Source organism: Urocitellus parryii, unplaced genomic scaffold, assembly GCF_045843805.1.
Source record: "Urocitellus parryii isolate mUroPar1 unplaced genomic scaffold, mUroPar1.hap1 Scaffold_40, whole genome shotgun sequence".
Taxonomy (NCBI): Eukaryota; Metazoa; Chordata; class Mammalia; order Rodentia; family Sciuridae; genus Urocitellus; species Urocitellus parryii.
In genome coordinates, this window is record NW_027553586.1 from 2,525,550 (window position 1) to 2,589,389 (window position 63,840).

The following is a 63,840-nucleotide window of genomic DNA, read 5'->3' on the forward strand; positions in this document are numbered from 1 at the left end:
TGCATATGCATTAAGTTTGCATGATTTCATATTATCCAAATAACTAGTGGGTTTAAGTCAGTGAGAAAGGAGGCTCAAATTGTTGATTTCTCATTAATAAGTTCAAACAAAGGATTGATGAATTTTAAAAAATATGGTGGTTGATGAAAAAGATTTATGATTTTTCATGAGTTAGAAAGAACTGATATAGTTATTAGGTTTTGTTACAATTTTGGTTAGAAGTCTCATGTGCAAATGTTGAATATCTTTTATTATTGCTAATATAAGACTGTCTCACTACAGTAGAGAGATGCTGTTTTGTATAATTCTGTGGTAAGATAACTCTCCATGGCACAATAAGGGTGAATATAGTTAGCAATAATGCACTGTGTATCTCAAAATAGCCAGCAAAAAGGATTTTGTATGTATTTGCCATAAAGAAATGATAGTCACTGAAGGTGGTAGATATGCTAATTACCTTGATTTAATTATTACCCAATATATGTATACATAAATCAAATCATCACAGTTATCCCATAAATACGTACAATTATTATATAACAATCAGAAAAAGTAAAAATAAATTTTAAAATATGAAGTTACCTAACACAAACACAAGAGATAAAAAGCTTTTCATAAACAAATCCTGCTTCATGATTGATGTGTTTTACAGTCCAGAGTTGACATAAAGTTTAATAGATCTCTGCCCAAAAGACTACTCTTGTTTTAGGAGTTTTCTAAGATTGAGTAGCTAGATATTCAAAATAATAAAGTTCCAACTTAGTTCCTTTCTATCATATGTTTTAAGTTCTTTTTCCTTCTTCCTCGATAAGTATCTAAAATTTGTATTAAGTCTTAGGAAGTGTCTTGTGTGTCCCCCAAATTTAAATGTTGAAATTTCAACCTCCACTACCTCATAACATGACATTAGGAAATAAGGCATTGTAAATGCAACCAATTAAGTTAGGATGATGTCAACTTGGAGCAGGGTAGCTTCTAATAGAGTATGATCTGTGTCCTTACAAAAATTGGAAATTTGAACACAAAGACACACAGGGAAGATAATAAAGAGACTTAGGAGAAAACAACCCATTGACATGCCAAGGAGAGAGCCTGGAATAGATCCTTCCCATGCCTCCCTAAGAAGATAACCATCCTTCTGACATCTTGATCTGCAGCTTCTAGCTTCAGGAACTGTGAGAAAATACATTTCCTATAGCTCATGATACTCTGTGATGGCCCTAGCACACTAATACAATCACCAAAATGGAAGCCTTAAAAGAGGCAGTTAACTCAAAAATTTCTCCTCACACCTTGAAGAGCACTGACATTAAGATGATGGGGAAAAGATCTTTCTTTCACATTGAAAATAAAGGGGGACATGGCCCAAGTAACAAAATATCTTTCATATGTATTTGTTTTTCAAATCCCCAATCATTTATCCAGAAGTTTTCTTTTTCAATATATAATGAGTCCATGCTTATCAATGCTTTGAGCTCTTGACAGGTGGAAGGCCAGGTGAACATAGTTACAACCTATTGATCAAAATTAGAATAGTTAATACAGCTCTGGGTGATTCAGATTGTTCTAATACAGGAATTTAGTGCCATTTTTTTTCTCCATTTACTTTTATCACTGTACTAAAAAAAAGTGGAACTGATTTCTGTACAATAGATATTCTTTGGAGGAAAAAGTCAGTAGCCAAGAGTGGGAAATTTTAGAGCAACTGGGTACTCCACTGAGATGGGGACTAGAAGGAGCACAGTGACCTGGGGTGAAATTTCATAGATGCCTGGACCACGAACTTGAAGAGAGGCCGGGGGGTGAGGCTCTCCAGTGAGATTAAGACTTTTTGACTTGTTAAAGTAAACAGATGAGTGTCCTGGGGACTCGGTGCCCAGCTCAACGAATAGAGTTGGAGAATCGCTTGGGGGCTGCTTCTAGGAGATGGCAAGTAGTGATTATTTTGGAACTTACATTTCTCTATACATCTTTCTTCTATTAGAGCAAAATAAAAAAAAAGTAGCACAGATAAGTTTCTAAAATGTGAAAGTATCTTCCAAGTGGGCAGGTGGTGAAGGACAACACTGGTGGTCTTCAGACTATTTCTACTTGGGGTTTTCTGTAACCTTTGCTGGCCTCTGTTTTAAACATTCTCCCAAACTTGTCTTGGCGACTGAACTTTTCTTCTGACACATGCCCCCACTTGCTGTAAGTGAATATTTGAATGATAGCTTTCCTTATTACCGTACTAACATTATAACTTTTGTACTAAACAAGTAGTTTTATGAACTTGTGGAGAATGTGCATGGTGAAAATAATAACATCCTGATTTATAGACAAAGCCATTGAGACCCAGAAAAATGTAGCTATTTGTCAATGGTAAAAATTGGGAAGGTTTCTATACTTGCTATTAGACACTGTTGGGCCCTCAGTTGTCAGTAATGGCCAGAAAAATTGGGAAGAAGATTGACATAGTTTGCTTTTGATATAACTCTGTTTTCATCCTTCTTGAATTTCTGCTCTATTTTCCTCCTTGAGAAAAATAATATCTTATTCTCAGTTGATGACAGGCCAATCACTCCTAAGCTTCTAGTACTAAATTTGGTGCTTGATGACTGGGGCTTACTGAATACAGGACATCACTCAGGGTCAATGCACTGGAAAAGACAACTTGATACTGATAGAATTTAAGGCATACTGTTGGAAGGGCAGACAATGGGATTTGTACTCCATAGAAGAGATTGCTCAGAAATATCTCCAATTACATCCAGACTTTCAAGATCACTTCCTTAAAAAGCCATCGTTGAATGCTATTCAACCTAGAGGCCCCTTTCAGTGTTCAATTATTTTCCTATCAAGGTCCTGAACATGGCTTACAAACCTGTCTAGGTTGGGATTCAGAACATCTTTGGAGCTGTTACTGCTGTGATTAAGTCATGGGTCTGGTCCTTATTACTTTCCCCCCCCTTTGTAACTACAGAAAACATAGTTTAGATGCTGTCAAGCAGACTTAAAGACTTCCTTATCAGCCTTTAGTTGACAGCTAATCACTTTTAGCCTTACATTATCTCTCTTGAAAGCATCAGTTATCTCTAGCAACCACCATTAATTTCCATTATCATTATTAGTACTATATATGCATATCCTTCATATTTCTCAAATGCTTGATGTATAGATGGTTTATCAGCCTGTTTTCTCCTTTATAACAGAAAACTCAAAACTAGATAATTTACAGTGAACAGAAATTTATTTATTTCACTGCTCTGGAGGCTGAGAAGTCCAAAAGGATGACACTAGAACCTGGCGTGCCTGTGTGTGTGTCACCTCTCACAGAAGGTAGAAGGATAAGAGAGGGCAAGCAAGAGATCAAGAGGGAACCTGATTCACTTTTTTAACAAGCCTGCTTTCCCACAAGTAGCTCACTCCCACAGTAACATTATTAATACATTCAAGAGGACAAAGCTCTATGACCTAATGACCTATATTTAAAGCCCTACCTCCCAATAGTGTCCTTGACAGCTGAGAACCACGGACAACTAACCTTGCCCAGAGACAGCACACTTCAGCAGACTTAGCATCCAACAGAGACATAATTGGTCTTTTCAGAGAAGAAGAAGACCATAATAATCAAATAAATCAAAAATTAAGTAATTTAACTAAATAAAACTTTTTATGGAGGAGAAGGCTTGAAGCTACATTTTGAAAGGTCAATTAAAAATAAAAGGAAAAGGAAAAAAGAAAATTGACCCAATAGAGTTAAAAATGAAGACATGGCTAAGAAATTAATAGAATAAGAAGAAGCCTTTCTTAATAATTTGTATACAAATAAATTTGAAAAATGTCATTTAAAATTTTTAATATTTTAGGAATATATAATTTATGAAAACTGACACCAGATGAAGTAGACTGTCCAAAGTGAACACCTTCAAAGAAAGTTTCAGATGATTTCTTCACCTACCCATGGCAATCCATCTGGATTGTTTTGTGAAAAAATTTTATCAACAGCAATATATAATATTACTAATAATATTATAAAATATTTTAATATACTTTATAGTATTAACATATCTAAAAAAATATGAAAATAACACCCAGCACCACAAAAAATAGCTTAATTGCTGTTTTATCCATTTAATTTTCTAGCAAAACTTCAATGAATTTAGAATATATAAACAACCAAGATTTCAGGGTCCACCTTCCCACTAGAGAATACTATATCATTTTTCTTTTCAATAAAAGAGGACAAGATATACTTAGAATTTTGGTAATATTTGTAAGTACATGAAAAAAATAATCACTATGTTTATAAAATAAATATTTTTAACATATCAAGCATGTTTATAATATACCAGGCAAGATATTCTCATTTTGGCATTTCATTTTGAATACACTTCACTTAATTAAACAGAAAATTTAGTTTGTCAGTAATCCCTTTCTACTCTGTGTTGTATTAGAAAATGTTTCCATATATGAGACTTCATCTTCATAACAAAAATGGCAAACCGATTTCTATTAGCAATAAATAGTAAAAGTAAAGGAAGAGAAAACATGTCACTTCCAAAATATGTAGAAAATAATATGAGTCACTCAGCAATATGCAATTTGTTTGAATAAGTGAATATTAATTCAGTGCATTTTGTACATGTAATATTTATTTAACTTCCAAGAAGTTTATTAAAATTTTCAGAACTTTAGCTTATAAGATAGTGTTTACAAATTATAATCAAAATTCTAAATATATCTTGTCCTCTTTTATTGAAAAGAAAAATGATGTAGTATTCTGGATTGGGAGGAGGAACCCTGAAATCTTGGTCGTTTATAGATTCTAAATTCATTGGAGTTTTGCTAGAAAATTAAATGGATAAAACAGCAATTAAGCTTTATTTTTTGAGGAGGGGGGTGCTGGGCATTAGAACCCAGGGCTTTGTGTATGCAAGGCAAACACTCAACCAACTGACCTGTGTCCCCAGCCAACTATTTTTTAACTGGAAGGAAAACATTGGCTTTCTTTTGACCTTTGGTAATAACCACAAATCATAAATTATAATCATAATTGACCTAAATGTAATTGACTTTAGTCCAAATTGGTTCTTTATCTTTTTTTCTCTATTGTTTGTTTGTTTAGAGTTTCAAGGAAGTACAGATGTGCTGTAACATTTGATTTAAGAGTATTGTTTAAGTCTGTTCAATGAAAGAGGAAATATTCATCAGTGTTGCATCATTATAACAAAATGCTTGAGGCAATTATAAAACAAAAGGTCTATGTTGGCTCATGGTTTTGGAGGTTCTAGTCCAAGATAAAGTCATTTCTTTGCTTTGGGTTTCTGGCCAGATTATTGCATTATGACTGGAACATAGGGCAGAGCAAACGGCTGGCCTTATAAACCAGAAGGGGCCAGGACCTACAATGCACTTCAAGGGCATGCATTCAGCGACACAAGGAGCACCCACTAGTCCCACCTCCTAAAGGTCCATATCACCTCCTAATACCACCTCCCTGGGACCAAGATTTTACAAATGGCACATTCAATATACCAACTGCAGCCTATTCTAAATTTACGCTTTGTGTATCAGATTGTCTACAAGTGGAGAGCATGCATGGAAACACAGAAGTATTCATACTTTCTTATAAATAAATAGTTACAAACAATCTGGGTGGTTTGTGCTTTCTCATTACTTGAAATCTTGCTTATATCAAAGGATGCTTCCCTGAATTTTGCAGACTTAACTTGTATTATTTCCATAATCAAGGGTTAGAGGGAATATAAGGAGGAATATGTGTGGAATAAACCTTATTTCCACTAGGCTATACAAGTGGCACATTAGTATAATAAAATTTTAAAAAGAAAGATCAATAAAAAAGTCTTTCAGAGCTCCTATAATTATTTTTATAGACTGATATTCATATTTGCATCATATGTGTAATCTATGATCCATGCTGGTTAGCAGTTCTTTGATGTTGTTCTTGGTTATATACTTCATGTTTTATTTATATAATACTCTTTTATTCCCAGCATTCAAAGATCCATCTGTCTAAGTGACAAATTAAGTTTTTAGCAAACATATCAGTTATTTTCTTACTATGGAAAAGAAATAGCAGAATTTTTTTAAAGTCTTAACTGTGTAACGAGGAATTTGCCTTCTTTAAATCTACAGCGTTGACATACATATCTCTCTTTTCTTGAAATCTGTATTGTTTTACAGACACTTTATAATAACACTGTCTCTTTCCCATTTTGAATTCCTCAGCCACTCTCAGAGAGATCACAAATAAATTTGGAGGGAGACATAAGTTTTATCAAGTTAAAATATTTCTGGAATATAAAAACAAAGATTCTAAAAAACAATGATATTAATGATCTACTTCCACAAGACCCAGACATTTTGCAATTCTTTTTTTTTCTTATTTTTAAAACATTTTATATAACTCATAAAACAGTGCTTGTATAAAATTTCACACAAAGTTGCTAGAGAGCATACAATTTCCAAAAATGTCATGGGTTTTTGTTACATTCAGTTTTCTAAAGATGCACTCAATTCAATGGTAATATGCAGACATTATGCGATATTTCATTATCTTTGGTAAAACTATTCTCATTATTTTGTCTCCTCACAGTATTAACTCTGATATCCGCTTTGTGCAGGGTCTGCTCTCACTAGGATGTCAGAAAACATTAAGGCTGGATCTACTAGAGGCAAATGTTCCCAACAGCAGGGACACCCCTGGTCCCCAACCCCACTTCAGAATCGTCACCACAGCCTGACAGGGCAAGAGCTCAATGACCTCCAACCAGGGGTCTCAAGAACCCTTGGTGGGGGGAAGGTGGAAACTGAGGCCATCTCTACAGGAACCCAAGTGGCCATGTTGCGGTGTGGTCAGGCAGCAACGCTTACCAACTCTCACCATTTTAACAGCCAATCCAGTCACCACTAAGTAGATCCCATTGGTTGGTTGATAACTGCTGCTGATATGCCCCCTAACTTGAAAGGAAAGCAAGGTTTGGAGCCAACACTGAAGGGGGAGGGGCACACTAGTGCTAGTGACACAGATACCACTTGATTCCCTGTCAAACTTCTGTCGTCATGTAGACACGGCCATGTGAACTGAAGCAGGATCCGAACACTGAGTACATTCATGACTATCTTCATACATTCTTCAACAACTTACTAACAGAGAAAACCATGACCACTACCAACTACCGTGACTTACTATTTTACTTAACGTCAGAATGTGTCTGTGCTAATTCTTTAGTCCTTGGGATACAAGGCAGAAAATAATCCAAAACACAAACAAGTAAAAACCAAAGAATTAAGATGGGGAGAAGGATGGGGTGATGCCAACAGATTTTATGGAACACATTAAGTTCTGAAAAAATAAGTATTTTGTACTTCTATTGCTTCATGTAAAAAAAAAAAATGCCCACCGGAGCCACCTGTATGGATGCAGAAGTGAGGACACCATACAGACAGAACACAATCCAGGGGGACAGGAAACGCTCCCAGAGTGTGTCCACCTCTCTTCACTGAAAGGGACTGTAGGATATTGGGGGTCGGGAGGTGAGTTACACAAGAAGGGTGTTAAGGAAACCACCAAAATACAGTTTCCAAAAATTTAACATGCTCTAGGTAACAAAGAGACATATTTAATTTCTAGAACCTGTTGACTTCAATGTTAAGCAAACAGGAACTTTTCAAAAATTAACAATTGATTGTGCTTCTGAAGTTGCAGGGTCACATTCACCCTCTAGAAAGCAGGGCAATTTTCACATGGCTTGGAATCCTCTTGGATACATCCTAGAGACCAGAAAAAAATTCCATGGGACCCCCCCAACTAGTGGGGCCTGCAGGAGAGTGCCACAGCCATCTTTGGGTAGGGCGCATGCACGTGTGTATGTAGTGGAGAGACTAAGGCAGAAAGCATAGCCCAAGTGAGCAGGGAAGTGAGTCTGCTGGCTGCCCCAGTACCTTCACAGGCACAAAGGCAAATGACTATTCACTGAGGTCCCCTTCATCTCACTTAAGTTTTCTAGTAAGGAGAAGTGTGTGTGTGTGTTTGCATGTATGGGTGCGTGTGACAGAGTCACTAAGTCCCTGTGCATTTTTCAATTCCAAAAATTCAGGTTTGCAGTTTTAACAGAAATAATCTGTAAATGATACTGAAGAGTCATTTTTAAGCGGCTGAAGATTCTGTTATATAAACAAATGTCTACTGAGTGAAGGCAAAATTTATGTCATATAGCTACTGGAACTAAAGTTCTTAACTATATGAGGAAAATTCACAGGTTATTTCTATTATATCTGCATTTTAAGGTAGCAAAATATTAAACCATTAGGGTATTAAATCTGTAACCTCCCACAAGGCTTTATGACTATCCTGTGTGGGTCGATTTCCCAGGTCTCTGGTAAGTTGCATCCAGTTTGGGTTAGACTGCTTCCTTTCTTTCTTCAGCATCTGGCCCCCAACATAGGGCAAGTAAAAGTTCTGTCTTTAAAGACGTGACCGGCTGGGGAGTTTCCCAACTGGCGCCCCCAGAGAGCAAACTGCCAACTTGGAGCAGTGTGACCTTCCCAATCAGTGGGGAAGGGAGAGATGTACACCTAGAAGATAGGGCATGGGCCAGGGTAAGATAGTAGAACCTTCTAGAGGACCCAAGGGGAAAGTTCTGAGTGGATCTGGGAAGGGACATGGACGCCCCATTTGAGATGACCTGTGCCCTTTCAATATCAGGCATCCTCAAGAGGGCCCCAGGCCTGGGCCTGCCCAGAGGCATAAAGATGCCATGCTAATGGGAGGAGCTAATGCTGAGGTCTGGGGAAGTCACCACACAACTCCCAGACCTGCATTTTGTACAAATACCCGCACAGAAAGTAAACAGTTCTTGGTGAACTCAAAGAAGCCCACCCTTCAATCAACAAGAAGCCAAATGCTCACACACATTATTTTCCAAGAAAATGAATCTGCCCCTCCAATTAGCACCCATGTGTGGAGAGGGAATAGGGGGCCAGGGAAGGACACAGCTCAAATGGAGGCATTGTGTGAATGTGTGTTTCCAGGTCTATCTACATTCATATCATCATCCAGTGTTCTCATCTACAGAGTGAGCACAGCATTCTACTGACGCGCAGCACATCTCCTTCCCGGGGACCACAGCAGAAGGAAAAACTGACACATTGTCAGAAAGGACTTCATGCTATTCCTATCATCCCCTCTACTGCCATCCAAGGGGCATCGAGACTCCTCCAAAATCAGATGTCATAGACAAGGTCAGTAAAATCAGTCTCTATGCCACCTGAAGCTATGATTACCCATCATGCACAAACATGGCACTTCTAAAAAATTCATAAATCTCTGAATCATCTTTTAAAATCCCAGCAACTGAAATTATCTTACAGTACTTCATCTCAAATACTTAAAAAGATTTTCTAAGTAAAATGGCCCCCAAAGAGCCCAATGATTTTTTTAAAAGGGGGTTCATTTTAATTAAAAAAAGAAGAAAAAGTTAAAAATGGAAGATGTAAAGTGTGGGGAGAGGAACAGAAGCTGCTGAATTTGCATTTTGGATTGTGAGGGACAGGAAAGGGCACAATCAAGAAGAGAGGACCTACTCGGCTAGTCCCTCTGCTCACAGCCTGGCTCCTCCCAAACTCGGGAATGCAGGACAAAGTCAAGAGACCAAATTCAAGGCTGCTTTCCCATGGGTGGGTGGGTAGGTGTTTACATGTGCAAATGTAGGAAGCCACTCCCCACTGACATAAGGTGCCTGTCTGTGGATACCATACACATGTTCCAAAGTGACTCGGTCCCGAGGGTGCCCATCGCTCAGCCTTTCATAACCCAAGTCTCTGGGCAGCCCACAGGCCCGTCACTTCTCCACTTTCTTGGCTTTCTTGAGGATGTCGCATTTTTTCCTGTTGGGACGGCGACACCGCTCGTCGATGCTGGGGATACATTCATAATGCCACACCTCCTCCATCTTCTCCACGGGGTACACGGCCTCCACATAATGGCTGATGAGCCGCAGTCGCGTGGGGTCCAGCTGCTTCTTGTTGCAAGCCCCGGAATGGTTGTACTGCAGCTGGAGGTTCTCGGCAGTGAAGAGTTCGGGGAAGAGCCTGACGAGGAGCCGAGTGGCAAAGTTGCCCACGGAGAGGCTCTGCTGCACGATCTCGCGCACCTCCTTGTCCGACAGCAGGTAGGGAGAAGGCACCGGGAAGTCGGGTGAGGGGACCACCAGCTCATCCAGGGGGATCTTGCAGAAGTCCTTGCTGCTCCTTTCGGGGGGCAAAGGGGGCCCCTCAAACTCCTCTCGGAACCTCTCGGGGTTGATTGCATAGCTTGCCAGGTCTCTGCACTCAGGGCCTGGCACATGGACCTTGCGCTGCTGCTGGTAGGAGCGCCTCTGCTCCGTGTCCCGGCGCCTGCAGCGCTCCTCCAGCTTGCCCACGAACTCCAGAGTCCAGACGTGGTCATTTTTGGCCCGGGGGTAGAGCAGCTGCACGTAGTGGCGGATCAGCTTGATGTGGGCAGGGTCCAGCTGCTTCTTGCCCAGGGAGCCGCTGCAGTTGTACTGCTTGCGTAGGTTCTCGTGGGTGAAGAGCTCCGGGAAGAGGTGCACCAGCAGGCGGGAGGCGAAGTTGCCAATGGACAGGCTGCTCTCGTAGATGCTGCGCAGCTGCTCCTTGCTGAGCAGACAGTCGGCGCCTGGCACTTCGAAGTCCGGCTGCGGGATCTCCAGCTTGTCAAAGTCAAAGGGCACTAGCCAGATCTTCTTGGAGCGCCTGCCCGGCCTCTCACCCTCGAAACTGTCCTCCACCTTGACCACGGAGAGGTCATCGGGCAGGCTGGAGGAGTCGTAGCAGTCATCCCGCAGCGTCTCGCCCTCGCTGCCGCCCTCCAGCCCCAGGCCCTCCAACTCGTCGTTGATGCGCTGCGCGCACTGCTGCAGCCAGGCCTCCTCTTCCTGCATGTTGGGAAAGTAGATCTCCGTGTAGTTGCGGATGATCTGCAGCCTCTGCGGGTCCAGCTCCTGCTTGCCACCGTCGCCGTAGCAGCTGTACTGCTCGCCCAGCTTCCGGTGGTCGAAGAGCTCAGGGAAGACCCGGTGGAGGAGGAAGACAGCGAACTCACCGGGCAAGAGGCTTCATCCAGGAACTCAGTGAGGTCCTGCGTGTCCACCACGTGGTCTGAGGCGATGGTGCTGCTGCGGTCCAGAGACAGGGCCTCCTCCTGGTCCTTGCTGTCCAGGAAGTGGCCGGCGTCCACCTGCTCAGTTTCAAAGAAGCTGGTGACCTGGCCTCCTGGCTGGCTGTCCTCCATTTCCCGCTGGGCCCAGAAGCGGCTGAAGAAGTCGTTGAGCTGCGGCAAGCACTCAGCCTGCCACACAGCAGTGTCCTTCACGGAGGGGTAGTAGACTTCCACGTAGTTGCGGATGAGCTGCAGGTGCAGCGACTCCAGCTTCCCCTTGGCTGCAAGGCCGCAAGCGCTGCAGCCGCGGGAGAAGTCCACATCGCTGAAGAGCTCGGGGAAGAGCTGAACCAGCAGAGGGCAGGCCAGGTCCCCGCCTGACAGGCTCTGGTCCACAATCTGCTTGAGCTCAGCAGCGGTGAGCTGGTACTCGGGGGGTGGCTGGAATTTGGCCACCAGCTCCGAGGGGCTCACCTGCTTTTTGATGCGGCTCACTTCCAGGGAGAGCAAGTCCACCTTGCTGTGCAGCTGGGACATGTTGGAAGTGAGAGTGTTGAGCATGTAGAACATCTTCTGGATCAGAAAGTAGATGTTGGGGTCGCCGTCAGTGGCTGTTCCTGAGGCCCCGCCACAGTCCCGCTTCTGAGGGTCGTTCAGCAGGCGCAGGGGGGAGGGACTGTTGCTGGCATTGGCCTTCTCAAAGAGCTCATAGGTGTTGAGCAGGTCCCCCACGGGAGGGTTCTTCTTCTCCATGATCTTATGCGAAATGCCATAGAGAGGCTTCTTGTAGGAAGGGGTGGTGGCATCGTTGCAGGGCTCCTCCTCCCCAGGCCACAGGGAGCCCACATTCCTGCCTCGGCCGGCCTGCTCTCCGTTGCCCTGGCAGGGCGAGCTGTTTTCGAGGTTCCGCATGCCTGCAAGGAGTGCCTCGGGTATCAGCCGCCTCCTCTTCACGCTGGGGACAGAATCTGGCTGGCCCTCGCTGCCTGGCTGCTTTCGTTTGCTGGAGTCCTGGAGGGCGGCAAAGACGCTGTCCAGAGGGTGCTTCTCTGAAGGCTTGGAATTCAGTGAGCAGTCCAGGGCAGCATCTTCAGCCTCCGTCTCCACCTTCACAGTGTTATTTTTTAGAACTTCTTCTACATCTTCACCGAATTCAGCTGAGTTCATCTTCTATTCCACTGGGACACGAGTTCTGTACTTTGCGAAGCGGGCCCGCGCCGAGTTTGGGCGCCATGTGCGGGGGGAGGGCGCGGGGCCGGGAGTGGGGGCCGCGCGCCGAGGGCCTGGCCGGGGCGGCCCGGGGAGTTGCTGGGGGCGGCGGGCGGGCGGGCGCCGTGTATTTTCCCCTCTCTTTGTGTGTGTCCGGGCGCTGAGCTCTCGCGTGACGTGACGGGACTCCGTGTGTCATTTCCGCACAAGGACACAGGAGCCCCCGCTGCAGTGGAACCACAACCCCTCCGCCCCCACCCCCGGCCCGCCCCTCGCAATTCTTAAAATTGTATTAAAAGATAGGAAAAATAGTCATAAAACTTTGAAACCTAACATTTTAATGATGAGAAACACGAAGCCTAAAAAAATCCAGTGACCATCCTAGCCTTATGAAAATTGGATTCCATTTATGAGACTGAGCATGTAAACGGAGTTTCCAGGTATCTGTGTGATTTGACATGCATAAGGGTTTTTTTTTATCCTATTAAGAAAGGGGGATAAGGGTATTAAAAGAGGGAATTGTTGTGAAAGAATGAATTGAACATTAATGTACAGATGCTTGGTGAGAACAAGGGGAGAAGTGAAAGTAAAGGGCACTAATAGGACATTTGTCTGTTTCTCACAAAACTTGGGTATTGAGTTCTCATTGATATGATGGTTACATTTTGAAAGAACTAAATAGCCTTACATTTAATAAGGTTTCCCACCAACAGAAAAAGATTGTTTTAATTGAAAAAAAATGAGTATATGTATACGTGTAAGAAATCCTCTCTGAAATACCAGACAGACATTACTATGGATACCATGGAAAACAGAGGTTGAGTTTGCATATCAATCAGGTAGGGCCAAACCCATTGTGAGATTCAAATATTGATGCTATTTGTACCCTATGTTAGACTAAAGGCATTCACATTATTTTTATATAAAGCAAATGTGAATCTTAAAACTTTCAATAATACATATTCTCTTTCTCTGTCTCTCTCTCTCTTTCTCTCTCTCTCTCTTTCTCTTTCTCTCTTTGTTTGAATTCTGTCACTAGGGTTTAACAATTAGCATACAGAAAGTTGATGTATGTTGTTGAATTCATGGTTTGTTAAACTTAACCCAAAACTTTTCTCAATTTTACCTTTCACTCTTTCACTACTAAGATCCTTTTCAAAGACGTACCTTTTTTTTTTGACATAACTAGGCAACACACACAGACACCTGCATAAAATAGAAGGTAGGCTCCACCACAATGGTACACCTCCAGATTAGGTGCTCAGAACAGAGCTTGGCATGCAGTGATATTGAATACCTATTTGCTGAATGAATGACTGAAACGGATTTACTGTATAGAAAAACATCTTTAGAATTTTATTTAATGTACTGCCTCTGAAATCAGGAAAAGTCATACATTGCTTTTCATAGAATTTGAGAATAAAGTTCTGCCTGGTGCCTGATTAGTATTTAACAAAAGAACAGATTGAAACATTCTTCAGAGTTCTTCAAGCTATATATATTTTATATATAAGAACAGTAAATTGGAATGAGAATAGCATGAGATTCTTCAGTCCAATGGAGCCAGATTCAAACCCAGATCTAGAATTTTTTAGTTGTGTGATCATGGGCAAAATACACGTTTTGGGGATATATGATGTGTTAGAATTAGATTGTCAGATAGACATATATAGTTACATAGATATACAAACTTATAGTATAACATAAACTTGGCACACAATAATATTAAGCTCTGTTCTTGCCCTATTCTTTGAGTAGGGCTTAATGTAGGTCACTGAAGCATTGACTCTGTGGCCATGAATGAAGAAAAACACAGCTATTTCTCCTGTTTTCACTGGAGAAGGGCTGCATTCAAGCTAAGTAATGGCAAACTAATGCATTCAGACTACCCTTTCTTCAGGTAGTTCATATCCTAAGGAGTATTTTCCTCAGCTGTTGCTAAAAGAGACATGGAAAGTTCAGCTATGATAGATGCAACTGGTGAGTAGATAACACTTAATTCAGATCTAGAACCATGTATTAATTATACACAGGAGCATAAGATCCCAAGACATCCACACCCACATGGATGTAGTTCCTGAGTAGCTTATTTCATCTCTAGACAATGAAAGTTAGTTCATCCTTACCAGAAAGAAAATTTTATCAGAAAAGCCTCCTTTTTCTAGAAAAAAAATCTACTTTATTAATGATAACTGGTTATTGTGGCACTCACTGGATTCATCGACTGGATTATTCCATAAACTTGGATGTGGTTCTGGAATTGTACTCATATAAAAGATTTTCATTCTTTTGATTTGAAGTCATGATTTGATAACACGACATAAAAAAACATAGAACCACATGTGATCTTTCCTTAATTCAGTACTTTCATACAAAGGACTCAGACACCACCAATGTGTGTTCTGATAAGTGATCTGAAAACTCATTATTTGCAGAGTGGCTGCTGCCATTTATAAATGACCTGGTCAGAAATGGACTTTACTAATTTTTCCAGATTGTAATGGTTTACAAAATTTAAAAAAACCTAAAAGATAAAAAGTGGAGAAAGATGGATATATAATTAGTCTGTGTTTCTCGGAAAGGGACAAGGCAAAGAAAAGCAGCAGAGAAGTACCAACGATAATTTTGGGTCAAGAAAGCACAAAGAAGTTTTTGAGATGATGATCAGGGGTGACTTCTGTCTTATTTCCATTTTCTTTCAACTTTTTTCTCTCACTCTCTCTCCATCTACCTCTCCTTTTTATAATCTTAAAAAAGTTATTTATTAAGCATATACTCTGAGTTATGATTATATTATTCAAATAATATTTAATAGTATTCAAATACAAGAACTTGCTTTAATTGAGAAAAACTTCATGCCTGCTATAGTGTATCTTTATATTCATAGATGCTCAAATTCTATTTTTTCATCACCAGATATCATTATTTTTTATAATAAGACTATAAACACAAAGATTTATTGTTTTTATATACCTTCTAAAATATTTCACAGTCAGCTTCCAAAGTACTTTCAGATCTTCTGTTGAAAAAAATAAAGTTTTCTGATATCAATCTCCTAGAAAAAAGGAGAGAAAGTAACTCCCTAACCTTTATATGCACATATATAAAAATATGCATATATGCATGCATATCTTTGATATATACATATGCATATATTATCTTTCTAGTGTTCATCCACCTTTGGTAATTCCTGCACTTAGTGTTGGTGCTCATACAGGCAAAGGCAAAGCTATTCATTTAGCTACAGGCATATTCAATTTAACAAAGAAAAGATTTTACCCTTATTAAAAATAAGAAAACAAACATGTCCTTTATTTAGAGTAGGTATCATGATTACATGCTATAATTAAAGCTGAGCACTCTATTGTTTTCAATTGCATACTTGTAGTGTCTATAATATTTGGTAGAAGAAAGGAAATAGTCATTCCTATTTTTTACAGAAAAATATAGTAAAAATTTAAAAATAAGGCTCAAGGAAAAATATATATTAATATTTACTTGATTTTTTTACCCCCTGAAAATGCAGCATGGAGTTCCTACTGAGCTCTGGAATTAGTTTGTAGCATTAAAGAGAGCTTTAGTCATTCATATTGCACTTTCTGGAGAGGTCATTTCTCTTATGTGACTGTACAACAAATGAAGGTGCAGATTCTGGACATCTGTGGACAGCTTCATTTTTTTCTTCTACCTTTGCTCACAGGAGAGGTTTCCAGACATCATTAACTATTATGAATAGAAATGAAGTCCCTTGCTTCTGTTATATAGATCTTCCTTCTTATGGCTGTGACCTCTTAGATCTGTCCTTCATTGTTTCAAGTCATAGCCATAGATTTTGACCTATGGAGGCCTTCCATTTCTGGCACAGTGTGAGGTTATTTCCATCCCCACCCCCAACAGGCCACTATGTCCTCTTTACAATTGTACATTTTTTGTCCTAAGAAGTTCTGTAGCTCTCAAGATTCCTGGAGATTCTGGAAACATTTTTTTCACCAACTACAATACCCAATGGACATTGCTAGCTCATGGAAGTAAGCAATGCATATGAAGGTAGATTTTCTTATGCTCTACTAAAAAAATACATAAATTGAACATTTTTATTGAACAAAGCATCTGTGACTTCTTGGTATTTCAATATGAAAGATGTTGCTCTCCTAACATATGATTCTTTCATTGGTTGGAAGACAACCTTAGAACCTAAAATCTTTCCTCTAAGCACTTTGTGCTCTGTTTGTCAGCTTTTCTAGAATATTATTTTCAACATTCCCTGTCTTCTGGCAAGGGGAGAATCTCAGACCCTTATGCAGTTCATGCTGTTGCTTATAGTACATCTATTTTATACAGAATCAAGACGATCAGAAGGTAATACTTTGTGTGAAAATTATAATGAGCTGTAACACCTAATCAACTTCTTATTAACCCTGTCAGAATGTGCTCAAACTTTCGATTCCCTTTACTGAGTTGAGTCCCTCCAGATAGGGTTCAACCCAAGCTATTTGACTTTGACTGGAAATTTCTGAGTTTTGTGCTGAAATTTGCTCTTCTTTTTCTTTAGGAAAATAGAGGCTTTGGAAGACTCTATTTACAACTTTATTGATTAAGAATAAAAATAAATAAATAAATAAACAACAAAATCTGTGGGGAAAATGTCATGGTAGATAAGAAGAGAATAAATAAAGATTTAAAAAATCCCTCAAAGGCTCAGAAGACTCTGAACATTATGAATCCAATATTTGTTTCCTGATTGGCAGTGGGGAAAATACAAGAATAACAATGACTGCTTCCATGATGATGCAAACAATGTGGTATTATCATTTAGGCATTGCAGACAAATCTAAGAAAGCTGGATGCCAGTTCCTTGGGGTCTCTCTCATTTTTAAACACCATGGATCAAGTGAAAAAAATGTAACTTATTCCTGGAAAAAACAGAAAGTCTTCTGGAGTGAGTCTTTTAAGAGAAAAAAAACAAGTATAGTGTATGCAAAAAATAAAAATTAAGTGGAGAGGAATGAAGAAGGAATAAAAAAAGGACATGTTACTGTCAAAACTTAGTAAAAGTTCTCTCACCTTGCTTTACAATGTGATAACTCTTCAATTTCTCTTTCATATCATTTTGATAACTATCTTCTCGCTGCTTATAATTCATTCAAATAATTTCTCCTTAGGCTTCCCTGTTAAATTAGACTACAAGAGTATGGACAAGGTTTGTTTAAACTCTGTACCATCTTTTTACCATAGTGAAATATATTCAGTTGAAAAACACCCAGCAAATATTTGTTGAATAATCCCTTTCTGACTGAGAGTTGTTTGGGGAATCAAAAGAAAGAGATATATAGGAAAGCAAATTAATAATAGCTTGTTAATAATATATATATATATATATATATATATATATAAGCAAATTAATAATAGCTTGTTTTAATCTATATGTAGTTAGGGAGAAAAGAAAAAAAAGTGTACCAATGTTAATGTCTTACAGAACTATTATAAAAACATGCCAAAGTCCTACCTATATTTCCAGGTTTAGTAGCATATTGTGATAGAAAGCCTAATAATACTCCTTTGTAAGGTAACACATTTCAAAATGAATATTGCCCAAGGATGTGATTTTAATGGTTTTCTTCTCATCTCTTGGTAGGTTTTGCCATTTTTTGTCTCTGTTACTAAATGGTGATACACTCAGATAAAAAAACAAAAGACTAAATACTTGCAAAGGCCAGGATTACACTTAACAGGTTGCTTCTTTTGAAATGGGATATAAGGAGAAAGAAAGCAAAAACAGAAAACAAATAATTAAGGGCAAACGTAGAATTGGATTTTCTCCCAATACCAATTCCCTATTCAGGTACCCAAGGCTAATGGAGGTACTCATCACAGAAGACAAGCAAAAGTTGTACCACAGTATGCCTATGTCTATAGTACTGATCCAGAACTTGTAATAGAATGGGTTTTCTCACAGCAGGAAGTCTTTTACCTGGCTGAACATCATAGGCCATTTTCTTATTATATAAAAACTGAGACCTCCTGGGGGCTTATGAGAGCAAAGATCTCAAATATTTATATTTTAACTCAAAGTTTTACAAACATTAACATCAATTTACTAATAGCACTTACTGCTGACTGTCTCCTGTTTCTCAGATGAAATGAGGAAATCCTAGACATCAAATAGAGTAGAACTCACCCTTATGTGGAAACTTTTGTGAAATTTTCTGTCTTTGGGTTGCCAACCAAATCAGCTTTGATATTTGCCCTCCAGAGCAAGGAGACCTACTTCAAAGATTGTTTCTAGGCTTATGTTCCATGGTGTTCATTCTTGCCAGTGATTTGTACTAAAAGCCAGCTGGCAGTACGAGCCCTGAAATATATAGCCTTGATCCTCAAAGGATAACAAAAAGGGAAAAGGACATTTGGGCTGTTCAAGCCAACTACCATGTAGAAGTAGACTGTACTCTGATTTGGAAGATTAATGTAGTACGAAAAAAAGACCAACATAATCTCATCCATTTGGCAAGGGCAGTCTTTTTTTTCTATACTGAGTTTCTATTTACAATGTTTTCCTATAAAGTAATAACATGTATTAACTAATTAGTCTTCCTACTCTATGCATATTAAAACAAGAATAAGGAGAATAGAATAACACAGAGATTAAATCATTTTTTATTAAATTCAAATAGAGAAAAAATAAATTAAATGTTTAAAAATATATTATTAGGCAGCTAAACTACAAAGGAACACAGTTACTATAGTATCAAGATAGTGGTTACCTCTAGTTTGGTGGGTATAGTCTGTGTATCCTCATAGTTTAGGACATCTGTCCTGAGAATGAATATTCCAAATTAACATTAAGAAGTTCAGTATTTCAGAGACTCTGCTTTATTCACCTATTGGCCCACACATACACACGTATAATAATTATGCTGTGTGTTATGTTCATTTATGGAAAACTCCATGGGGAAAAGGAAAGGCAGGCAAACATGTTAGTAAAGCCTAGGAGAGGCTAAAATTTAATTGATTTCTAATGTGTAGAATCCTGATTTAGGGACTTCAACTACATATGATTTGTAGTCACAAATGCCTGTATACACATTTTATAGAGGATGAACAATGACTCCCTTGTACCAAAGCACATCTGCTGCTACTTGGTGACAGTGAGAGAAAGTAAGCCAAAGTGGACCAGGGATTGGTCACTACCAGGAACATGGCTGAACAGCATTATACATGAAACAGCCTTGGCCATCACATCTATCTCACTCTGTACCACAATTATAAACACCCAGAAGATATCTAAACTGCCTTGTTGTACTCTGCTGCTTGTATTTTCCTTCAAAATATTCCTAACCATTAACCTCAGGACTTCCCTTTCCATATACTTAAAATCTTTATGTCATTGTTTGATTAGAAAACCTCATCCTTGCTTGTCAGTGATCAATAATTAACTTTTCATTACTCCTGCCATAATATTATTATTTCCTTCCTGTTAGACCTACCATTTGCCTGTTACTACAAAATCCCACCTCTGCAATATCCAGACAGATTCAAACATGAGAAAAGGATTATAGACTCTCTTAAGATGATATTCATATAAATCTGGTAGGGGAATTCTTAAATTATGCTCTACATGAAATTGTTTTTCATTGATACATTAACAGATGCTACCTAAAATTAAAGTGTGCAAAATAAAAATAGTCAACTGCACAGTAGCATATTAAAATATAAATGAATGAAAACTTCCACAAATTTCTGTTAATATCACTTAAGATGCCATAGTTAGTTGGACTGCAGCTTAGAAGATATTGGGCAAACTTTAGTTATCCTCTCTCTTACAATTATCTTTGTCTTTCCATTCCTGATCATTGAATTTTTCAGGCTGGGTGTGACCTGTCCCTTTTTCCATCTTGGAATATTGGTTCAGGGCTGGCCACTGGGCTCCATGCTGGGCTCAGTGTTATGACCAAACAGGCCTTTTGATTTTCAGCTCTATGTAAATCATACCTGAAATGTGACTGGATACATAGTAGGTCCTCAAGTTTCCTTGACAGCTATACTATGCAGTTTATCGAAATTTTTAAAATCTAATTTTTGAGTCAACATTTCACTGCCATACATATTGTACACACATTTTTAAAGTTTTTTATTCCTTTTATATTCCAAATTTACTTTGGAAGAATAATTTAATTATTGTTATTTAAAAGGGCTTTAAGAATAATTTGATAAGTCTGAATATGTATGCTACTTGAAAGGCCCACATGTGTCTTCATGTTACATTTTAGATATTTTTTTCAGTATGTTTAGTTCTAGATATTTGGGCTTCCATTCTACTGAGGTGTGTAAACTTAGCTTCACAAACCATACACAAGACAAGCTTTCATGTAGCATTATAAGAATTTTCCTCTAGAGAAAATATGAACATACTTAAAGGTCAAGGTATCTTTCTTAGTTGTCTGAAGTTTCCACTACTTTGGGCCAAATGTACTTTCTAGAATGTTCCCTGGAGAAAGGAAGACAGGACACTGCATAAAGCATTAACAATTCTTAACCCTGTAACATTTAATACTAGTAACAAGATTATCCATTTGCATAGACTTTTAATTTTCAAAGTGCTAATAAGGCAGAGGTCTTTGTTTTGGAAATGAAGAATCTGAGACAAGAATGATTAGGTAACCTAGCCAAAATAACTCTCATGCCCCCTTCAAGATTTCAAAGTGGTAATTTTAATCTGAATCTTGAATTTTTACATAATATACCATCCAGTTGCCTATTGCTAGGTCCATTGTATTTGTTTGTGATTTTTATAAATAGGAAGTAATAGAGTCTGTCATTCTCACATGGTGGTATGCATGAGGTTCAGGCCCAGAACCAATTCATGGCAGATATTCCTTACTTTGTGAAAAAAAATATCCAGTTTTGAGTGGAATAACCTGCAAAGAGTAGACACAGATATAGGTTCCCAACAGCACCGAAGTTCTTGTTCCCTGAGTCTCTGAGGCTGCACTTGATTGTCCCATCGATTGAAAGATTCAATAAAGTTTCCCTTTCCAAGCTGGGTTTCTGCCACTTATAACAAAATTTCTTGATGAATTCATATAGCTAAATTAGATAGTGAAAGAATTTTGCTAACATTTTCTTCTACTTTTCAAATCTGTGTTGCAAATTATACACACACATATCTATGTGTATGTGTGTATATATGATATATATGTATGTATATGTGTATATATGACACACACACACACACACACACACACGTATTCTAGATATCTCAGTAGTTTTTACAACCCCAGGGAGTTATGTAAAGAATGAATATCTCAGAGGACCAACCAAAATACAGATGCTATGAATACATATAACATCTGTTATGATGTTTCTGGTAAATTTCTTCTATTGATTCTACTCTTCATGGAAAAAAATTAAGTATCCAGATTTTTTCAACTTGAGGATATATAATGCATATAGATAATATAAGATGTAATGATCTTTAAGAGTCAGATTAACTGGGAGGCTGATTTCACTCAATAATGTTTCAAATTTAGAGTGAGTTGGTGAAATTAGGGCGGTTGAAATTAGATTGTTATTGGATAGTTAGGATGAAGAATTTATCTTATTTTTTATCATAATTTCATCTTGGGACTTTGGTCTAGGAATGAACATGACCAACCCAGAATCATCCACTGATATCAAAACTTTATGGTTCTGTGATTTAAACTGGTCTGCCATCTTTCCATTTATCCCAGAAATTCATATGGAAAGGGGACTTTGACTGTCATAGAAGACCTTGTCCTTACAGAATATTAATATCTTGTTGGGGAATGAGTATTTCAGAGAGTTCATGCCTATCTGTTCTGCCTAAAGAGGCTTTGGCTTCATTCTCTTTTTCCATTTGGTGACTAAATACTTATTTTCCTTTATATCTCTAAAATTCAGCTCAATAATTATATCCTATGAGGACACTTGAGTAGCTCATTTTGCCCCTCCATCCTGCCTGAGTTTGGTGCTATGCCTATACTGTCCTTGCATCCAGTGTAGATCTTCATCATGGTACTTACTGCTCTGAGTTTCTGAACCCTATAGGTGAGTCTCTTGAAGATGGATGTATATTTAATTTCTGTGTTTAGAGTACCTAGCACATTGTTGGCTCCCAATAAATACTTGCTGATTAAATGGGATGACAATATTTTAGTCCTGTGAGAATGTATAGCATGGAAACATCTCTTCGACCTCTTGTGTCCTTATTCAGTATGAAATCTTTCTTTCTGTGTTTTGGTCAGCTTTTTCACTGCTGTGATTAAAAAGCTTACAAGAACAATTAGAGGAAGAGAAGTTTATTTAGGGGCTCACGGTTTTAGAGATCTCTTTGTCTATAGACAGCCTACTTCATTCCTCAGGGCTCAAGGTGAGGCAGAATATCAGGATGGCATAGTGCGGCAGACGGAAGCAGCTCAAATGATGATCAGAAAGTGGAGAAAGAGACTTCACAAACCAGATTAAAAGTATATACCCAAAGGCATGCCCTCAATACCCAACTTTCTTCAGGCACACCCTTCCTGCCTTCAGTTTTTACTCAGTTAACTCCAATAGGGGGATTAGGAGTTAGGGTTAATGATTAGTATAAGACCCTCACAAACCAATTATTTCTCCTCTAAATCTTGCATTGTCTCACACATGAGCTTTTGGGGGATACCTCACATCCAAACCATAACATCCTGATTATCTAACTTGACTAGAAAAACCTATCATTATATACCAAATTCATCTACCTATTATAAAAGCAGAAAAATAAAACATGTTGCTATTGAGTTGCCTCACTTGTTATGCTAATTTTTCATGTAAATTGATATTTTCACTCACTGATATAAAGGTAATTCATATTCATGTTTTAATTAAAAACACCACTAGTAATATATAACTGCTGTCAACATTTGGCTTTATCCTTTTATTTACTTCCCTATCTCTTCTCTTATGTAGGTGTGTACATGATGTATGTGAATAAACATATATGTTCATTGAGGTACATTTACATATATGCATTTTGTAATCACTACTGTTATATGAATTATATATTGTTTATATTAAATGTTTGTGTTGAAAAGGTGTAGTTATGAAATTTTTATATGTCTTTCTCTTTTTGGTCTTGCCATTAAATATAGCTGTCCTAGTAAAAGGAAAATGAGATATTCCTTAACTGCCCACCGGATGGCATTAGAGTTCTCTTCATAAATCTAAAGGTTAGCGCTTTTCTCTGACATTTATGTGCTACACTCTTAAAGTAGAAAGTTTTGGATCTGAAGATTTGAGTATTCATAACATCTTTATTACGGTTGTCTTCATATCTCCATTTTGATGCTAATTCTCAGTGCAGTTACATGGGTGAATAATCAGTACAGCACTAAGAAGAAATATAAAACTTGGCCTGAGCAAGCTTGAATAAATGTGAGTTTTAAAGCACACACTAAATGTAAGGAGAGGGAAATATAGTTTTCTGATGGCAGGGGTAGTAGTAGCTGTCTTGATGATTGGATGCTTAACAGAGCATAAAAATTCAGCTTCAGATAGTTGCCAAGAGCAATTGCATAATTCACATGAAGCAAGTTTGCATCTAAGTAAGTCAATAGCATACATTGCTTAAATCACACTATACTGATTTCTAAAAAAAGCAATATCTAGTTTCCTCAATATGCAAAGGCTATACAAACATAAGTGTGAATGGACACTTGTTTTCTCAGAATAACCAAAAGCAAACCTAATTTCCATGGTAAGGTGTACTCAAGATCTAAGAAATAGAGGCAATTAGACTTTTTCCAAGTTTCACATGGGAATGAAGGTGTCATCCAAATGTCTAGGACACAGGACACTTTTAGCTGTAGTTCAGATCAGATTCCTTCCCAGGCTTGCAAGTGGTGTTAATTTTTGAGAAAGGCTATGTGATGCTAAATAAAACCCTACACTGGGAGTTTGTGAGAGCAAGGCTTTCTTTCTAGTTACTTTGCTAATTGCCCACATGATTTTTTTAGCCTACCTGTATCCTATTTTTTGTTTTTCTATTTTTACACTTCATAGTTGAAAATGTATGGTCTCTGATATCTTCAGTTTCCCATGTTTTATAAATATATTTCTACTTCATTAATTTTAGCAAAATCAATATTTGAATTAAAGATTATTTTAGATAATAAGTTTTCATGTGAATCACTTGTTTAGAACTCGAAATGTTTTCTTTTTTTTTTAAAGAGAGAATGAGAGAGGAGAGAGAGAGAGAGAGAGAGAGAGAGAGAGAGAGAGAGAGAGAGAGAATTTTTTTATTTTTTAGTTCTCGGCGGACACAACATCTTTGTTGGTATGTGGTGCTGAGGATCGAACCGGGGCCGCACGCATGCCAGGCGAGCGCGCTACCGCTTGAGCCACATCCCCAGCCCTCGAAATATGTTTTCATTAATAGAAGAATAGAGTTCAAGGCGATTTTTCCTCCTCAAACAACAAGCATTAATAAAGTTCATAGTGAGAAGAACTATAATTTAGAAGGTACCATTATTTAATATTACCCACATAATTAATACATTAATAATTTAATATACTATCCATTTAATAAAACCATAATTTAATATTATCCATTTGAACTGATAATGGAGACACTAAGAATAAAACAGGAGTTTGATATTAAGTAATTGGAAAGAAACTCTGAGAAGGGGAACATCAGCCAGAAATAAATCTGAAAAAAGAGCTTCAATTGTGAAGGATAAAGATGGGATGAAATCTGAGGAATTCCATTGTAAGAGATCTAAAGCATAAGCAGCATTTTCTAAAAGGGAACATTTCTTGAGATTAGCTGATCTGCACAAATTAGATGTCATGATATTATACACAGGATATATAAAAGTTCTTAACCACACTGCATAACCATACTACACCATGGTTTGAAAATGTAATATATTCATAAAATAAATCTTATCCTACAGTAGGCCATACATAAAAATCTGCTAAATCAAATTGATTTCACTCAAGTTTCATGGAATATACACTAAGTGTAGGAGATTTTACAAGATTTTGATTTCAAAGATAGTACAGACCATCCATTGCTTTCAAGACACTAATTCAAAACACATCAAAACATATACTAGAGTTATAGGAGAGATAATAACAATGAATGCTTTTAGTGTGAGATTAATTAATTTTGTCTAAGATACTGGAGACTAACAGGATCATATTTTTCAGTAAGAAGCTGACCATATGGTAGGTGAAGGAAAGCCTTGGATGCATATGGATATTAAAGAGTAAACATTCCATTATGGGATCTACAAAGAACAGTTGCAGGTAATTTTTAAGGAGGGTGGTAAAAAGAAATGAATCTGAAAACAGTTATTCTAATCAAGAAAATGTATGAGATGTTATGGAGTATGGACTTATTTGTGGTTAGTGGGGAATCATTTAAACACATTAGATATGAAAGTTACATTACTGAGATTTTCTTTTATAAACATTAGTCCAGAAGCATGTGGCATAAGAATGAGGAGACAGTCAGTAGGCTCTTGTAATTATCTAGGATAGAGTTTGTGAATACAGACTGAGAGAACAGTAATGCCTGAAAATAGAGGAGATTCAAAATTATTTAATTTTATGATTTGGTGTAATGAAATGTCATATATTTGAAAAATAGTGTACATTTTGAGTGAGCTAATATAGGTAAAAGATGCAGCTTATGTACAAACTGGTGAGTATAATGTAGATATTGTATAGGGATTAAATTTGTGTTTACTCTGTTGTCTGCTAAACTAGCCAATGAGCAGTGCAGAAGATACACATGAGCTCAAAGAGACCAACGTATAAACATAACTTTCCCTTATTCTTTGTAAAGGCCTACCCAAGTTGTGATAATATCAAATTAAATGGACTTGAAAATCCAACATTTAAAGACTTCAGAACCCCAAGCGTAATGATTTCTATATGAGTGATGAGAAGGAGAGAAAAAGTACTTACAAGTACAAATCCTGGATGTATAAGGAAATTTTTGCTGAACTGAGAAAAACTCTTCTGTTTTATTTGTTACTGAATTATTATGCCTGTGACAGGCCTAACATGCCTATAAAATACCATGTGGTATATATTTTGGTAAGTTTAGCTAGACGCATTTTTCCATTTTTAGGCAGAGAAAGAGATAAATGTGAATCTTTTATATTCAGTCTCTCCATGATCTTACATTCCACACATCGGAGCACATCTAAGTATAAAGGATATCATATATTATACTTCCTTAATATAAAATATTTTGTAGCTGCATTGCAGAAATCTGTCTTGTGCTTCATATCACAAAAAACTGAACTGGATTATTCAAAGTATGCATAAATTACCAGACAAAAGTCATTGTACAATAAAAAGAGAGAAGTGTCAAAGGGAAGAATTCATGTCACTTTAGTTGGTGATAACCCAGAATTTCAATTACTTCTACATTTATGCTAATAAGAATTGATAAATGACTTAAGAAGGCCAACAATCTATGGAGAAAACTCAAGGATATGAGTTCAATAGAAAATCAAGCAAGATCAGCCCTGTTAGTAAAGTCAGAGCACATATGTTAACAACAGAAGGAATAGTTAGAAATGTGTGATTGTGAGAAAATAAAATTAGATATGAAATAGTTTTAGTTGTAAAAAGGAAATAGAACTGATATATACTTACGAGGACTAACTCGGGTAAAGACTGCACTGGAAGAAATCAAGTTTTACAATTATTCTCCGTGTTTCTGCTACAATGTGAACAGAAATTAAAGAAGATAATAATAATACAGTATGTGATAATTTTAATTAAATTTAATCCAATTGTCAAAATGACACCTTTATGTCTTTTATCAGTCAAGTTAAGAACAGCATCAAGGACATGCAGTGAATTTTTTGTGTGTGGGAAAAATTTTTAATAAGCAGGACAGGGAAAGAGAGAGAGATAAGTTCTTTTACGAGGAAGGCAATCAAATATTACATAAATAGACTCAAGGGATAAATAATTTGCAAAAGTTACAGGAACAAAATTTGTTCTTAGTACTTTTATACTTGTATTTTAGTACTTTCATACTTTTGGCCTTTTTCTGACAAGGGCACATTAGCACAGAACACTTTAGCTTCTTATTTAAGTAGAAAAAAGCATTGGCTTTCAAATTCTTTATACTCTGGAGCTCTTTAAGTATCTGCTTGTTTTATAAATATGGGTTGAAATGCCTGACAGTTTTTAGTTCTTATTTCACATAGTGTTACCCCAGACACCTTTTTTCTGTGAATATCAACCAAAGGTATCTACTGTAGAAGATTAAAATAAACCTGTCCTTAAATTAAAAATAAAAAAAATAGCATCAGCATGACCTATTATGTGAAAATTGTTCCAAAGAAATAGAAAACATTTCTATAAACAGAGGGGAAAGATTCATATCTGTCTGGAAATAAGAAATTCCTTGAATAGTAGATTTTGTACAAATGAGGAAGGATGGGTAAAATAGGGATAAAGTTGACATTTCAGGGAGAGTGTCTTAGCAAAAGAAACTACATAATAAAAATAATAGAAAATTAAATAATAGAAAATTATACTATAAGATAGGCATATTTTAGGAATTAAGTTTGATTAGAGGATAGGTTATGTGGCACGAATGGGCAGTCAAGTCAGTGAGAAGCAAATTTGAAGAGGTAGTGCCTATACTACTTTAATAAGAGATTTAGCAAAATTGGGTTTATTCTTAGTAGGGAAGTGAGATAAAAGAACAACAAATTGAGTATTGATGGGTATCATTGCCTCTTTGTGTGTTGTTCTGTATCATGCTCATGACCACCGTGAGGTAAGGCTGTTGATAGTGAGGCTCTCGTTAGTTGCCCAGTGGGTATACTCTACCAGGAGTAGAACTGGCATCTGGCCCCTGTGAACCCCCAGGACTAGCTCCAAACCTCCAGTTCCCCAAAGGTTAGCATATGATACTCTGACATTCTCAAATTGCTTTGAGATTTGGACCCAAAATACTTTAGAGCAGAGGAAGCATGACTGCCCTTAGTGGGCAGTTTGCAAAGTGACCTTACATAAAGTTTCACTTTCACTCAAGATAATTGTTCACAATTACTATTTCTGATGGAGAACACAAAGAGCAGAGTAAAGGCTCAGATTTCCCAGCTTAATTTTGAATGGAATGTCAATCTATCTAACACAGAACTAGCAGATGCTTTTACTGTTGCACTGCTGCCTTAAAAATACAAAGAATTGCTTGGTAGCCATGAACTTTTATCGTTGCAAAGAGGAGGCTCATTCAATAATACTGCATATCACTATTGAGATCCTGATGCATCCTTGACCATGTGAAACTTCTTGTTAGATATCGTCTTGCTCTTTACTATGGTCAGCTCAGGAGGATACAATAGATTGTAGGAAATCTCAGACAACACTAAATTTTCTAAATTCATGTAAATCTCAATGAAGACTCTCAATATTTCCTTGGGAAAAAAAGATCTCTCTCTCTCTCTCTCTCTCTCTCTCTCTCTCTCTCTCTCTCTCTATCACACACACACACACACACACACACACACACATTATATATACATGTTTAGATATAGAGAGGCATTTTTTAACAAAAAGATGGGATTGTCACAAAACACAAAAGGCATGTATTTCAACTAATCCAAAGCAAGGAACGCTAGTAATAGAGCAGGAGAAAGCTGTATAGGTTGAGGAGAAGATCACAAGGTAGGAGTCCTCTATTGATTATTGGTCCACCCTCCCACTTAGACATGTATGATGCACATTACAGGGTGCTTCATTTCAGGAATGATGGGACAGGTTTTATATCATGTGTTGAGTACTTTTCCCTGAGGAAATGATTTTCATTAATTTAAATTTTTCTGTCTAGTTCAAAAGAACTATTTTTTTCATATTTGACATAAAACACTACAATTAGAAAGTGAAGTCACAAATAGTTGTTCTATAAAGCATGGATTATTTTTACTTTATGTCTTAGCAAACTTTGAGTTTTTAGAATTATTATGTGGATTCTACATAATAATTTTTTTTGTGTGTGTGTGTGGTCTTTGGGTCAAATCCACAGTCTTATGCTGATGGACAAGTGCTTTACCACTGAGCTACATCCCTGTTCCATAAGACCAGATTATTTAAAAACATAGTTCAATCCCATCCAGTGTTTAATATCATGTTTTTTTATTTTCATGTTTATCTTTGAACAATTTTTATCATATATTATAATATGAAGGTTTTTATTCCTAACATTTGTGCCAGGGACCAAAAGGGAGTTCTCCTTCAAAGAATAGCCTGACAGTTACAAGAAACAGCCCCCTAGGAGACATCTCGCCTGGGAGACACCCTGCAGCCATCCATCTCCCTGAGACATCCTGCGGCCATCTGTCTTCCTGAAACATCCTGTGCTATCTCACCTTGTGAAGACTTCTAGCAACTGCCGATAAGAGAGCTCCCCCCATCCCCAGCCCATAAATACCCCTGTGTGAACAATAAAAGTTTGCAGCTTGATCAGAACTTTTGTCTTGCTGTCACCCTTCGTGTCTCTTGTCCCTTCATTCCTCCCCATCTAGGTTCGCTGCCCACGTTGATGTGTCCTGCCGGTCGGGGCATCCCATAAAGATGGAAAAAAAACATACTCAAAAGTTTGGCTGAGATCCAAGTTATAAGTCTTCATGGAATAGTACAAGGATAGGGCAACTAATTTGCAGGAAATAAGTCACCAATGTCCAGGTAAATACAAATAGATATATGACCAAAAGAAACACGAACTCACTGAGTAATTCTACTAAAAGGAGTTGCAACTGGAAACCATGGAAATTTTTAAATAGGCAAGAGCTGCTCTAGGACACCACAACAAAAATGCAAATTATCAGTTTCTGTCATATAGTTTAGACATTTTGTAGTGTACCTGGGACATTTTTAGCATTGAAACCATGTAGGACTCAAAAATTCTTGCAGTAGGAAAAGCATGAGAAAAATTTGGAATCTAAAAATTTCATGTCTTGAAAAATAGGAAAATTCAGTTCAGTTAGAGTATATCTTAAAGCTTAACCTCTGAACATATAAATAATGTTCAAGACAATTTTTTTCCAGACAAAACAAAGCAAGGCCAACCAGGAAAACAATTATTCTTATTCAGAAACCAAACGAAAGATTTAACCCCTAATGTTTCTAACAAGAAAGCATCAAGGCTTCCCCAAGGTGAGGAAATCAAGGTCCATAAAACCAACTAAGAAGCCCCAGAGGTCCCTAGAAATAATACTTGGTGTATGGTCCAATCAAGATTAGGGAATTTTCCAGTTGGATGGCAGAACATTTTCTTAGAGAGCAACTTTCTGACTTATGTTTGAAAAGATTGAGGATGATGTGACTGAAATAAATGATGTCACTTTCTCAATAGCAAAGTAAAGGTTTGTCAGGAAGGTAAGCCAGCGCTGGGGCGAAGGCTCTGGGCTTTGTTCCAGGAGAACATGATCATATGCCAGCTAACTCAAAGGGATTCAGAATAGGTTTCCTGGTACATTTTTAAAAACTTTTCATGTTCAAAAGAAAGAGATACAGTAAACCACACAAAATAAAGGTAGAACTTAGTAAATTACTACAAGGCACTCCAGGAATCATGACCCTTGTCAAGAAATAGAACACTGCTAGCTGCCCTGAAGCCCCCCAGGGCCCGTCCCAATCCTACTTTGCCCTGCTCCATGGATTATCATCTAATCATGTAGCCCACAGATGTTAGTTGTTTCTTCTTCTTCTTCTTCTTCTTCTTCTTCTTCTTCTTCTTCTTCTTCTTCTTCTTCTTCTTCTTCTTCTCCTCCTCCTTCTTCTCCTTCTCCTTCTCCTTCTCCTCCTCCTCCTCCTCCTCCTCCTCCTCCTCCTCCTCCTCCTTCTTCTTCCTCTTCGTCTTTGTCTTCCTCCTCTTCTTTTTAAATATTTTTAGTTGTCAGTTGACCTTTGTTTTATTTATTTATCTGCAGTGCTGAGAATCAAACCCAGTGCCTCACACATGGTAGGCAAGTGCTCTGCCACTGAGCCACAACTCTAGCTCCTCTAATTCATTCTTAAAAATAGAACTTTCAAAGTGGATTCCAAGCCTGGCATGGTGGTGCACACCTGTAATACCAGGAGCTTGGGAAGCTGAGGCAGGAGAATCACGCCACCCCCAGCAACTTAGCAAAGCACTTAGCAACTCAATGAGACCCTGTCTCTAAATAAAATATAAAAAGGGATGGAGATATAATTAAGTGGTTAAGCACTCCTGGGTTCAATTCTCAGTACCAACAACAACAACAAAAAGTAGATTCCACATCTCTCCAAAGGGTTAGGAACTGGTGGTCCCAGCACCCTAGTATCCTCTTATGTTTCTAATCCAGACCTGACTTTTAATGCTACCTTTAAGTTTTTAAGTCTGTAGTCTGGAGATCCCATCTTGAAAATGGCAATCTCCCAACAACAATTTTTGCTGAGCCACTGGGGTGGGGCTGGTGGGAGGTCAGATCTAGAAAGAAGGCAAGGACAGAGACATTTTACTGGTAGAAAAAGAAGATTGTGTGTGATAGCCCCTTTCAGAAGAAGTGTCAATTAAGAAAGTGGTTGGTGATGTTAGGTGCTCTAATATATACAGAAAGTATTTTTCTCTTGTCAAATTAACTGCTTACAAAAAACTTAATGTTACAGTTCTCTCAGGACCCTACTTGATGAAATTCACACCTGGCCAACTCTGAGGCAATTGAAACATCAAAATATATAATGATGGTGATGGATTATAGTCCATGGAATAAAATAAGAATCTGTGAGTACACACTAATGTCAATGAAGGAATAAATGGATAAATAGAGGAAGAAAAATCTGTTCATTACAGTGGAATATAAACACTGATGATAATTATATCATATGTAAATTATGAGTGAAGTTTGATGATGCATGCATGGCATCTCTGCCTACTATGTGTTTACAAAGGGGAAAACAGTCCATCCACAGTGGAGGAAACAAGAACTACCTTAACCAATCGAGCAAAGATAACTTCACCAGTATTGGTGCAAACCAACACCATGCACACTTCCCCCTTTCTCCCCACTATTACACACTAAGGGTGCAATATTGCTTTGGTGCACTCTGAAAGTTCCTTTATCTACCTCACCTGATCATCCAAAAGAAGAGCACAATAATTGTCTTCAGTCCTTTTACAAAAATATTAACCAGAAAAAACTAAACACATATGGTGGGTATAAAGATTAAAGTCTGTCAACACACTTGGGCAGACTTCTGTCACACTGCATTGTCCTCTACTTTGGACCCACAGAGAATCATTTACAACCCATTGTCTGTTCTGCAGGGCCAAGGGACTAGGTCCCAGGATATTGCATGTTCTCTAAGCCCATGGATTTTTAAAGATGTTTCACTATCACCCATTCTTCACCTCCATCACCTTATATACCAGAACAAGGGGAGTATATAAGTTTCTGAATAATGGAAAGTTTCTGAATAATGGACGAGTTGTTTATCTCATTCCTGTGATTTTTCTCCTTTTGTAAGTTAACAAGTTTGCATGCCTTTTCTCCTATTTAATCTGTCTTTTTCTGTTTATTTCAGTGAAATTTCAAAGAGGAGAGAGAAAATTTTCCTTCACCTTACACTAGCCTATGTTATTAAAAAAATGTCAAGGTTTAGGAAGACAAAGAAAGGCCGAGGACCTATTTAAGACAAGTGGAGTGTGAAAATAAAAAGGAAAATCAGGTGAAAGCAACACCAGAAGAGTTTTTGAAAATGGAGTGGAGGGAAGGCTGGGGTTGTAGCTTAGTAGTAGAGCTTGCCTAGCATGGGAAGTCCAGGGTTCAGTCCCGAGTACTGCAAAACACACGAGTTTGCACACACCATTAAGGAAGTAGCACTCATGTGCATCTCCAGATTATGCCTGAGAACCTGGGAATGTGAATTTTGGCCACCTCCACTCTTTGAGTGCAGGCATCTGAAATGACCAGATAATTATATCATGTTCAGAGACTCAAGATGTGGGTTAAGAGGTTATTGAGCTCTAGTTTCACAGATATTCTTACTAAGCACATTGTTCTTTTCTCTATCTTCTACCTATCTAACAGCGCCCGTTCTTTCCCAGTATTCAATAGAAGTTTCGTGTGTAAAATTTTTTTGCCATTGTGTCATAATTCAGAACTGTTTGCCCAGGAAAGCTCCTTGCTTCCCCTACTTCTTTGAAACCATGATTTAGAACTGTCTGAGCTGTTTTCCAAATTGCAGATTCTAAGATCCAAAATAAAGTATTCTTTAGTTTCTGGTTTTGAATTGATAGACTAGAAGCATGACAACTACATGCAACGTATGATCCTGAAGGTGAACAGGGGAAGCCAGAAATATCACTGGGGCAGTTGTTGAGATTTTAATAGAGACTGTATTGCATTGTATTAATGTTAGATTTCCCAATTTGGATAATTTCACTGTGTTTGTATAAGAGAATATCCTTGTGTTTTTAAAGAAAATACACACTGAAGTATTTAGGAGCAAATGATTAAAATATCTTCAAACTACTCTAAAGTAGCTCAGGGAGTGTGGGGGAGGAGGGGGAGAGCATATTTGCATGCATGGGGCAGTGGAGAGAATATGATATATCAAATGGTGGAATACTAAAAATGTCCTCATACTATTCTTGGAATTTTTCTGTAAGTTTGGAACAGCATCAAAACTAAAAGTTATAAACAATGCTACAATGCCTGCGAATTTCTACTCCTGCAGAGCCTCAGATATCATGGAAATTCAAAGTTGTTTCTTTTTCCAGAGCAATCAGCAATTCAGAAGTTATTTTCCTTAACATTAAAAAATAGGGACTATGGAATAAAACCTCCAATATGAGAGAAGTGATAGGACTATAGCAATTTTACTGAGTGTTGACATAATATCAAGATTTCATTATTATTTTTAGATTAGCTTCTAATCCTCTCTCTTTATCCAAACTCTTAATTTCAGGGAAATTTTTATTATATAAAAATGTTGAAGTGGGAAATAGGAAGTCATGAGTTGGTGTCTTAGAAAAAATTCATGTAGAACACAGGGGATAGCTGTGATTCTAATTGTTAAGATTAACACTTAAATATTTTCAGTAAAAAATTCCTCCTAAGGAACAGTATCTGCAACATTTAGAGAATTTCAAAGTCTGGAACTCTCTTCATTTCTGTCCCTGGATCTTCCTACCATCAATGTTTTGCTAAAGAGCACATTTTCCAGGTCAACTATTTGGACTCTCTAGTTGTTTCAGAATAAACCATTACCCTGTGGAGGTATTGGTCAGCATCTGCTCATCTGATTATTTTAGAACATGAAGTATTTTTGGAAGATGCTGATCCTGGTGGCCAATGGAGCAGCACTCATGAACTCCCAGGATCTGTGAGTGATGGAGGGACTTAAAGATCATCCAATCCCATGCTATCATTTGTTGGCAAAAGAAAACATTCGATATTTTCTTCTTTTACCCAAACCTGAAACAGGCAGATGGTGGAAAGAGCCCGATCTGTTATAGATTCCTGAGCACTAGTGGCTATCAATGTATTTTGCAATCTTGATCAAAGGCCCCATTTACCTTCCCCATGAAACGCTGAACAAACATGGGCTGCTATGTAGAGCAAAGGGATAATAGAGGATCAAACCCAAGCCTCATGCAAGCTAGGCAACCTCTGTACCATTAAGTTGCATCCCCAGTCCTGCTTTTTAAATTAATTCAAATCATATCAGTGGAAGGGGGACTGGGTCCTCTAATAGTTATGATGGCTTAGATGAGAAGAGTGAAAATATATTTTATTTGACAATTTTTTAGATGTAAACTTTAAATGTTGAAGTAATTTGAAAGGCCAAAGGTTCAATAATATGAAGGAACTTAAGTTTCACCAGTTTTTTGGACATCAAGGGGCTTTAAGGGAATATCAGCTCCAACTCTAAGTTAATCAGTCTAATTTTCTGGTTTCTAATTAAAAACAGTTGTACAATCTCTTAAGACTTCAGTGAGAATTAAATGCAAGTAGAGAATTATGTAAAAGAACTGATGTTCCTTGTCCTTGTCCTTCTAATCCAAATTTATACTATTAAACAAAAAAGATTTAGAAGCGTTAATGTTAAAATTGATTTGTTGATATATCTTTATATTGGAACAAATACTAGCCAAAAAATAACTTACCAGTTTACAATGCTCTCAAAGCCAAACAAAATATCATGGCATGTTAATTCTAAATTTTGTAGAATCTTATTCATAACTATAGTTATAAAAACTTAAAAAAAATCTGTATGGGAGATGAAAACATTTATTGCCTATTTTTTGAATAGTTTTATCTGGATGCAATGCTTTTTTCCCTATTGCCTGAGTGACATAGTTGATTGTATGAGAAGAATGGATATCCCATTCCCTCATCCCTCAAGAGAGCTCATGTGCCTTGCCTTCTAACTTCAGTTTGACTGGAGATAAATTGCCAAGACATAGGGCCTTACCTGCTTAATGATATTCTTCTGTGTGGGGCTGTTCAAGGCTCTAGAGCTTAGACTGGGGTGTACCTCAAGGGTAGCACTGAGGAAACTTGGTCAAATGTACATCTTGAGTTAGCTCTACCCCACAGGAGTCTGAAAAACTCCATGTGTTATTGGGCTTACGGTATGCTAAGGAAGTGTCTGTGGCCTGACTCCAAGCTTGTCAGGAAATAGCCAAGAGATATCCACCCCTGCTTACTGAATTCTAAGGCATGAGAGTGCAAAACCTCACAGGGCCTCCCTCTCAAAGATGCTAGGATATGGACAGCCTTTCTCTAAGTATGGTAAGCTAGGGAAGCCTCCTCGACTTGTTTTTCTCCCTCAGCCCCCATGTGCCCTGCCAGTACCCATTCATTCAACTTATCTAAGGGATTCATCCATTTCTCAGTGCCACTGCTCCAGCTGGGCCTTAACTGTTTCCTGCCTGCAGTAATCCAACAGCCTCCTAGAAGGTTTTCCTCTCTATGTGCCCACCATTCTACCCCTCATCACCTATTTTTTAAAGAGCTGCCCTAAGTGCTACTTTTAAAAATGAAAATATAATCATGTCCCTTCCTTCTTAAAAGGCTTCATTGGCTCCCTACTAACCTTTAAGATAATGCCTGAACTCCTCAGCGGTGCATGGACAGAATCTATTATCTAATTACTCCTTTAGTAATGACCTTTGGCCATTCTCATTCCTCTCGATGTAGTGGGATCCACCTCTCACTGTTTTCTTATCCATCCCCCCTCCCCCCCAGTTAATTCTTGAGAGCAGAGATTTTCCCCACCCCCCAACCCCAGATCAAATCCCTATGGCAAGGAGGCAGAATGTGCTGGGCATAAGCATAAATAAAAACCCAGAAAAGAGTCATTAGCACTTGATTTTAATTAAAATTAACAGTTCAGATGAAGACTGGACTAGAATAGTGTTTAATATCAACCTCTGAGAAATCACATTTATATAAAACAAATGAAACAGGCCAGGAGAAGTCCAAAAAAGGTACAGTTTACATTATTGCACGTGGATAAAATGCTATTTAGGGTAGCAAAATCCTCAGGCCAGAGGAGGAGGAAGAAAAGACAAATACAGAAGATAAACCTCTAGGAAGTATTTATTTTGCATTCTGAACTCTCCAGTGTCCTCAAAAGTATTTAGCACTTTGGACACATTCACTATGCTCTTGAAATAAAATGAGTGCAGTGACTTCAACATGTTTTAGTTACACTTACATTCTTTGTTCTAGACATGTGCACGTTCAATGTGTAGCTACCTCACATACTGGGACATCTGTAACACCAAAATTCCCAGTGCCCACAGTCATGGACAATAGGGGAAGGGAGTAAAGTACTATATTATACACATTTTAGGGAAAAATACTGTGGCTATTGTTAACCCTTTTGAGCACTCTTGATTTTGGTCATTTATATTGGAACATGTGAAGGAATAACATTGAATATGAAAGTAACTCCTAGGATGCTTCTAGAAAATAAAACACAATTTAAAAAGAGTTCCCTGCCACGTTCAGGAAGGTGGCAATTACTGTATATATAAGAAAAAGGGTGTATACTTATAGAAAAGATCAACTCCAGCTTACAAACAAATTATAAAATTGATTTTGTTTTAACCTGTGAGTGTGATACAAAAAAAAAAAAATGTAAACTTGTGGACCTAGTTACCAAGACCACTTATCCTCCTAAGCCCAGACATGAAATTAAAGTTTGGCTTGAGCTAGTATTATCTTCAAGTTTTCTCCAAGTTTGTCCATGAACTCAAAGGTATTCAAGTAGTCAGAACGCTGTACGCTAAAAGGAGAGAAAAAAGGAAAGATGGAAATTTAGTTTGTTTCTAATATTGTAGGAGGTAGAGAAAAAATTCCTAAAAACACTATTTAACATAGTATTCTATCTATTTCTAGAAGTCAACCGATTAATATTACCAAGCAACAAGAATACAGACAATGGCTATGTTTCCAGTTCATAGGGCTGACCCAGTCTTGGGCATCCTGCAGTGGAGGCTCAAAAACATTCACAGTAGGTTCCATGCCATGTAGCTTTGAGGTTGAAACTATCAAAAGTTTCAGTTTAGACTAATCCAATGAGAGCAGACTCATCCTACTCCTTAATTCTTAGAAATAATAAAACCTGTTGAGAGTATAGCCATGCCTTTACCTACATTCTCATTCACCGTTACATGTTCTTAAAAAAGCTTAAATGCTCTTGTTTCTATCAGTGTTTTATTTAAGAAAAACAAAAAAGAATGGACTAACTGACATAATCCTGCTGGTACATGCCCATCAAATAGGCTGCAAAGATCCTATAGATACTACATATACTCTACAGATTGGAACATTTCAAACATTGTATTCTCGATGGAAATTCAAGTTAAGAAATTTGCAGTGATTGAGTATATGCACTTTATTTGGGTGTACTGAAATCTCTGAGGATATACCAGTTGGGACTTGGTATTAGTGTTAATTTTTTCTAAAATTTCTTAAGATGAGTCCTGGTAACTAACTCTGACTTTGAGAGAGTTATCTGATTAGCAGCTAATGCAATGGAATACTGGTTACCATGTCCTCAGAAAAGCCCAAGGCAATCAATGCACAGTAAGTTCCACTGTACTGAAGGTTAGTGGAACTTAAGGAAGTGATAGTAATCAATGAACATCTTATACTTGCGCTACTTATTTGTCTCATTTGTAAATTAAAGAAAATAATGGGATGGAATTAGCTAGACTCTGAGTTCCCTTTTTTCCTAATTGACTATCATTTTCTTAAAATTAAATAAGTTGTTCATTCAATTATTGTTAACTAGATCAGCAAATTATAGCCCAGCCATAGAATAAATTTAGCCTGTAGTCTGGTTTTGTACACAAAAGTATAATTGGCAAGTTGCTGTATCTATGCATCTTTGTATTATGTATGACCACCTTCCTGCCACAACAGTAGATGCCAAGTTTAGTATTTGCATAGTTCCCAAAAGACTCTATGTCCCACAAGCTAAAATGTAGCTGGGCTTGGTGGCATATGCTTGTAAGCCCAGCTACCAGAAGATTGAGGCAGGAGGATCACAAATTCAAGGCTAGCCTGGGCAACTTAGTAAGACCCTGCCAAAAAAAAAATCCTAAAGATATAGCTCAATGATGGAGCATTCTTGAGTTCAATCACCAGAACCCCCCCACACACATACACATACACAATCTGAAATGTTTACTGTCTGACACTACATAGATAATGTCTAGTGACCCCTAAAAAGGATGATGAATATCAATTTACATAATTACAAAAAACACTGGTGTTTTGATGCTGGTGAGGGTAAATGGCAATCTGACCACAGAGTTCAGGGCATCTTATACTTACTTGGGTAGACCTTTAATGCAAGCAGCCAAGTCCTTGGTCATAAAGCCAGCCTCAATGGTCTCAATGCAGACTTCTTCCAAAACCTTTGCAAAGATGCCAAGTTCATTATTGTTATCCAGCTTTGCCCTGTGGGCTAACCCTCTGGTCCAGGCAAAAATGGAAGCTAAAAAAAAGAAACAGCCATCCCAGGTCTAAGAATTCCCAAATCTTTCACAATTCCCCCAAACAGAACATTTAAAAAAATTTAGGTTGTGGGTTTTATTAGATGATATCCATATAGGGCAGAAGTTTTAGGAAAGCTGGAAATACTTTCCCAAATAGAAACTACCCCCCCCAATACCCCAAACCCCAGAGGAAAGGGACCAGGGGGTGGTGGGAGGAGAGAGGGGGAATGTGCTATGAAGTGATATTGGCCAAGTTTTGTTGTTATATTTTGTGCACGTACAATATGTAACAACAAACCCCACCATTATGCAACTATAATGCACTAAGAAAAAGTGTGGGAAAAAACACCTACATTTTAATGGTATGGTACTAGAGCTTGATGTTTAAGGCATTTCTGTCTTAGAAAAGGGACCAGGGGGTGGTGGGAGGAGAGAGGGGGAATGTGCTATGAAGTGATATTGGCCAAGTTTTGTTGTTATATTTTGTGCACGTACAATATGTAACAACAAACCCCACCATTATGCAACTATAATGCACTAAGAAAAAGTGTGGGAAAAAACACCTACATTTTAATGGTATGGTACTAGAGCTTGATGTTTAAGGCATTTCTGTCTTAGAAAAGGTCTCTATATCTTTTGTCTACATGTCTACATTGGTCTCCTCTTTTTAGGCTGCTATCTCTTTTTAAAGTGCTGACCTTGACACCTTGTTGGAGGCATCTATCCATGTGACTTTTAGATGTGTAGCCTCCAGTGACATTTCACTGCTCTAGGGACAGTTGATACACTTGTTGATAATATTCTTTTCTGTAAGGTATACTCTTCTACAAAATAGAAAAGCACATTTTGAGAACATTATTAAGCATGTTAAAATAGCTCCTATTAGTAGAATTCATTAGCTACTTGCTGATGACTTTTCACACAAAACACTGAGTAGCCTAAGGAATGTGCCTGAGTTCCTCTGGAGATCTCCTTTGGAGAACACTCTCTTGTCAGAAATCGATGTAGGAGTAGACACCATCTTACCAATAGGATTGGTGGACGTCTCCTGTCCTTTCTGGTACATGCGGTAGTGGCCCGACAACCCAGGCCACTCACTTTATTGTTCCTTCTTGCCTGAGTACACTCGGTTTTCATAATATCACCGGAGGGAAAATGAATGCAGGAAAAGGGGGTGACTTCTGGACCAGGTAGTTGGCTACCTGTTGGACATTTTAAAACTTCAAGGAAAAAAAGGATGAGGTGAGTTTAACCTAAGACTGGAGCCCGCAGTGTTAAACCCCTGCTTATTTCCTCTGTGACCTTGAATAATCCACTTCCCCATCTAAACTTAATTTCTTTATGTGTCAGAAAATGAATGATGGATCTGGGTGCTTTGTAGCACTACCATTTCATAGTTTTACAACTAAGGACTACAAAATCCCTCTTCCCAAACTATAGATCTACCATGGAATGACCTCAGGGCTAGCAGGCTCCATCTACCTTCACCTGCTGCTCTGGCTCCTTACCTTGGGCCACGGAGTCTGACTGCACATCACCATCATAGTTTTTACAGGCTCAGATGAAGCCTCCCTCTGATTTCATACCTTGAGCCACCATGTCATCGATGAGCCTATGCTCATACCAGATCTTTTGGGTTTCAAATTGGGATTTGTACTGCCTAAGAAACAAGAGAAAAATTAGAACAATTAAAAAAGAAGTTGGCTTTTCAGGGCTGTCATCTGCTTCTCCCAAAGGCTTAGAAGGGGACAGGGAGCAGCCTTTTCAGTAGACAGAGCACAAATGTGGGACTCTAACACAGGCTAAATCTCTGCTCAAGCATTCTCTGGCTATGAAACCCCAATTTGGCCACCTGTCACACCTTGCAGGAAAGGTGTGATACAGTAGGCTGACCCAACTATTGCTTTAATTTCTAATTTTCAATATAGTACTGATCATATTCTTGAGACTTAGAGTCTTTTAAGAATGTAGCAAAGGAAGCTGAGTATAGTGGTCTATTCCTATAATTCTAGCAACCCAGGAGGCTTAGGCAGGAGGATTGCAACTTCTCAGCAATTTAGCAAGACCCTCAGCAACTTAGCAAGACCTTGTCTCAAAATAAAAAATAAAAAGAGCTGGGGTATAGGTTATTAGTAAAGCACCCTTGGGTTCAATCTTGGTGCTGAAAAGAAAAAATAATATAACAAAGGGAATAAAAGATATTCCAATGACATGATATCATTCAGGAAACTAGATGTACTATGGGACAGTTTCTAGGCTTAGTACAGATGGATAGTTGGAAGAGGGAATCAAAATGCCTTTGGAAAGATTTTTTTTATCCAGAAAAACTGCATCTGAACTGAAGAGTTAACACAGGCTCACCTCACAGGTTGTTGGGCCCGAGGTTGTTATAAATTTATACTTAAGTTCAAAAGACCATGTAAGGTAGAGTTTCAATCATTACAATGATTTTTAGAAGGAAGAAAATGGGCCTGACTCATAAACTGACATATTTGTCAAATCAGAACTTTCTATCACTAACAGGGTTCTTTAGTCAAATACTAAACAATCCTGGCTCTGTGAAAAATTAAGGATGGGCCCTGTTTTAGAACATGTTTATTTTCCAAAAGCAATTTAGAGTGGTTTTATTTCACTCCTGCTAAATCTTAGTTTTGCTCTTATCTAATTTAAGGATTATTGAAGATTTTCACTTGATTTGTCGCAGAATCAAAGGGATAAGGAAATGCAAATTCTATACCATAAATGCCAGCTTACTTGGAAACAAAAGAAAGAAAAAGGAATAAAGAATGGCAGTTACTTGTCATATATCTCCTGAAAGATGTCTTTAAAGCACCCATCATATTTCTTCAGAATAGTGTTTTTGGTGCTCAGATACAAAGGCCAACCCTTAGAGCCATTTGGAAGGAACTGTGTGCAAAATCTTCAATTGACTTGTCTTCATTGTACATTCCCATGGCAACTCCACCACCCACTGCAGGGAGCAATGAGAGAAAAAAAGAAAGTAAACGTGGGATAGCTGGAACGAGGTTAAAGGAATCTCCACAACCAAAATACCAATTCTTGGCTCCCCTGGCTGAGCCTAGACTTCAAGTCCCTGGCAGTCTTCCAAACTGAACAGTTCAGGAGTTTTCAAGGGACAGGATAGGATGAAAATCAGTTCTAGATAAGAATAGTCTAACTTGTTTTGGAAGGACCACGGAAATAAGAAAAACATATGGTCCTCAGGATCCCAAAGATACTGAAATACCAAAAACTACTAATATGGGGGCTGTGGCTATGGCTCAGCGGTAGCACACTTGCCTGGCATGTGTGAGACACTGGGTTCGATTCTCAACACTGCATATAAAAATAAATAAAATAAAAGTCTAACAACAACTAAAAAATATTTTAAAAAACCTGCTAATGTGACAGAAATATACTCACAAATGGGCAAATAATTTTGAATTTGTTTTTTATGTACTTTAACAATTTCCAACATGTATTTTGAACTTAAGGGTGTACTCAGCCCATAATTATTGAGAGAGATTTGCATTTTAAATACGAAATGAAAATTCTTGTAATTTTCAGAAGGATACTGAGCATGCCTACTGCAATTGGTGGAAATAATTACGCTACATGTAATTATTCATGTTTCACAACTTTTATTAGTTGAACTCTGTTATTACTGAAACTTGAACCCATACCAACTCCCAGGGTGCTGAAACTCACAGAAGTAGATTCTATTAAGATGACATTATTTAAAGGAGGTAAGGAAAAAAAAAGATATATAGGTGTTATCTTTTTTAAAAATTTGTTTGTTTAAATTTTTTAAATTTGTTTGTTTCAATGAGTACTTTCAGCAACTTTTGGGTGGGATTGCCCTAATGAAACTTTGAAGCTGCCAGGGAAGAAAAAAAAAAAAAAAACAAATGTTTCACTTTCACAGGATAAATTCCCAGAAGGGCAAGGAGAAAATCTTAGCAAATAATGCAACCATTTCTAAATACAAACCCCACCAGAGCAAAGGGCAGGATTGCATGACAGATGATTTGGGGCTATTAATGTTTAATTTATACCATTTGTGCATAAGATATTCCTGCAAATCTTCCCTCCATATTTTAAGACAAATGCACAAATGTCTCCTTGTCATTGCCTATATGCATTTCCAGTTAAGTGACTAACCCCTTCATGCCTTATTCATGCCATGGGAGGGTATGGAACCAACTACTTTTTAAGTTAGATTTTTGGTCCGTAGAAGTGTAGAATTGGGTTATATTTTTAGGCAGTCACATACTAATTTTGAAAAAAAAAACAGTAATAATGTTTCTAAATCATTTGTTTTTTTTAAAAAAGAAGATGTAGCTTATGATGGACTCATACATACCTTCAAAGTTATGTACCAGGTATGTCACCTTCTGGGTTCCATCACTTGGTGTGTAGGTTATCTCTACTTTTCCAGGCCCAGGAATGACAAAATCAGTTGCTCTGTACTATGTAAGTAGGAAAAAGGTATTAAGAAAAGAAAAATATCCCAATAGGAATTATAAGGAAATATATATATATATATATATATATATATATATATATATATATATATCTGAGAGAGAGACAGAGAGACAGAGAAACACACATGAGCACAAGAGCACACCAAGATAAACAAGAGAATATAGCTTGTCCTTTTTTGTTGTTGTTATTAGGGATTGAATTCAGGGTGCATAACCACTGAACTACATTCCCAGTCTTTTTTATTTAATTACTCTGAGACAGGGTCTCCCAAGTTGCTGAGGCTGGCCTTGAACTTGGGATCCTCCTGCCTTAGCTTCCTGAGTTGCTGGGATTACAGGCTACCACATCTGGCAGATCTTTAAAGAGATAGAAACGAAGATAGTCCAGAGTTCCTCTAGTTAGTGGTAATGCACATTAAAAAGTCATTCAGTATTTATTAGAAGGCTACCATGTATGTGACAGTTTTATGGGCATTGATACAGAGAACACAGAGAATAACACAAGATACTTTCTTTAGGAAGCTTACCAACCTAATAAAGACAATACTAAGTGAGAAGTGACAGAGAGTTTTCAAATGTCAGAAAGAGTCATAAACCTATAAATCAATAAAAATGCTGCAGGGTGATGAAGAGATACGACCTGGCCCATGGGCTGAGGAAGCTGTCCTGCAGGGAGGATTATAATACTACTTGTGCTGAAAATGATGATAGAGCTGATGCTTTGTCCTTATCAAATGCTTTAAGATGATGTCATTTGATTCTCACATCAATCTTACAAAGATGTCAGTGTGATATAATGAAAATAATGCATCCTGAGTCCAGAGACTTGGGATCATTACTTAGACTTTCAGGGCTCAGTCGTTCCAGTTATCACTTGTCCACATGAAAAAAATCATCTGGAAGCTGCTGTGACAGTTGATGAACCCCCCCCAAATCCTGTTCACCTCCCTCATGAGCATAAGCCATTCCAGTGGAGAAATATGCCTGGTACACATGAGGTGTTCACAAGTCATTCGTGCACTGAAACTTACTCAAAGACTTGGGTTAATTGGGAGACTTGGAGTTAGGAATTAACAAACACCAGCCACACCTATAGGTTTATAGTAATACAGTAGGTAAAAGAGCATTCAGATAACAAAAAAGATTAAATATCTATTCTACAAAGAACACTTATGACATATAAAGTCATTCACTATGGGTTGCTGATTTGTTTCCATTTCTCAAAAGGAAGAACTGAGACATCAAGGCACTATAAATGCTTTGCATAGGGTTTATGCACATTTACACAGCAAATCAACCTGGCATTTGAAAATTTTAATCTTGACTTTAAACAACAGAATGTCCATTATTACAAATGACTGATGCTACAATTAAAAAAAAAAAGACAGACTGAATTGGTAAGAACTGCCACCTATGTATCCTTGCTTGGGACTCTGGTACCTGTGTGGGGCCTGGCCAGGATGAAGGGACAGTATGAACCACAGGGTGGAACAAAGTTAACCAACTCCTTGGGGACTGAGCTGGCAACCCTGTCCCCAGAAATATCTTCCCTGGCCACACCGTTTACAGGGATGACTACATAGAAGTGTGAATTTTGGATTTTAGCATTAGGGAATTCCTGTTTTTAAGGTTCTTGTAAGACATAAGCTTCTTTCTATGAAAATCTGAAACCTGCCTCAGCACAATTTGGAATTCGTTTAATTGGCAGCTTTTCTGCTTAACTTGGCAATGAGTCTATTTGTATAGAAATACAGAATCCATTTTTGGTTTTCAAGTAGGAAAAAATGTTCTAACTAGATTGCTTTTGAATACTAAGCCAGTTATCATGTTTAATATCATATTTGGTGGTTCTCAACCCTATCTGTACATTAGAATCACTTGTGGAACTGATTCAAAAGCCTGAATTCAGATTTCAGCTGGTGGAGATGAAACTCAGATATTAGACAAAAACCAAAAAGGTAAAGCTAAACCTAACCAAACCAATGAATCATTCATAAGTGGATCTTATTATGCAGCCAGCATTGAAAACCACTGATCTGGTTGGATCATATGATACTACTAAAAAATAAAAAAAAAATAAAAAACAATTGGCCATTTGTGTGATATTACTAACAAAAGGATAAAGAAAGAAAAAAACATGTTTGGCAAAAATCATGTGTTGAGATGGGTATCTACAGTAAGTTTATCTGTATTTACCTCTACCTAAATGTGGGTAAATATACAGCTATACATATTAGAATTTCTAAATTTTGCAACTTTGCTTAATGGGTGTAGACACCAAAAGATAAGGATAAAAACCCATATAAATCAGAATTGCTGGGTCATGTAAAAATATATGGAAAATTATGCCCAAATGACTTACTTGGTCCCCATAAGCATGACGGCCTATGATGATGGGTTTTATCCATTCCACTCACAAGTCGTGGGATATTTTTGCAGATAATTGCTTCCCTGAAGACAGTGCCACCCAGAATATTTCGGATAGTGCCATTTGGTGATTTCCACATTTGCTTCAACTTGAACTCCTCAACCCTCTTCTCGTCAGGGGTGACAGTAGCACATTTGATGCCAACATTATACTTCTTTATAGCTTCTGCAGCATCCTTGGTGACCTGGTCATTGGTGGCATCAAGATTCTCTATGCCAAAGTCATAGCTAGAAAGGGAAAAAAGTATCAATACTTCAGGAAAATAAATAAGTTATAATCCATGACCCCACTGGTGACAGGCAGAGGTTGCTATGCAGAACATAAAGGCCTCAAAGACACCTAAATCTGTCAAGTTTTAGCACTGATGTATCCTAAACATAGAAGATGACTGACAATTCAAGAAGGAAGTAAAGAGTCAAGAGAACTAGGCTAGTGGGAGCTGTCTATCCGGAAATTGAATGGAAAACAATGAACTCTGCCAAATTGCCCCCTATTTTTCACCATCTTGAGGCAATAACAACACATGAACAACCCTTTGGCATGGCTTCCCTCTATATAATTAGCATACAAGTTAAACCTAAGCACTACCTAATTTTCCCTTAGTAAATATTGTGCTTGAAAAATAAAGGGGTGGAAGGCTTAAAGGATGTTTTGTATTCTGACATTAAAGTGGTGAAGGGTATAAAGATTACTGTTGTGCAAAAAATACTAATGACTGCTTCATTTATGCCAGTTAGTCATAAGGTGAACCTTCCCCTAATTCTTGGGCAAGTCTCTATGTTCTGGAAACAAGCCTGCAGTTTATTGGATAAGTAGTAGAACCCATCAACAGTTTCATATGCACCAGAAAGTTTTAGCTCAACGTACACCAACACCCATACTGCAGGTCATTCAGAGCTGAATGAATGTTGGCTGTTCATGGAACACAAAAACATGATTTTATGGAAAGTAGTAAAAACAAAATAATAGAATAACTTATTTTGTTCTCTAAGAATTTAAAGTTCTTCAGCTCTCAAAAATTGCTAAACCAAATAGTCTCTAGATTTCTGTTCTTAGTTTTCACATCTTCTTTCCTTAGATATCCCAACTGCTGATGCAAACACAGAAATAGCAATCTTGATTGATTCGCAAATAAAAAAAATGTCTAATGCTTCAACTTTAGATAATTCACATAAATCTAACAAAGCCATATACTTTCTTATCTTCCTGCATAGAAAATGCTGAATATAGACAACGTCTAATCCCAACTCCACAAGAAGGATGGCCACAGTTTTCATGTTCCTAAGTATGATTCTCATCAGAAGAATCTACCAGAAAATTAGTGGATTTCCTGCTTCCCTTAACATTTCTAAAAGAAAAGAAGAAATAAATAGCCAGGACCACTACTGAGTCTTCATAAAAACAACAACAACAAAAACAAAATAAAAAATCAAAAAACAAAATCAAAAACAATCAATCACTATACTTCTTTCAAAAAGAAGCAGAAATAACAGCAATTTTGGAACAATTTAAAACTTATTTGAACTTGCAAGAATTCTTTAGTTTGTAGCCACTGACTTTTTTTTTCTGCCTAGGCATAAAGACACCCCTTTAAAAGGCCTTATGAGTCTATACTAAAGAGGCTAGCATTATTATTCTGGACCCTGTAAACCCCTGCAAGTTCACATAATGTCATGCAAAGTTCTGAAAAAGGAGAGAGTTTGTGAGATGCTTCTTCAACCCACTTGGAAACTGTTTTTATGCTCTGTTCCCTGTATGTTTTGTGGACTCCTACAAGCACAGTCTTTACACCACATGGTGGCTGCAATACAGACATTCTAAACCAAAGCAAGTTAACGGGTCCTCAGGACACATTCTGAATACTTCTGGATGGAGGCAGACACTTAATTGTTGCCAACAATTTGTCTGAAACGTGTTGCTCTATATTGTACTCTACCAGGCTTTAGCCACTTCACCTTTTTAAACATTCTGCCTCTACTTAGTTTGAATGCTCAAAAACAAGAGCTGCTTATAAAAGACACAAGGAAAAAATGAGAGAATTACGAACATACTTTCACATCTGCCCCCAAACACTGTAAAGACGGGGCAAAGAGACAAAGATGACCTAAGGGAACTGGGGCTTGAGGTGGGTGTCTCAGAGAACCATGAGGGTTCTTTCAGTGCAGCAGCTGTATGAAAGGGTGAAAGGTCAAGAATGAAAAGGAAACATCCACTGACTGATTAAGAGAATGATAGAAAATTGAGATTGAAAGGATAAAATTTACTTTACTATTTTTTACATCCTCTCGTTTTTTTTCTCTTCCACAAGTAATACATTGTGCTACTCGTGGGCACTGATTTATTACAAATAAAACCATCACTGGAATCAAGGTAAGAAAGCCCTCAAAATTTGTTCCCCTTATGATTCTTGAGTTCTAGATAATGATAAATCCAGTTTTTCTACTAGAATGTTAAATTAGAAGGTTCATTAGGTATATTTAAGCCTGTTCACAAAACATGGCTACATCTATTTTTAAAAGCCAATTGCACCCTGAAATAACTTAGATTAAACTTTCTGAATCTGCTAGCTTCATGGACGAATAATTCATTTACCTATGCAGATCCAATTCCACATAAGGAAAAATGAGTTTTTTTTTTTAATCAGTTCCCAAATGATTCGTGTCATTTCATCTCCTTGCATCTCTACCACAGAACCACCATGGATTTTTTGGGACATTTTTACTTCAATAAATCTAAAAAGAAGAACAGATTGGATATATGCCTTGTCATTATTTCATTATAAAGTGGAAATGAAATATAAACAATCTTGTGACTACTAAAAGAACAGTTCATAATAGTTCTTACATGCAAAGCAAATAACAATTATATTTACCATCAGAATCGAGAATTTTCTCTGTATAAAGCATTGTGTTGTGTTCTTTATATGTGGTTTGTGTCTGCCCTATTAGCCCTATAAGATGGAAATTGTTTAACCATTTTACCTTTAGAGAAAACTAGCTTTGCCCAAGGCCACCTTGCTAAAGGGTAGGGGTGTCTGACCTTGTACATGTCCTTAATAATGCAATCACTATTCTCAACTATTGGTTTGTCTTATGAAATGAGATTATTTTCACAATATCATCCTATTTGAACATATTTATCCAATTCAATTCCTCATTTTATTGGGCCCATAAGATGAGCAGAACAGCAGGTGCTAGTATTTCTCCTAAAAGGCTATTTTGGTGAAAATAACTACCATTGAGGAGATTCAACTGGTTCTTATGACCCATATTCCAGATAACTTCAGAAGTGCAAGACAAAGAATTCCTGGTGGAACTGTGCAAGATAAAGAATTCCTGGTAGAACTCTGCTTTCCTAGAGTCAACACAGGCTTCAGAGATGTGAAGCTAAATACAAAAGTGACTTCTCAATTAGAGAAATCTGAATAGGAAAGGTCCTCTGCCCAGGACCCAAGCATGTCCCTGTCTTGTTCTTCAGTATCCTAACTCCTCCATGGTTCCTCTGGCCCTTCACAGGCGAGGATAAACTACTAGTGGGTGGGATGGGGGAAACAGCATTGTTTTATTGTACCCCCACATGCCATTTTAAAAAATGGCATGTGGGGGTACAAAATACCAATTAATCTAATCCCATAAAGAACAAAGCTGGATCCTTTGGAAGAAATGAAACTGTGAGCCTTCAAAGAAGACCATGGTTTACGCTTATTCCCGAAGAGACACAGGCCTTGAGCCTGCTAAAAGAATCTGTTCCTTCTCATGACACTTTAATAGAAAGTTTGCCCAGCAACACAACTGCAAATTACTTTTAACCCCTTAAGTTAGAGTGAGGACTGAAAAGTCAGGAGAAATCAATTGAAAAAAAAAAATAAATACAAAAATAAATAAGAAGATTAGATCAGAAGCTGAAAAACAGTCTCTCTTGAACAGTTGAGCTAAAGCATTCTGGCCTTTAAATAAAAAATTATAATACTTAATAAGCTGTAAACCTTAGTTTCTTGTGATAAATAAGGATATAATCCCAACTCCAGGCGCACTTTCACTTCTCAAATTTGTAGTTCTAGATTCCTGCTTATTAGTATTCAGGAGGCTCCCTATATCTTACCAGGGAACTTAGAACTCAACTAGAATAAAAGAAATGAGCAAACTTGTGGATGAGTTAATTACTTCTATCAGTAATTTCAAGAACATTTTATAGTATAGCTTTAAGTGTATGAATCTGTCATGCTTAATCCTACTTTCATACCTGTCTTTGCTTTAAGACATAACAAATAAAAGCAGCCGCAAGCTTATCTTGGTTTTGATAGTACATTTTCATGGCCATGTTCTTACACAGTATTATGCAATAGTTAAGACTGGGCTATTTTTCCTTAATGGCAAATACAGTTAATAGATCAGACTCTGTACTTAAAATGTCAAAACTAAGTAACAGTTTTTTTTTTTTTAGTTTCCTTCTCAGTGAATGCAAACATACTCTCTGTAATAATTTTTCTATGTGTTATAATGCATTACTGAACATTTTAAGTTTTCCCTGCATTAATTATCTATTAAATTTTTACCATCTTTCAATAACAACAACAACAAAGAATTATTGTTACTACAATGTAAGGCATTAGTGTGTTTCTTCTGGATTTGATTTTAATGCCCTGGGCTTTAGATCTCACTGGATTCACTGAATTCTTATACCTCTCTGGTTTTCTGTCTCCATCCAACCCCAACTTCTGAAAGAAGGGCTGTTTCAAGCCCAATAAATGAACAGCCACCAGTTCATTTATTGAATCTGAAGGTAGTTGAATTCCAATCTCCTGACGTACTAGTGTAATTCCAGAAAACAAACTTGGAATAATAATACAGGGTAGTTCAAGTAAAAAGAGCCACTTGCTCTATTTTATTTTTGTTAACCTCAAATTTTTAGCCAATTTTTAAAGGCTATGTTTAAGAACTACAATAATTGCTGGCCAAATATAGTCTCTTGCAGATCAGAGAAGACGCTAGGCTAAAAGAAATAAAGCAGTTTCAATTTATCATTGGAAATATTCTTGACTCATTCCATTGCAGTATCTTAGCTTGCCCTCAAAACTAATTAAAGGCAGGATCGCCACATCAAAGAAAGTACAGAAGAAGAGAAATTATGAATTCTCACCTTTACAGTGAACGGACTTCTAGTCACACCAACTCCTCTCAATCTTGTGGACTCAACTGCAGTTTATCTCCTAAAACACAACAAAACCGGGAATAGAAAGTCTTAAAACACACACACACACACACACACACACACACACACACACACACACACACGTCAGGTGGATTTAGCTGTTTTTAATACCAGTCAGGCTGCCTGATTTATCTGGTTTAAAGTACAGTGCTGAGTATCCAGAGGAGCAAAGGGCAGCTTTGGGTCCACGTCCACCTTCCAAATAAAGGTCGAGGGAGTACAAATCTTTCTACGTGCACACATCTGAGGGTGCGTCCGAGGTGTGTCCCTGGTCCGTAGTCTGTTAGCTGGCCTAGGGGTTTGTAAGTCCTCGGTGACGCTGTGAGCTTGCAGATGTCTCTGTGGACGTTGTGCAAGAGGGCTCCAACGGAATCTGGACGGGTTCCTCTTTCCAGATTTCCACTCTTGATGTTCCCTATCGGGTGCCGGGACCTTAACACCCAGACACTTGGAGCTGGCGGAGTAACGCCCTCCTAGAACTTGAAATCCCGTCTCAAGGGAGGAATGCTTTCCCGACCCCCACCGCGCCCCGGGGTGTCCTAGGGAACTGTCTTCGAATTCAAACCAGAGCTCCGCCCCCTCGCGCCCCCAGGCGGACGCAGCCTATGTGCCACTGCCAGTCCCTCGCAGCCTGAGTTCGCTGTCCACGCCCAAGTCCTCAGCTTACACCCTTCTTTGCACCCAGTTCCCCACTGTCGCATGTTTTCTTCCTATTATATCCAAGACGGTCTTCTAAGCATCTTTGAAACCTCCTACAGCAAGATTTTCCTTTCCGTATGCAGATCTGGTCTTCCACTTGTCACTGCATCCAACTTCCTCAGCGCCCAATTTCTTTCTCCCATGCCCGAGAACAGGTTTCCCTATCTCCAGCACCCTCTTCTTCCTTTTTTCCCTTTCCCATGCTGAATACCTGGATTTGTCCCTACTTGAACTTAGGCCTTGCCGCTAAGTTCCTCCCTCCATAGCCGAGCTTTCTTTCTTTTCCACATTCCAGCCTTTTATGAATTAAAGCCTCCCACAGCAGCCAGGCACCTGGGCCGCCCCTCAAAGCCTGAGGTTACCTGCAGGGGAAGGTACGTTGGCGAGCAGCCGGAGGCGCCACAGTTATTCACACGCTCAAACTCACACTCACACACAGGTAATCCTCACTGGGCCCAGCTGTTTCAGCCTGTGACACCATCTCTGTACAGATCCAGGGACCAGTGGGCGGGTCAGGGCTTTTCCTCTTCCCGGCTTTTGTCCCCTCCCAAGCCCCACCTCCTCAGCTCACCTCCCGGGGCCCCGCCCCTGTCTCCAATCGCCGCCTGCCAGCTCCTCGGGTTGGGCGGGGCCAGGGCCCAGATAAGCTGGGGCTCAGTACTTGGGGCGACCTCCGTGTCCTCCTGGTGGGGGAAGGGGCTTCCTTGGAGCTGGGATTCCTCTCCAAGCCCAGCTGCCAAGGAACATGAATGCCACCTGCAGGCCGGGGAGCTGGCCGCGCTGAGGCTGCAGCAGCCCGGCCATGTACCAATCTTGAGCACTGTGAAGCCTGTTTTCAGGTCCGCAGTAAAGGCACCCAGACCAGCACCTTGGCGGGTTCCCTACCCGCTGCTGCCGGTTGGTCTGTAGATTGTAATGTGCCTTTGGAAGGAGAGTGTTCCAGCCAACATGGGGTTGCTTTGGGGATGCCAGAATGCAAAGGATGCAACAGATATAAAAGCAACCCTGCCTGCCTCAGTAAATAATTTCCACCACAACCAATAACGAGATCTTTAGGGTTTTATGCACCTATAATTTCAGTTATTACCATATACTATAATAAGCCGCATTTACAATTTGCATTAAAACATAATGAAAAAGATGATTATCCGGGTTCCAAGGTAGCTGCTCTAAAGATGTGAAGCCTTAGAAAACAGTGGATTTTTTTAAAAATTCCATTTCCTCCAGAGATTCATTTTTGTATGTGTATTTCTTAGTCTAGAAAACATGGGAAAACAGTATTTTATATTGCTATTTGTAGGATAATAGCATGATCAAGAGTCAATGTTAGAAATTTTATTTTTTAAAATAATCTTTCATTGGATTATAATTGACAAGCAGGGCAAAATGCTCAAGGTGCATTTTGGACGCTAGAGGGCACTAGCATTTTTCCCACAAGAAAAGGGAGAAGAAAGCAAAAACCGAGCCAATTTATTAGTTTTTAATATGGATTAACGGATGTTAGCATCCACGTCTACTTATTCCTGAAAAAATGGTTATAGAAGAGTGTAAGGGTGTATCTGCATCTCAAATCTCAGGTCTTTGGTCACCTGAGATTGTAAATTTTACTCCATATCACATCTGGTTCACGTGGTTTATTATCCCTTGCTGATTATTAAAAGTAAGCAATCATACCCATTCTTATTCAGGGCATACTTCAAGTTACCTAAAATAAAGTTTCATAAAAAATGTTGGTAATGGGCTGGGGTTGTGGCTTAATGGTAGAGTGCTTGCCTCTCGCGCATGAAGCCCTGGGTTTCATCCTCACACCACATAAAAATAAACAGGGATGGGGATGTGGCTCAAGCGGTAATGTGCTCGCCTGGCATGCGCGGGGCCCTGGGTTCATCCTCAGCACCACATAAAAAAAAAATGTTGTGTCCACCGAAAACTGAAAAATAAATATTAAAACATCCTCTCTCTCTCTCTCTCTCTCTTTCTCTCTTTAAAATAAATAAATAAAAATAAAGGTATCTAAAAAATGTTGGTAATATATGAGAAAAATGAGGTAAAAATAAAATAAATATAGGATATTATTCAAAACCACGGTGAGTTTAATCATAAAAATATTCCATTAAATCATAAACATTTGCTAGAGAAGGGCTGCAAATTTGTCTCAAAGTCAATGTGATAGGAAAGATGACATGGGAATCTCATAAAACAGTGTTTCTTAGGCCACTAATATAGGAATGAGTAGATTTCAGGTTGACTTTAAATATTATTTTCTTGTAGATTTCAGTTTGACTTACATTAAAATATTATTAAATATATATTGAAAAAATTAAATGTAATGCACCATATGCTGATAATTCTTACACAACTTTAAAATAATAAATCTATAGACAAAATGGTTAGAAATAAAACTATGAAACAATAAATTACCATTAATAAAATCAATTAAATTTAACAATGGATGTTTGACTGAAATTAGATTGCTGATAGAAATGTGAATATGAAGCTCCCTGCTTACATGCAGGCTCTTTTGAATTGAACAGGCCTATTCTATTGGATGCCACATTATGATTAATTTAACCCACCACTTTCCCCAATTTGGTTAATATTGCATACTTTGACATCATTTGCCTTTCATTTGGTCAATAAAAGAATCTAAATATTTTAATAATATCTAATGCCAAATACTGTCATAAATACAAACTGAAATCTGGGTTATGTAATCTCTGTTAGGATTTGGTTATGAGACTATCATTAAGATAATGAGATTCTCGTAAATATTCAAAAGCTGTTATTTTTTCATTTTGCTGATCTTAGAGAATATGAGTAGGGCTTGATCACTGCTTATTCATGAAGATTAAGGGAGAGACAACAATGAAGGTGACTTCCTGATTTAGAGTTTGGGTGACAGGATACCCTTCAACAAGGAAGAAATAAAGATCGAGTTACAGATTTGATAACCAATATAATGAGTTAAGTTTAAAGTTTCTTGAATTTGAAATGCCTGTGGGACAGCAACATGTTGATGTCTAGGAGGCAGTCATCTGTATCTGGAGTTCAGGAGGGATGTCTGAGTTGAAGAGGGAAGGAAATCTGGTAATCTTTAGCATATACTGATAATAGCTGAAAACAGCTATCATTCAGGAGTACAGAATCAGAAGAAAGCCTATCTCAGTGAGAACTGTGAGGAATACTCACATTTTTAAGGGCCATATAGAAGAAAAGGAGTTCCCAAAGTAAATGGGAAGAAAAATCTGGGGGGCAGTAAGAGAATCAGCAGAGTTTTCATGTCATGCAATGTTTTCAAAAAGCAGGAAATACCACAAAGAGATAAGAAAGACAATCTGAGAATAATTTTGGCAAGCAGAAGGACCTCATGAATGCACATTTAGTAGAATGATTCTAAGAGTGATTTTGATAGAAATCATAATAAAAGAGTTTAAAGTATGAATGGGAGGTATAAAAAAGGAGACACAAAAAACTTTTCAAGGAAGTTGATTGTGCCACTTCTATTCAAAATGCTTTATAAAGTTTTAGTAAACATAATTTTCTGTTGCCTATATTACTTACATATCATTTGTCTTGGTTAGAACAAATTAGATCATCTTAATTTCTTGTCATTTATGTTAGTTGTGTTGTTTCCTTTTATTTCTTCATTTTATTGTTTAAATAACTATGACAGATATCTTTAACTTACCTTTTTAAAAACAGTTGAATCATTTCTTTAGGCTACATTGCTAGAATTGGAATGAATGGATAAAGGAATTTTTAAGGCTTGTTAGATCTACCAAATCATTCTATAGAAGGGATATAACAATTTATATAGTTATATAAAGGGTAAAAGGGAGCTAATTTTATTATATCCTAGCCAGAACTGAATTTCATAATTTTAAAAAACATCTTTGCAGCTAGGTGCCATGGTGCATGCCTGTGATCCCAGTGACTTGGGAGGCTGAGGAAGGAGGATCCCAAGTTTGAGATCAGTCTCTGCAATTTATGGGGACCCTATCTCAAAATTTAAAAAAATAAAAAGAGACAGGGTCCCATTGAATTGCTTAGTGCCTTGCTTTTTGCTGAGGCTGGGTTTGAACTTGCAATTCTCCTTTCTCAGCCCTCCCCCAAACAAACAAACAAACAAATAAATATTATAAATAGAGCTGGGGATGTAGCTCAATGATTGCACTTCCCCGGCATGCACAAGGCTCCAGGTTCAACCCCTAGTACTGCAAAAAACCAACAAAAACATCTTTGCATTACCTATTGAAGTGAATTAGAGCTCTTTGTACAGAACTGACTGACTCCAGGCCACTGGACAGGGAAGTTCAAGATAAGCCTACTGGTCAAAAATTAGGAAGTGCTTTCAATGACAAACAACAGCTGACATCATACTCAATGGTGGAAAGTTCTAAGCTTTTCTTCTAAGATCAGGCAAGAATGCCTACTCTTGCCACTTCTATTCAACATAATATGATAGAGCAATTAGGCAAGAAAAAGGAATAAAAGGCACCCAAATTGGAAATGAAGACTTAAATTGTCCTTCTTTGAAGATGACTTGATTTTACATGTAGAAAACCCTAAAGATGACATAAAAAAACTGTTAGGAATTATGAACAAATTTGACAGTATTGTAGGATACATCAACATACAATGATCATTAGCATTTCTCTTTACTAACAACAAACCCTCCTGAAAAGAAAATTTAAATAGTCTCATTTATGACAGCTACAAAAAATTAAATACTTAGGAATGAATTTACTTAAGAAGATGAAGGGCCTGCACACTGAAAACTACAAAACATTGATGAAAGAAATTAAAGAAGACACAAATGAATGGAAAGACATTCCATGTTCATGGATTGAAAGATTTTAATATTGTTAAAATGTGCATATTACTTAAAGTGATCTATAGAGTCAATCTATATCAGTCAAAATTTTGATGACTTTTTTTAAAAAACAAAAATAGAAAAACAAAGCAATGCTAAAATTTGTATTGAACATGGAACCAAAAAGGCTCCGAATAGCCAGTCATCTTGAGCAAAAAGAACAAAACTGGAAGCTTCACACTACCTGACTTCAAAATACAGTACAGAGTTGCAGTAACAAAACAGCATAATACTGGCAAAGGAGCAGACACAAGACCAATGGAACAGAATAGGTAGACCAGAAATATATGACTTTGGATGTTTAGTATTATTTATGGTAAATGGGTTATTCAGAAAGTTGCCAAGAACACACTATGGGAAAAGGGCAGTGTCTTCAATAAATGGTATTGGGAAAACTGGAGGTCCATATGCACAAGAATGAAAGTAGGCCAAGTGGATTAAATATCCAAATATAAGATCTGAAAATGTAAAACTACTAGCAGTAAATGTATGGGAAAAGGTCCATGTCATTGGCCTGGGCAATATTTTTTTTGGTTATGACCCCAAAGTTTAGGCAACAAAAGCAACATAGACAAATGAGCAACATATGAAACCAAAATGCTTCTGCAAAGCTAGGCAAACAATCAACAGAACAAGAAGACAAGCTACGGAATGAGAGGATATTTGCAACCTTGCATCCAATAAGGTGCTATTATCCAAAATATACAAGGAACTTAAACAACTTAATAATAAAAAAATGAAAAACACAACTATAAAATGGGGAATGTATGCGAATAGAATTTTCCTAAGATAGCATACAAATGGCCCATAGATATGAAAAATGCTCAATATCTGGCTCAGTGGTAGAGCACTTGCCTATCATGTGTGAGGCACTAGGTTTGATTCTCAGCACCACATAAAAATAAATAAAGGGCCATCAACAACTAATAAAATATCTTTTAAAAATGCTCAATATAACTAGCTATCAGAAAAAATACAAATTATAACCACAGTGAGAGATACCACCTTGCACCTGTTAGAATGACTATTATCAAAAGATAAGAAGCATTGCAGAGTATGAGTAAAAAAGGGAAGCTTGCATATTACTAATGTGAATGTAAATTAGTACACTCATTATGGAAAACAGTATGGAAGTACTTCAAAAAATTTAACATAGAACTACCATATGATTCAGCAACCCCACTTTTGGGTATATGAAATCAGTGTATCAAAGATATATCTGCATTCCTATGTTAACTGTAGCATGATTTACAATGACCCAAATTGAAATCAATCCAAGTGTTCATCAGGCAGGGATGGATAAAGAAAAAATGTGGTATATATGCATAATGGAATATCAGTGAGTCTTAAAAAAATCTTTGTGATAATAAAGATGAACCTGGAGGACATTAAGTGGAATGAGTCAGGCACAGAAAATTGATTAGCATCCATATTGATAGTAATCAATACAAAGAAAAAGCTATTTTCAGCAAAATGCAACTAATATATGGGGAGAAATATAAATATAGTACTATAACAATAGTCAATTTAGCAAGAATTATAAATGGAGGCTCAGATGAGTTTTCTGGGAGGATATTTACACAAATCATCTCTCTACAGATAAAATTCATCTGGAATGACTTTGGATGTTTAGTATGAGGTCAGAATCTAAACTGATTTCTCTCCCCACCACCAAATTGTAAACAGTTTTTCATCTTTTTTTCCCCACAGATTAAACTGTAAGTGAATACAGATATTGGACTGAAAAATTTATTGAGGACATGGACTATAATCATGTTCATAGTTAGATCCCTAGAGTAGTGCCTACTTAACAACACACATTGTTGGTGACTCAAAAATGTTTGTTACAGGGTCTGGAGGCACATGCCTAGAATTCTAGGTATTTGGGAGGCTGAGGTGGAAGGATGGAAAATGAGTCCAGCCTGGGCAACTTAGTGAGCTCCTATCTCAGAATTAAAAAAAAAAAAAACATTAAAAGACTGGGGATGTAGCTCAGTGGTAAAGCACCCCTATGCTGGAGAAAAACAGTTTGTTGAATAGATGTTTTATTATTATATTTTTTTTAATCATACATGGAGTTTCTATATACATTAAGGTGTTCTTGTCTAGAATGACTACTCTATTCATATGCTCTCTGGGTCTATTTTGTACTTTATTTTAGGTTTATGAAATATTAATATATGGTGGACTGATTTAAGAAAGTTTTTTTTTGTTTGTTTGTTTTTCTTCCTAGAAGGCAGAGACTTGAGCATGTTCATAGGCTGAGAACAAAGAGTCACTGGGAAAAGATTGTTTGAAGATACAGTGCAAGGGGCTGGGGATGTGGCTCAAGCTGTAGCGCGCTCGCCTGGCATGTGTGCGGCCCGGGTTCGATCCTCAGCACCACATACCAACAAAGATGTTGTGTCTGCCGAGAACTAAAAAATAAATATTAAAAAAATTCTCTCTCTCTCTCTCTCTCTCTCTCTCTCTCTCTCTCTCTCTCTCCCTCTCCTCTCTCACTCTCTCTTTTAAAAAAAAAAAAGAAGAAGATACAGTGCAAGATACCAGGAACAGGAGAGTAGATTGGGTGCCAGGAGGATTGAACTGGGAAAGAGCAGACCTCTCTCTACCAGAGAGGAGGGATCCAGGTAGGCCAGGGTAGAAGTGGATATGTGGATGCAGGAAAAAGCTGTGGCAGGGGAGGTTAGGTTGTTAGGCATTGCACCCAAAGTAACCTTGGCTTTTTCACTTGGTTAGATAAGATTCTCTAGAGAATGCTAGTCAAGGTAATGTGTGTGTGTGTGTGTGGCACCGCAGTAATGAAGAATGACAAGGGGAAGCTGAATATACTCTCTAGAATGATTGCTGAAGGGCCCAGTTGAGGGTAGTGACCAGGTTTGTATTAGGACAGATTTCTGTGGTACTCTCTAGCAGCTGAAAAGATCATCTCAAAGAAAGCTTGAATGAGGATTTGCCAAAACTCTCTGAGGAAAAGAATCCCCAGAATTGAATAAAAATAGAACCTCCCTTTATATTTCTTTCCTTTCTGTGCTCCTCTGCCAAGCCCCACAATTTCAGTCAGCAGGTTTTGGTATGTTTTCTACCGAACCAAAGTGACGATCCAGCTAGCCTTAGCATCTGCAACTCAAAACCTGAATGAAAAGCTTAGAGCCAACATCACTAACTCTGGGTCAGGCACTCTGCCAACCGCTTTTCATGAACTGTTTTACATAATCTTAAAAAAAAAAAGTATGTGAAGTGGGTACTGCTATTATTAACTCCATTTTACACACCAGAGGTCTGAGGCCTGAAGAAGTTAGCAATTTTTCTACGGGAATATGCCTAGCTATGGTCGGAGTCCTGCAAGTCTGACACCGGCGTCCTCGCTCTCACCCACTGATCAGCGCTACATAAGTCAAAGTCCGGGTCACGAGAACGCCGAGCACTGTAACCCATTAAGAGTGCTCACGGTGTGGAACACATACGGTAACCGCGGCCCAGCCAGCACCCGTCTGGTGCCCAGGACACCAAGCACGCATCCAGTGACCCACACACGTGACGCTCAAGTGCGCCGTGATCCTGGCTTCCTCAAAAAAGGCGGAGGAGGCCTAGCTTTGGCCAAGTGATTCCAGACGACACTCTCTGGGCTGGACTCTTTCTGCCTGAGCGTCTGATCCGAACGTCGTGTGGGCGGGGAGGAGGGGGCGGAGTCGGCCCCCAGGAAAGAATGCGGATTGGTGGGGAGGAGGAAAGGGGGGGCGGAGCCTTGGGGAAGGGAGACGCCGCATCTACCGCATCTACCGTGTAAGCATCTTCGCTTCCTGCCGCAACAGCTGCGCTCCGGGGCGGGCTCCCTGCACCTGAGCGGGGTGAAGCTGGGGTTGGGGTGGAGGGAGGCCGGCGGGGCCGGGGCGGGAGGCCCAGATAAAGGAGAGGCCTGGGGTGTGGCCAGCTGGGGCTGATAGTGGGAAGAAGGCCGGCTTGGGTGCTGTGCGGGCCAGAGCAGTGGGGGAAAGCTGAGGTGAGGGCGAGAGATGGGGCTCCTTCGCTGGGCTGGGCCAGGAAAGGCCAAGAACCTGTCCCAAGCATTAGCTGGTCTTCCTAATTCCAGGCTGCCCTAAGTCTGGGGAGTGGAACGGGAGCCGAGTAGGGCACTTCTTGAAGAGGGTTCCTTGAAACATTTGAAGTTCCCTTGCACCTCTTTTAACCTTCATGCCCGAACTTATTTAGGAGGAGGAATGCCCACTCCTCTTCCCTTTGAGTGGACGAGCTCTGGTCCATGTGTCAGAGGTACATCATTAGGCTGGAAAAGAAAGTTCATAAGCTACAGAACTGGTAACAACATTGGGCTTTCAAATATGCGTATATCTCCTTAAAAGCTTGTTACTGCCATTAAAGGCGATTTTATTTCAACTCAAAGTGTTTTGGGAAGACTTGGTTTCCAAATTAGTACTTCCCTTTCTTAAAGAATGTTCTCAACAAAAGGATGAGAATGAAGTGGGTGGATACTTTTAGGAATATGGGGTCTTCTGCCTAGTTTAGAGTTTGTTGTTATTAAGACATTCAAGAAATATGAAAAATGCTAGAATTCTGTATCAAGCAGAATCGGTTATTTCTGTGTATCTGTGTATAATATGTTAAATTATTAAGATGTTAATTCCGTGCATTCATTTAGTAAAAATTAGTACAATGACAATACAGATAGTATTTTGGCATATTTGCAGTATTTTATTTCGGATTTATTTGAATCTCATTTTCTGCCTCTCCAAAAGGTCCTACTCTGTCATTCTTACAAAAAATATTCTTAGTTTTCTTTTTCTTGAGTTTGGGCAGGTTGACTCCTCTGAGAGGCAAGACTAATTTCCTGGGAACTGCCTCTTTCTTTCTGGAAAGAGTAATATGGATCAGTTTTGGTATTCCTTTAGTATTTTTGTTGGCAAAAATTGAACAACAACAACAACAAAACTCTTTGTTGGTGGAAGCCAACACTACTAGTATTAAACTGTCCTGCATTATTAGATAAAATTTGAGTATTTAAAAAAAAAAACTACTTAGAGATGACTAGGCTGATACTTGGATATTCTAACTAAAATTTTGATATTGGCTGATAGAGCAACTTATTTCCTACGTTTAATACCCCATAGCCTACTGATTAGCTTTACTAACAAGGTAATATGCGTATACTACACTAACCTTGAAATGGAAAGAGGTGGAGTGCTGGTGATACATCAGAGGTCTTTGAGTAAGTAGATAAATACTTCTAATTACCTGTCAGGAAGGAGTCCTAGTTTTTATAATAAGCAGTTATTGAGTTGTCAAAAAATTAGAGTTGTAATGTAGTTTTTTCAGGATCCCAATATCATGTAATTATTATTGATAACTCCATGTGATTGTATTTATGTTGTAGAGACAATACTTGCTATATTTTAATATTCTAATTTTTTATCTTCATATCTCCAAAACCTAATAAAAGTTTCATGTTTAGTTGATCTTTAGAAGTAATTCAAGGTAATTCTAAGGCTCTTTATGCAGGTTTTTAACTCTGCTTCTGATATTACTTTTGTGAAAGTAGAATATAGGTTGTTTTCTGAGGTCTGAGGTTGCTATTGTCATCATGTACTTCATCTCTAGTACTCTTTTAAAAAATACAGAACAAAAATTTGAGTTTGTACTTAATCAGTCACCATCTTATTTTCTAAGTCTTGAAGCTGGAATATGGAGTGTCATGATACTTTGGAAGGATTATTAACTACTTTCCCCAATAGAAGATGATATTAAAGACTTTTCCCTTTTTCCTTCCTCCTCCTGTTCTCTCATTTTCCCCCCTTACTCTTTTTCTTTTCCTCCCTGCCCCAGCTTCTAATAAATATTTATTGCCAAAATTCTGTTTAAGTTAGTGGTTTCATTTGTGCTTTAATTAAAAGTCAATTAAATTATAAATAAAGCAAAGTCTTGAGTAGTCTTGAGTAGCTAGAAAATAGCTTATAGGCTAGACTTGGAGGTCTGTGAAAAGCTACAAAAATAATTTCAATCTAAAGAATTTTGTGGTGAGATTAGATGCAGGTTCCCAAACTATCTTTGTGACCTCCCCCCAGGAAAGTTATTTTAGATTCAGAGTACCTTGGTTGCCTTGAAGATAAAAATGTAATGAGGACTGCTTTATGTACCTTCCAGGATTGTAAAAATAAAATGAGATGGTGCATATGATTTCAGAGAAGCAAAGCATTTACAAGAGTGTAATGTCCTCTTTTTAAAAGTGTAAATTATATTAGAAACTAAAGCATTTTAATGACTAACTAGAGGTATGCATGGTTCTTCTGGTTGAATTATAACTCCGAATAGCAAAATATAAATCGGTGCTTTTTTGGTAAACTCTGATGTGGAGATTTACTGCTTTGGCTGAATTATGATTTTTGGTAATTTAGGGGAAAAAGTCCTTTAGGAAGATTTTTATCTTAATATTTATATAGGGTTAAAGGGGAAAATAGCAAGTTCATGTTCCTGGGAGGAAACATGATGGAGCATAGCTTATTGATTTGAATAGTTGTCAATATTCAAATAAGGTGTAACTTGAGCTAATTGTTGAGTTTATATAGAAATGTTGAAAGGATGACTATTTTATTTCCTTTCTTTAGGTAGATAATTTTTTGTTATATTTTTAGAGGGAAAAGCTGAAATAAGTAAGATGGAGGAATTTATATGTTGGCATAAAACCAGTTTCCCCCTATAACTTTAAAAAAATATTAAGTACCTTTTTTTCCCAAAATTTTTACAGAT

The 63,840-nt window shown here is 37.9% G+C and overlaps 2 pseudogenes; both read right to left on the minus strand.

Moving 5' to 3' along the window:
* Positions 1-9,845: 9,845 nt before the first annotated feature.
* Positions 9,846-12,334, minus strand: LOC144252341 (BEN domain-containing protein 3 pseudogene; annotated as a pseudogene).
* A 25,227-nt stretch (positions 12,335-37,561) lies between these two features.
* On the minus strand, positions 37,562-52,670 carry LOC144252278 (isocitrate dehydrogenase [NADP] cytoplasmic-like; annotated as a pseudogene).
* Positions 52,671-63,840: the final 11,170 nt, after the last annotated feature.